This window comes from Lucilia sericata, unplaced genomic scaffold (assembly GCF_015586225.1).
Source record: "Lucilia sericata isolate MDLA Ls3-8-SP2 unplaced genomic scaffold, ASM1558622v1 Contig000405F_arrow, whole genome shotgun sequence".
In the NCBI taxonomy this organism is placed as follows: Eukaryota; Metazoa; Arthropoda; class Insecta; order Diptera; family Calliphoridae; genus Lucilia; species Lucilia sericata.
The window spans coordinates 155,265-227,353 of NW_023994423.1; the positions used below are offsets into that span (position 1 = coordinate 155,265).

Consider the following 72,089-nt stretch of genomic DNA (forward strand, 5'->3'; position numbering starts at 1 on the left):
TTAAATTTTGCAATAAGTCTAAAACTAAGAAGGTATGGAGGAGACAATGAATGGATTCCCCATGGATTAATGGATGCTACAACCTGGTATATCGTGTACCATAGATGAAATTATAACGATAGTTATTACAACTAGCGTGGTTAAGGAGGCAATCAAGAGTTTTGTACCCTATAAATCTGCAGGATATACTATTATTATCCCGGCACTTTTGCAAATGAAGGCGGGACTGCTTTCGGTTCGTCTGTCAAAGATTTTCACTGCTTGCTTGAAATTCGCATATTAAATGTGATAATGTAAGGGTAATATTAATACCCAAACCCGAAAACCAAGTCGTACGACAGCAAACTCCTATCGACCGATAAGCTTAGAACGGATTGTCGTTAGCATGGTTAAAAGCAGAATTCCACACAAAAATCTTAAATATAAGCAGCATGCTTATGTAAAAAGGCTATTGGTGGAAACCGCGTTAAATGAAGTTGTTCATTTCACCTTTGATAGCAAACTCTATTTGCTTTAACAACGTGCAGTGGCCTCCGGTAGGTTAGTGTCCGATTCCCACCCGAGGCACTGGTTAAGGAGCGCACAACAGGCCAAATAGAGGCCTTGGTATATTTCTTCGGATTTGATGTACATCCTCCGTTCAAACTAACTAACTCAACAAGGTGTACTCGGATACTCGTATTCAATCTTTAGACCAATTTTATGTTGGCCGGGTGCTTCATAACTGGATCAACTATATGATAAAAAACAGAGAAAAAACTTAGACTTGTCTTAGACTTGATGTAGTAATAAGACCTCTTGGAATAAGTATGTGTTTGAGCAACACTGGTATAAATACAAAAACTCGTGTATATCTCAAAAGGCAATTTTTGTTTACATTTGATTTTTGCTACTACGTCACAATAGTAGCAAAAATCACATTTCATATAAAATTATAACGGACCTGCGCAATGCACTATCTTTATTATTTGTTTCATGCGTTGCCTGGCTTGTAAGGAGTTGCCCATATACATAGGAAGCTCTATGTTGTTGTTTTCTTGCTTCTGCATGCAGAAAAATTGCTCCTATCTCCGTTATTTATGGACCGATTAAGCAAATTTCTTCTCAAAAAAAAATTCTTACAGAATTAATGAAGATTTGGACACTGAAGATAAATATCTGTCTTCAAATTCGACATAAAGAAGTTTTTTAAATCTCAGCAGATCCTTAAAAGTGCCTAATGGTATTCGATATAAAAAAGTGTTTTATGAATCAAAATCTCTCTCAAAGTTTTTTTGAGGATCGGTCCATAATTGACCATACCATATAAGATCCCCTTCAAAAAGGTGTTTAATGTACAGTACTGCTGAAATTCGACATAAACAAGTTTTATATGAATCAAAATCTCTCTCAAGCAAGGCATACACACAATACAATACACACGATACAATCTATATATGTATATAAAAGAGTAGCGTTACTGACTGACTGATTCATCATCGCACAGCCCAAACGGCTGAACCTAGAATCATGTAATTTTGACAGTAGATGTGTTTTTGGTTATGTAGGTCCACTAAGGAGGGATTTTTTGAAATTTGTACATTTAGGGGTAAAAAAGGGAAAAAACTGGTAAAACAGGTTTTCTTAATTATCTTACCTAATATTAGTGACCAATTTCTAGTAAATTGTTTGGTACCTTTTTGAAAGCACAATTTTTCTGGAACAAATGAATGCAGATTTGAATCGTTTGAGTTTTATCTGTGATATATAGATTTTAATACGGAACATTTTGTAAATTTAATTTAAAAAAGTATATTTCTAAGCGAAAAGGGGAAAAATTGTACTATTTTTATTAGTACATTCCACTAAGGTAGAATTTATTCCGCTTTCGTTACTTTTTCTTTCTTCAAATGATACTCTGTTTTATAATATGATTTCAAAACACATGATTATTAAACATACACGGTCTTCATTGAATAAGATTCTTTAAGAGAGAACTTTTTAGTACTTTTTATCTCATAAATGGTACTTTTTGAACTTTCTAAAATATTCAACCTAGGAACATAAATTTTAACATACATAGTCTTGACTGAATAATATTCTGTAAGTGGGTACTCTTTGGTAATTTTCCATTCTTCAAATGGTACCTTTTGGTTTCTCTATAATGGTTAACCGGAACACAAGACACACGGTCCTTATTAAATGAGAATTCATTGAGAGATATTTTTGTACTTTTTATACCCATCATCAAAAAAGATGGGGGGTATATTGATTTTGTCATTCCGTTTGTAACACATCGAAATATTGGTCATAGACCCACAAAAGTATATATATTCTGGGTCCTCATTAAATTCCAAGACGATCTAGCCATGTCTGTTCGTCCGTCTGTCTGTCTGTTGAAAGCACGATAGAGTCCGAATGGAGAGAGCTAGAGGGTTGAAATTTCACATAAATATTTTTTATAGGTAAGGTTTGTTTGGTATTGAAAATGGGCAATATCGGTCCACGTTTTCGGATAGCCCCCATACAAGTGGCCCCTCGAAAAGCAGCTTTAACAGCCATAACTTGTTTAAAAATACGAATATAGCGATGCAATTCGACATAAGTAAGTTTCTTATGATTCAAAATCAATATGCGAAATTTTATGAGGATCGGTCCATAATTGACCCTACCCCCCATATAAGGTCCCCTTCAGAAAATGACTTTAACGCTCATTACTGGCTTAAAAATACTAGTATATAGATGAAATTCGACATAAGTAAGTTTCATACGAGTCAAATTCTATCTACCAAATTTTATGAGGATCGACCCATAATTGACCCTACCCCTCTATATATGGTCCCCTTCAGAAAATTACTTTAACGCTTATAACTGGCCTAAATATACGAGTATATAGATGAAGTTCGACATAAGTAAGTTTCATTCGAGTCAAACGAGGTTTGATGGTGGGTATATAAGATTCGGCATAGCCGAATATAACACTCTTACTTGTTCGTTTTTCCGATGCTACTTTTTGATATTTTTACGATATTGAAGAAATATAAAATTTAAAATATAGGGACCTTAGTGAATGAGAATCTACTGAAAGGGACTTTTGGTACTTTTTCATTCATCAAATTATATTTTTGAATTGTCTATAATATTGAACACAGAAACATAAAATTTTTGATTAAATAAGAGTATTTTATAGTACTTTTTTTCAAATAGTAATTTCGAAATTTTCTATAATGTGGAAGCTAAACGAATGAAACTAAAAATACAAGATTCTTCCTGAATGCGAATTTATTCACGTGATATTGAACGTAAATAACTGAAACATTAAAAAATGTTTAAATCAATTTTAATTTTCTATAAAAGTAAACAAAATTTTGTATGTATTGAATTTTGGTTAGGGTAGCGAAGCACCCAGGGTATGCTAGTATAATATAAGACGTTTACGAAATTGCAAAGTTTGTAGGGTTGCTGCATGAAAGATAAAAAGGTTTTCATATTTTGGCAAGTTCTACAAATTTGTCGTAACGTAAATATGCATGTCGAACAACATTATTTATTCTACTTTACTCTTCATTTCGTGTTGACTGCAGAGCAAGTAAACCCATGTGTTCGTAAAAAACCATTTTAATTTCGAACCACTGTGCGGGTGTCAGAAAATTTTTGGAACATACGCACATGTGTACTCAAATATACTTAACTAGGCATTTTTTAAGAGAACCACTTAATAACACGTATTTATAAAAACTACTATATACCAATGTACTCTGCACATTAAATCAACGTACATACATATATATGTATGTATTTAAGAACAAACAAAATTATACTTAAGAACAAACAAAAACAATGGATATTTTATTTTCCTTATGTAATCGATTGTGTCTCCTGTCTGTACGTACAGTATCTGACATAATTGTTAGAAATATCTCATCTGTTTTTTATTTATTTATACATATTGGCAGAAATGAGAGATTTGGTAAATTTTTGATTTTACGAAAAAAAAATTTATTTCTGTCAGTTTTTATCTGATTTCATCGTTTTATATCTTATTTTATTCATAGAATAAAAAATATTTAAAAAATATGTTTTCAAATAAAGTGTGAAAATAATGTATAAAATTTTGTATTCAGATCTAAATATTTTACACATTTCCGTAAAAAATATAAAAGTGTGTATACTTTTTAAAAAGGACAAAACAGTTGAAAAATATTAAATCGGTTAAGAAATTTTTAAGATATAATTTTTTTGGTCTGTCTAGTCAACAAAAAGCGTTTTTTTCCAATATCCTCCGATTTTTAGGGTATATTGAAGATTCTAAAAATGGTAAAATGATCTACTCACCTAGGTCTATAAAAAGCATTACATCGCGTAACGAGTGTTTTTTAGTATCACACAGTGTAATTGATTTTATAGAAAATAATTAAGAATGAGCCTAATTTCACACTTTTATGATGCTCCAAAAGTGCATTTAGTATTGTTCAAAGATGCAATTTTTTCCAAAAATATTAAAAAAAATTTTCTTTGTGCATAATCAAAGTATGCTTTTTGCTAAGAAAAGTGGTTCAAAAATTCTATCATTAACCCTTTAGATGTGACGATACTTTAAATTTTCAGATTTTAAACTTTAGAATGCTAAATAGCCCCGTTAACTCCAACCTGTAGATATACGATTAAATATAACCAGACATTGAGATATTGGGGGTAAAAAAACAAATAAAAAATTTTAACTATATTTTTTTAAGGGCGTAGATTATTATATTTACAATTGATAAAATCAAGTTTTGATTTTTTTTAAATTGCATTTTTTCTTTTGCTCATTTTTAGTGCATCCAAATACTATCAAATTAAGTTCATATACTTTAAATTGTCATGTAGAATTGTATACTAAAGTCAGATTTGAAATAAAAAGAAAGTGTAAACAAACTTTTATTTAAAATTTCACGTGAACTAACTAGGGTCTATATTACAATTTTTTTTTTTTTGTATGAAGTTTTTAAAAATTTCACGTGAAAATTTGAACAAAATACCTAGCTTAAAGCATTAACTTCTAAATCGGTCATAAATCTATTAACTTTGTCGTTTAAAAAACTAGTAACGATAATTATTGATTTCTGTTACAATACCGATTAAAATGCCAATTGGAAGAAATGTGTCAAACTTTGTCGTTTGAAATTTGTTATTTTTTTGATCAAATGTGGCTTCATGTTCGTGCAAAACATACCGTAAGTAATATTAACCAAACATTTTAGTTGACCCTTAACGAAAAAAAGAGTTAAATCTACAGGCCTTTTGTTCAAATCTAATTAATTTTTGTTAAAAAATGTAGGCCTATTATTACAACATGGCAGCTAGAATCTTATAATGCAGTTAACTCGTTTCTTGTTATTGTAATTGTACTTTAGTTTAAGGATAATGATAAAGCATAAGGAGATCTTTCCGCCATGGCAACGCGTTGTGAGAAACAAAAACTCGTTTAAAGCCTTACATTTGTATCTTAATTTTTTACGAAAAATTGCACTTGTTCACAAAAAATATAATTTTTAACATACTTTCAGCATAGTTTCACTTAAAAATTCCGCCTACTTTGCGTAAACTGATTTTTTTTAAATTAATTATTGACATTTATTTTTGCTGCGATAGAATTTTAACGCGTAAGCATAGTTTATTTTTCTTTTGTAAAGCAAATGAAACAAATAAAAATATAACAATTTTAATAAAACTGTCTGTCAGGTGAAAATGAAATATGCACCAATATAAATACTAATTTTTGTTACTAACACATATTTATAATTTCTTTTTTTACTTTTTGATCACATTCTAGCCAGAAATAAAACGTCTGATGGGTGAAAATTTTATTCTTCCCGCGACTTTTGTAAAAAATGCCTTTTATGGAAAATAGCTAGTAGCTACTAAAGATTTTTTTTATCATTTTTATTTTTTAACCTTAGTTCGAATCATTGAACTTATTAATTAGTTTTTAGTCATCAAAAGTAGTGGAAAAAGACAAACTTAGTCACCTAAATGATCCAAGAGTTGACTTTTTCACTAACACATGCTTGGAGTTAAGTTGTCTACAATATTGAAAAACACACAAATTGATTTAAACTTACAAATTCAAAAGAATGATAAACTAAAGATCATGATTTACTGTTATATTTAGAAGTTCTTCCCTTTTAAATGTTTCTAAGTATTATAATGTTGCAAAAATCTTATTCATTTTATAATAGTTGGTAGCCTTTTATTATACCCTTCGCCATCGTGAGAATGGTATATATAATTTGTCATGTTTGGCATCCGGGGAAATGAAATATCAGATGAATACGCAACTAAAGGGTCTTCCCTAGACTTAACTCTTTCGCAGAGGGATATTTACACTCCCCCGGTGACCTTGTTACATGATTGGGCTTTGAGTGAGACGGAACTCAGGTGGTCAAATATCACCACTGGTGAAATATCGAGAATGCTCTGGCCCTCGCTGAAAAAGGATAGGACTTATTGCCCTTTATTAAGAACTTGATTCGCACGGGTATAATACTACCCACTGTATAGTAAATGTAGAAGTTGTTGTGATGAGGAACAGCCTTTTTAAGAATTTCATGTAGAAATACCACTCAATCAATGCGTATTAATGTACTGAACACGAGAAAAATAAAAAAATATATAAAAATTGGTAGAATTTTTTTTGTTTGGTAGGATAGTAGTTTAAATCGATTTTTCGTAGGTTTGTCAAAACACATACTTTTAAAGAATTTTAACAAATTAATTATAAATTAGCAGGCTTGGGGGGTAATGACTACATTTTCAATTACAATTACATTTGAAGTAATTGTAATTGAAGCATTACCAATTGCAATTACATGTAATTTCATTATCATGCAAGCTGTAAGCCCAATGGGCCAAATAGCTGCAGTTAAACAGTAAATATGACAGTATTAATTCAACTTAGCTTAAAAATATATACTCAATAGTACTTTTCATTGTTTCTAAACTTATAATAATTTTTATTTATAATTTTGTTATTTTTTTTTTAATCCTTTAATCGCACCAAGTGCTTTCCCCCCAAAAAATTTCTCTATGCATATACATTGAGGTTTACAAAAATAAATGTATATATCAACAACAAAAACATGACTTTTAATTTATCATATGATCCTTAAAAATTTCCTCAAAGTTTTTAACAGCTCTTGCAAATGATCTTTCACTATTTGGAATAACTGTATACCACAGTCGTGCCACTTTTACAACGAAAGATCTACTCATTATTACTGTATATGAATATAATTGATATACTAATTGTGATGATCTGCTTGACCTTCCAAATTCAAACATATCCACTAAGAAAAGTGGACAGTTATATTTAAGAATTTTGTAAAATAAAACAATCTGACGCATACTAATATAATCATCAAAATCATAGCCAAGTAATTGAATTCTATGTCCGGATACATGAAAATTGAAAATGTACCTTACAATTCTATTAAAACATAATTTAAGCCTATATAAATTTCCACGGGATGTGCAGCTAAATATCTCTAAACCGTACAGAAATAATGGCATACATAATGCAAACACTACTCTCCTCCTTATCTCTCTTTTATCGAGTGGTTTTAAATTTTATAGTAAAATTTTTTAAAGAAACGGTGAATATTTTCATGATGTCGACGATAAGGAATAAGGACCACAAAATCTTCCGAAAATTTAGGGAAATACGTTATAATCAGAAATCCATCGTCATTGGGTTGTGGTTGTAGTAATCCTACAATATACATATATATATATATATGTGCGAAATATGCAATGTTCAAAAGTTTAAAACTAAAACATAATAATAAAATCATTTTTTCGCCACTTTTATTTCGTCTATTTCTTGTTATTCCATGATTTATTGAAATAATAACAACATAAATTTAACTAAATATAATATTTTACAAAATTTAATAACTTTTGTATAGTTTGATTTAAGAAAATCAAATAAATCAATAAAACAGCAAATAATTTCAAATATATTACTTGCATACAAATTTAAGGAAATATATTAACAGAAACAGGTAAATTACACAGGCCAACAAAATGAAGGCTTGTAAAAGCTATTGAAATAAATTCGATTATTTGCAATGTATTTTTAGCTGCCGAAACCGAATCTGATATCTGTTTTTTTCTATCACACCATTTTCTCGCAAAATGGCATCGAATATTTTGTTCATATAGTACGAACATTTTATATAATTATAGAAATATATTTACGTTTGAGGGTTAAATTCAATTTTTTCGATTTCATCATAAATACAGGTCTTTATTACATATTTTTTTGTACGTTTCCTTTATATAAAGTGGATAGCAATAAAAAATAAAGCTTGTTTTTCAAAAAATTTAACAAAAAATTTTGTTTTCCGAAATCATTAAAATTCAAGTCGCAGGTACCGCTAATATGTGAGAGATATCGGACTGATTGTTTATTGTTCTATTCCCCTCTTTATTGTCCATAATTCACATGGAGATTTTGTTTAAATTTTGAAATTTGCTTAACAAAATTGCTAAAAGTTGAAAATTAGTTTTTTGAATGTGCCGTCTGAAGGGTTTCCCATTTATGACTATACCCCAAATAGGGTTTACGCTATCTAATGAGAATAAAAACTCATATCTAACTTAATACGAATACATTTAACGTAATGACATAGTTTACTAGAACATTTTCCAAAATTTGTGAATTTTTTTTCTCATTTAAGTGTTTTGTGACACTAAATGATCGGATGAATTTTTAATAACTTTTACAATTTTTGCCGAGGGTTTTATATCTTATTGGAACGATAATTGAATGTATATTTCCATTATTTGCTGTTAAAATCCAAAAGGATATATTTACTTCCCCTTCAGTGCCGTGGTGCCACCAGTTAACGTGATCCTATCGCTCTAAATTTTTCCAAAATGCATTTCTATAACTTTAAGTATAAGTCTGGAGGCAGAAACGGCCATTATTCGCAACTTCTGTAAAATTACATAATTTTGGAACTCAAGTATACAGTCAGAAGGACTGAAAGATGAAAATGTGGAAAATTGGTGGGTGATACAACTTTTTTATTTCCTTATTCGGAATCAGCACATCAAATAACACTGGGATTAGTGAAAATTATATAAAAAGTTTTTTCATCGTTGACATATGTTATTAATTGTATTTTTGCAATAATAATACAAAAAATTTCTTATTGAATCTATGAAAATGTTGTTAAAAATTATATGTATATTAAATTAAAAAAAAATACTTATTCTAAAAAACCAAAATTTGTAAAAATAAATTACTTATATACTTACAACCATAGTAGAAAAAGGTATAACCACTGAACACTAAGAAATGAAACGCTGTCATTTTTTTACAACAATAACGTTACGCTCTTCTCACAGACGAGTTCTGTGTAACTTCAACTCATATGTAAGAATCTTACTCTCTCTCCAAACTTCAAAACTTTGTCGCGAAAATTCGTGGCTTATAGCACTTGAATATATTTTTCATCACTTAACGTTGTATTTTATTATTTTTTTGCACACTTTAAATATATTTAATAGCCCGAAAAGATTTAATTTTTTACAAACGAAAAAATATTTTTTTATTTTTTTCACATTTAATTTTTGTTCTTGAAATTAAAACTGAAAAAAAAACAATGTTGTAAATTTTCGCATGGTACAAGACAAAAATATTTAAAATAATTAATTTATTATTTCAATATTGCAGATTAAAAAGCAAAGATACATTCATATATAATGTTTATAGATAAATTATGTTGTAAAATATTTAAAGAAATCTTTTAAAATATAAATTTAAATGTAATAATTTTTTTCAATACTTTTAAATCCCATTTTTTGCAACTATGTTGGCTTTAGAATTCTACTAATAAATTCTTAGAGTTAGGTACCGACTGACAGTACCCTGCCAGCAACTCAACTAACTTTAAATGCATTAAAGCCGACTTTTTCATCAACTAGTTATGGTTGATTCTTGGATTATTTTTAATGGAGCCAACTGACTATTTTAACATGGCGATGTCCTACGCAACTTAGCTTAAAGTTAGTTACTAAAAAATTAACTTAAAGGTAACTCTTTATTAACTAACTTAAAGTTAGTGACAGAAAAGTCATGTAATAGTTTTCTTTTGTATTCCCTACTGCATTAATAAATTACATTTTAATTAAATATATTTAAAATTTAACTTCTAGATATCTAAATTACATTTCGCTTTAATACAAGTTATGATATTAGTTCGTTAAAATTAATAGACATCAGTTTTCTGCAGGGAACTAATAATAACACCGGTATCCATAAAATTATGAATGATTTGTTCATTATTTCCATGATTCCCATTGATCCAAATCTAAAATAAATTTTAAAATGTTATGTGTAATGTTAACTGTTAATGTATTATATTTACAGTATTAATCAGCAGAATTTAGAATTTAGGGACCGAGTTTTGAAATATTTAACCTTTCATAATTAATTTTTCCAATTTAGTATAGTTAGCTTGTAGCTAGTCTTTAAAAGTCGGTTGTTTACGTTAATAAATACCAAATTTTGGAACATTTCTGCATTACATTGTTGTTCGTTTATAGTCAGTCTACTAAAGTTAATAAATAAAATCATAATAATAGAGAAACAAGAGAAAACATGTTGAAATACAATTAATTCTCTCCAGATAATTTTGAGGCACTTCTGCATTACATTATAGTTAGCTTGTAGTTAGTATTTAAAAGTCGGTTCTTTACGTTACCAAATACAAAATTTCGGGACAGCTCTGCATTACATTGTAGTTAGCTTATAGTCAGTCTGTAAAAGTAAACTAGAAGTGAATTTTTCTCGTAGTCGACTACAAAATTGCTGGCAGGGTAGACTTAGGTACTTTTTGACAGCGTTTCACTTCTTAGTGTTCAGTGGGTATAACCGTTCTCTCTTTTCGTAGCCATATTAAACTTCTGACGTTTAAGCGATTTATTTTTTTATATGCTACCATATTTACTTTGTAAGTCCAAATCATTTGTGTATTATTTATTTTTTTCTTTCAATATAAAAATATAAAATATTTTTCAAACTAAATTCAAATATTCTTCAACATAAAATTCAAATAGCAAAGAAAATAAAACAGATATGATTTTTCTGTAATTTCTTTTTTGTGTCCAATTACAGAAGTTTCTTATAAGTGTTGTGTTCCGCTGGCATTTCTTTTTTAGTGCCAATTCATTTGATTATGTGTCCGGTTAGATTCTTCACAGTTCGCACATTTCTCGGATGAACATATCTTGCGCTGTCAAACATGTCCAAGTCGAGCGGCAATAACGTTCTAAAGAAGGTGTCTCCCTGTGTCGTTTTTATACCCAACTCCAAGTTAGTTTTATGCCGACTTGTGGAAATCCGATGATGATCTGTTTCAGTTAAATGCTTCAACGTAGATAATATTGGGAGAATAGGGACAAAAATCAACGTAAACAACTTAACCAGGAAATCACAAAAATTGGTCAAAAATTTAACCCACAAATAACACTTCTGGCATAAAATCAGTTTAATGTCAATAAAGATGAAATTCAACAAGAACTTGGTTCTGTGAAATTAATCAAATTCTATTTCCAAATAGGGCCTTCGGATTAACTTTAAGACATATGCCAAGCAAAAAACTCTAGATTTCGACGGATCTTCAAAAGAATGCTACCATAGACCGACTCGCAAAAATGCAGCTTATGTTATATGTTTTTAACCAAAATATTTTGGGATTTGTGTTGGGTCTAATTTTGTCCGTTTGTGAGCTGGACCATTTTTATGAAAATATCGTTAGATCAGACAATTGTTATAATGTTTTATCATGGTTCCCAAAATATCCTGAGTCTATCGATGGCCGATGAGTGGTTACAAATAAGATACTTTTTAGTATTTTTTTTAATTGTAGTTTTTCTTAAGAAATATATACAACATGAGAATAATTTGATAGGTTTTTTGAATCCGCGTCTAACGGTGTACTAAAATTGGAACCATTGGATTCAGCTTTAAAAACCCTTTCAAATGATACCTCTGATTCGAATATTCTAACGAATGTGTTGTTTATCATCTTGATTCTTTCTGTGAATTGTTTTCATTATACCATGCTTACAACAATTCAATTCTCATTCTAGAAAATGTTATTTTGTAACTGTTAAAACTGAAATACTTATTCATTAAATGTTATAAACCAAATAAGAATTATATCAATTCATTTCAGTACATTCCAAAACTTGTTTTATTGTTGTATTCCATATGCAGACATAAAAATAAAACTTAAACAAAAACATTTTTGAATCAGTAAAAATATTTATTGAAATTTAAATTTATTTCAATAAAGCGTTTGTTAGAAAATATTTTATTTTGTGTAAAAATAAAACAAATTCGTTATAAACCCAAAAAAAAGAAAATTAATAAAAATCGAGATTAAATTTAAACAATCGATTTATATGTATGCGACAAAAATAAATACCTGGGAAGTGATACTATTTTTCTGAAAGGTGGATCCAAATAGAACAAGCAGTATCTTTAAGTACTTATAACTTAATTGAATATCAACAGGTTATGTAACATTATAATAGGTTACTTAAACATCATATATGTTTGCATGTAATTATTAATAACATATATGTATGATGTTTAAGTAACCTGGAGAAATATGTATGTGTACATTTCATAGGCAAACATGTTTCATACCAAAGAATAATAAGAAGTTGGACTATGACATTGTTTTACAACAATAACATTTCTTTCTCTTCACAATACTTCAAAACTTTTTCGCGAAAATACCGGGATAATAGGACTTGAACGACGTTTTTTCACAAACACATAACTATTTTTTAATTTTTTACACAATTTTATCGCATTTAACAATCCGAAATATTTTTATTTTTCACAAACTAAAAAAATATTTCTTTAATTTTTTTGACAATTAATTTTTGTGTGTTGAAATTAAAATTGACAAAACAAAGTTGTATATTTTGGTATTGAAAATGAAAAAATTATTTAAAATAAACTTATTTTTTTGCAAAAAAAGAGATTTTAAGTCCGAAAAATATATTTATTAAATGTTTACTGATTAGATGTGGGCAAAATAAATTAAAAAAATCTGCGAATGTAGAAATTTAAATGTTATTTATTTTTCCTAAAATTTTTATGTACGATTTTATGCAAGTATGTATGTTTGGAAAGTGTGGTGAAAGTGGTTGGAGCTCCAATACTAATACAAAAATTCTACCAATACATACTTAGAGTTAGGTACCGAATGACAACTCCTTTACGTACCAACTGACAAGCCCCAATTTCTTTATATTCTTTGTTTCATACCCTACTCCACTATAGTGGGGGGGGGGGGTATTATGCGTTTGTGCTGATGTTTGTAACACCCAAAAATATTTAGCTATGTCCATCCGTCTGTGTGTCCATTAGACTGACCGGATCTTATATGGGGAGAAAAAAATTTAAGAATCTTGTTCGTCTTAAACGATTCCTCTTTCCAGATATTGAGATAGAATTTTGAGCTCGATTAAAAGTCGTTAACACTTGCCGCTCGTCGCTCAAAACGTCTTTAAATCGAGCTCAAATTTCGGCTATCTTAATATCTGGGGAATTAGGGGAATCAGCAAATGGCTTTAATTCCATAATTCTCTTAATTATATTAATATGGAATAATGGAATTCTGCATAAATAACATTTATATAAACATGAATCCTTCCATCAAATTTTACGAGGATCGGCCCATATTAAGCAATAGTGGACCGATTTTTCTAGAAAGCAACATAATAGACAATATCTGACAGCACATATATATTCAAACGTGTTTATTGATGATAGGATATAATACATGTAAGGAAATGTAATTTTTATGACAACAATAGTTTTAACTTTATTTAGTTTTTTTCTCTCCTGTAAAATGATGAAAATTGTTGTTATGCCCTTTTGCTTTTCAGGTGACGATTTTTATTTTTTTTTTTTTTTAATTATTTTCCCACAATAAGCTCACAATTACCTAATTTTTGAGACCCATTTCGAAAAGATTGCTAATATTTTTGGAACTACTATATGTCTAGATTTTCAATCGCTGGTAGGGAACTGAGGACCTCTTCAAAAAAACTATTTTGTTTTTCTAGTATCTACAAAAATGTGGTCCACGTGACGCCCTAATGTATGTATGTACATTAGGTTTACCCCAAAATTAAAATTGTTGATGTTGTTGTGAAAATTCTGTTCATTTTAAGATACAAATTCTTCAATTGAAAAATTTTTGTCCAGCAAAAACTCGGTAATATGTTGTACTTCCAAAAACAATTTCTTTTATTTTGTCTCCGCAATCTACCTTGAAATACCAATATTATTAAACTCCTACTTTAAAAAGTAGAAGAACATGCTTAAACATTTTATTCATTGTTAATTTATTGAATGGTATAACAAATTCAGAACTCCTACTTCGAAAAATTGAATTTATAATTCCAAATCGTCCAACAAGAAATTATATTCCTCTTAAAATCCAATATTTCCGTACAAACTATGCTAACTTTTACCTGATGAGAAGAATGTGTGTTGAATTTAATAATATGTATGATCTTATAGACTTTTCAACTAATCCTAGTGTCATAAAAAGGAGTATCCCTCAGCGATTAAACCAATAGCGAAATTTTGGATTTGCAGATGTATTGTTTAATTTGTATTTATAGAATATGTATGTATATGTAAATTAATTGAGATGTATAAAACATGCTAGAATGTAAAAAATTGTATTAAACTAATGACTTAAAATGCTAATGAAGAAGTAGTGAAAAGAGGTTTTATTAGCATTTTAACTCATTACTTTTCAATGTAAGTTTTTTTCCTGGGTAACAATGAGATTAAATTTACATTAATGCAAATTAATCTTTAAAATGAAAATAGCCAAACATTTTTCTCAGCGTTGTATCTTCCAGGATAAAACAACATAAAATATTCTTTAAACTATTTTATTCTTTTATATCTTTATAATTTTAAATTTCAATAAAGTAATTTTTATAGGCCATATGTATGTCTGTTTTATTTGTTATAAAAAACTTCCAATAAGTGCATAAATTCAACACCTTTGCATCTATTTTTCAATTTTTTTGAATATCTAAAAACATACCTGTTAGCAAACAAACTTACAACTTGTATATAAGATTTATGAATATTTTTTTATATTAATGTTTATAAAGTGGTCATTGGGTAGGCGTGGTCAACATTTTGTAAAACAAATTTTAATAACGTAAGAAATATTTACATACGATTAAGGAATTTTTGTTCATGAATATGTTTATGGAGTGGGCATGGTCAATATTTTGTGAAATTAATTCTTATACCGATATACCGAAGAAGTTTCAAGACGATATCTTTTACTATTTTTGTCGCTCTTTTCTATGTAACTGACACCAATGTGCGTTGTCAACTTTAAAATTTCAAGGAGTAGGGAACTGAGGACTATCCGAAAAAAATATTTTTTTATATTTCTCACGTTCCTAAAATTCTTAAAAAGGCCGTTTCTCGGGACACTCTAATGCGTAATAGCTAACCAAGTGGCACTGCTATAGCCTCTTTATATTCCAATGACCGACCATGTGTAGTGACCCTGCACAAGGTATCTCAGGTTATTCATTGAAATGCATGGCGGATCTAGAGTAGACGCTCGTTAAAAAACCCGTAATCTCGATTGTTATCCGTGTCGTGACCATGAAATGAATGGCAATACGTTAGTGTGTCTCATTACGGTGGCCTTCGAACCAGCGTATATTTTTGCCCATCTGCAGCAAGGGGCTCTGTTGCATGATGTTCTCTCCCCATTAATATTCTCTATTTTCAGATGGATCTTAAACTTACCAAAAACAAACAAGTTGAATCAGGAAACATTCCCATGGTCCCGAACAAAAATCTACAGATCTAAATGCTCATATTGCATTGGACGATAACTTGATGTTGTGGGACTCATGTCCTAACTCTACCGAGGTAAATATCCTAATGGACGAAGAAGATGCATTACTGGATGCCGTCGAACCACATACACCACCCTCCACAGGGCAGATCAGATGGATCAACTCCAGAAAAGCCTAACTCTGAAACGGGTAGCGAGTTCCACTGCAACTAACGCGTATGTTGCAGTGGAACTCGCACGACTTGGAGTCATGATGAACATGAACGAAGATGAAGATTATAGGGCTGAGATCTATGTGGGTTACTTTCCGTAAAAGCCCGAAACGGAAACATCTAGGGTGCTATCCCTAGGGTGCTTAGGACAAAATGCTGACTTGCCAGTGGAGTATGGAAAGTAATGAACCCAGTCTACAAAGGTAATATCCTAGAAATTACCTTTGCGATTGACACTAAATCTGCCTCCAAACTAAAACAAAAAGGCTTCCATATAGGCTATGGAACAGTTCACATTAGGCCCACACATCAAATGAAAATCCAGGATCGATGAACGACATATCGAAAAAGGTGAACGTAGCCATCAAAGAGGGATGTGCCAAAAATACAACTCCTTCGGCGAAAAAGCCTTACCCTAACACCAATCGAAGGTCTAAAAGAGGTCACAATGACTTTGCCGGAGAAGCAGCTCTTAAGGGCTCCAATCTTGGCAGAAAAACGGGGAAACGGTTTGACAGACATTAAAATGCCTCAACTAGTCAGCAACATCATTTGTTGTCAGCCTGCCATTTGTTTTGTAGCAAATTCACTACTGACCTCCTGGATGTGTGTCTCATCCAGGTATATTGGCTAAACTCGGGGGCAATTAGAGTCCTCCAAAACCCAGAGTGAACCTTCTTGTCAGAAGCAATTACGGCATTTACCTATTTCAGAATTCCTAAAGAGAGGTAGCAATACTGATCAGGGTGCCATCACTGACTCGAGAGGTCTTAGATCTCACATTATCTAGTAACAATTTATACAATTATATTTATATAATTGCTATACATAACTGGTACGTCTCCAATGAAATATGTATATATGTCAGACCTTAAATATATTATTTAACATCGATAGCCACATAGGAGATGTACGACAATATCGTAAGCCAAGTCCACTGAGCTTAAAACAAACTAGAAAAACTGAAAAGAAAGGCAAGAATTTGTTTAACACAGCACTCACTCACTATAACAATGAAAATAGGAAATCAAAAAGGTCATCGTGGTAGCAATATTGCGGAAAAAATTACCAGTGCCTCGTTACTGTAATTTTCTCGAATCGGGAAAAAACTTCCAGTTTTTAACAGTGTCACTCTGATTATTTTTAAACTGTACTCATTAAAATTTAATAAGAAATTTTTAAATTTCTTGTATTCACCCTGTTTTACACAAGATGATCATGAATTTTTCGACAGATTTTCTCGATGCGAGAATTACAGAAACGGGGCACAGGTACCAGACGCTTTGAATGTGGTAAACAAAACTTTCTTGTAAGTAAAAAATCTTCAAATTATCTTATTTTTTAAACCTTTGACGGATACCAAATTTTTGGGAGGGTGTATCTTTGTTAAGATAGAAAAATGTCTACACATCAAAATGCTGAAAACTTAAAATATAGTGGGTTCTATAAATTGACTTTTATTTACGTAAAGATAAATTTTTATTCATAAAAAATAGTTTATGTGGAATTTAATCGCTCTACTTGGATCTTTAAGCCAGTTATAATTATAACACTACTGATTAACTTTCCACATACATAGGTATGACATCTATACATGTCATGCAATATTTTGATTTTTATGCGTATTTTTGGCGCAAGAATGTTCACATATACATACATATGTATTTGTGGAAAATACAGATATGTTATCCATTTAAATAAGGGAAAAACCCCCAGATATTTTTGCCATTTTTTGAAATGCAACTTCCCAGCAAAAATAAAACGAAGTACTTCCAAAAGAAGAACATTTATCACCACTTCTAAAGTAGCACTAAGTGATTTTTTTACCTCCTGTGGAAGTTATGTTTAGTGACTTCCGCAGAAGCGAAAATAATACATTTATTTCAATGATGAAGATATATTTTTGTTGTTCTTACATTTTTTGAGTTAAAAAATTTTATTTTTGGGCTTTTGTATTAAACGTGTCTATTTCCCTTATTAATGTTAATATTATTTAAGTCAAATTAGTTATATTCTATAATACAATTTCGCATCCAAATAGCTTCCTAAAAAAGAACATAAAAATTACTTCTTAATAATGACTTCAGAAGTAGTGAATTTGGAATCAAATAAAAATAGATCCCTCCTATGATAAGCCTGTGTTAAAATCATCACTTCTGCAGTTCTTTTTCAGTACATCAATGGAGTAAATTCAACTTCTTTTTCGCTTCTTTGGATATTCTTTTTATACCCACTATCAAAAAAAATGGGGGGTATATTGATTTTGTCATTCCGTTTGTAACACATCGAAATATTGGTCATAGACCCACAAAAGTATATATATTCTGGGTCCTCATAAAATTCTAAGACGATCTAGCCATGTCTGTCCGTCTGTCTGTCTGTCTATCTGTCTGTTGAAAGCACGATAGAGTCCGAATGGAAAGAGCTAGAGGGTTGAAATTTCACATAAATATTTTTTATAGGTAAGGTTTGTTTGGTATTGAAAATGGGCAATATCGGTCCACGTTTTCGAATAGCCCACAGCCATATCTTGCTTAAAAATACAAATATAGCGAAGAAATTCGACATAAGTAAGTTCCTTATGATCCAAAATCACTATGCAAAATTTTATGAGGATCGGTCCATAATTGACCCTACCCCCCATAAAAGGTCCCCTTCAGAAAATGACTTTAACGCTCATTACTGGCTTAAAAATACTAGTATATAGATGAAATTCAACATAAGTAAGTTTCATACGAGTCAAAATCTATCTAAAAAAATTTATGAGGATCGGTCCATGATTGACCCTACCCCCCATATAAGGTCTCCTTTAGAAAATGACTGCAACGCTCATTAATGGTTTAAAAATACGAGTGTAGCGATGAAATTCGACACAAGGAATTTAATACGAACCAAATTCTGTCTACCAAATTTTATGAGGATCGACCCATAATTGACCCTACCCCCTATATAAGATCCCCTTCAGAAAATTACTTTAACGCTTATAACTGGCCTAAATATACGAGTATATATACGAGTATAGATTCGGCATAGCCGAATATAACACTCTTACTTGTTTTTGCTGGGTATGTTTGTCCATCATTTCGATTATTGAAACCTATACGTTAGCCTTCACCAAAAAGAAGCAGTCAGTACGAATTTAATTACAAAAAATCAAAAAATACCAGTTGTAAAACGAAAAAGACCAGAAAGTCCCCTTTTTTAGATTTTCGTTCAATCAGGGTGCCAAAAAGGTCCAAATGGACCAAAAATCCTTTCCTATAAATTGCATTATCTTAGGGCTTTTGCTTACTGCCTTATGCAAAAACGATTATTAAATTAACAATAATTATTAAAATCGGTTTTTATATGGAAATGTTCTTTTTATCATTTTTGCATAAGGCAGTTACTGTTTAATTTTATGTTTTTTTTTCACACTTACACTCTATATGCTTAATTTCATGTTTCTAGGTTCAATATTATAGAAAATTCAAAAAGTACTTCTTGAACAACGAAAAAGTTCCAAAAATACCCATTTTATAGATTCTCATTTACTCCAGTCTCTACATTCTTAACTTTATGTTTCTAGGTTCAATATTATAGAAAATTCAACAAGTACATTTTGAAGAACGAAAAAGTACCAAAAAGTCCCCTTTTATGGGTTTTCACTTAATTCGGACTCTACATACATAATTTCAAGTTTCTAGCCAATAACAACACTCTGCTTTATTCGTAACGTGTTCTTCATTTTTGCTTTGTTTTTATAAAAAACCAAGTACAAAAACAAAATTTACCGTATGATTATCGTTGTTGCTGTTGTTTGTTTATAATTTCTGTCTCAGCATGCTGTAAAAATCTTAATTTTTGATAAAATTTTCAGACGTTGACTAGGATTTTTGCTCATATCTTCGTTATTTAAGGACCGGTTTTGCTTATTTTAAATAGTGTTCTTCCCGAACATAAGTCTGATTATTGAAGATTCGGATCTCGCAGATATCTGGGATCTTCTAAACATTGACTCTGCTATCTATAAGGATCAAGAAAATATACTTTATAGAATTGGAAAATTATAGAAAATGTAAAAAATGCAAAAAATATAAAATTTGAATATTATTGGATTTACAACAACGTTTCCTATGTGATACCAAAATTGGGATTCATTGTAAGAAATAGCAAAAAAAAGTCACAAAATTCTCCAAAGGGTGCCTTTCATCTATATCACCAAATATGTATTGGCCGAAGGACAAACATTTTAAGATGCGACATAAACTTTAATTTTAGTTGGGGACATCATTTTGTACATGTGTATGTACATATGTACATTTACTTATACATATGTATGAACATTGTACAATGGTAAAGCAGCATAAACAAATACATATGTTGCATTTTGTAATACTTTGTCACTTGGGTAAAATTTAAAATTTATGCTGACATAGAATTAGAACTTAGAAATGAAAGATGCACATTTAATGTCTTAAGAATAGTATTTTTAGTTATTGTCTTGTTAGAAATAAAATCAATTCTAGAACCTTTTTCATGGAATTTGTTTGCAAAATTCCATCCAAAATTCATAAACTATTCTGAGGCACTGTACATACATAAGTATGCATATGTTATATATTATGTAGGTATGTAGTAGCATTATACTACCTACCTACTTACATATGTATGTATGTAGATATTTATGCAGACCTATAAGTACAAGTGCGTGAACAGACTGACATATAGGCAAACGAACAAACATATGTGTTGATATATGAGTACTCACATAATTTAAACTCATTTATACACATATAAATACTGTTCTGTTTCATATTTGTAATAATCAGGGAAACCAAAAATATTCTCTAAAAAAGTGTTTTAAGCGCATTAAATATGCTGTAAAAAACTCAAAAAATATGCTCTTAAAATTTAAAAAAATAAATAAAAGCATTCATTATTTTTTAACTATGGAAAGCCAAAAAGACTGAAAATGTTTGACACATTTCTTCCAATTGTATTCATAGCTTTTGACATTTTAATCGGTGTTTTCGTAGAATCCAATAATTATAGTTGCTAGTTTTTTAAATGACAATTATACATTGGACTCATGAAATCCAAAATTATCGGTTTAATGTCTCATTTAAAATCGAATAAAAAACTATAACATTGGATTTCACTAATGTAGTTTTCAGCTAATTTAGCTTTCAAGCTTTACAATCGAAAATGTTAGTTGTAAAACAGGCAGTAAAATTAAATTTATTTTTTCAATTTTAAAGAATAAAATTATTTTTTTTTTTTGAAAAACAATGTTTCTAAAAATATAAAAAATTAAGCACAAAGCATCAAAAAATGCACTAAAAGAGTAAAACATGCTCTAAAACTCGAAAATATGCGTTAAATATGCTACAAAAGTCAAATCATGCAAAATTATGCTCTTATGGGTAAAATATGCAAAAATATGCTCTAACAAATCGTTTCGAAAATTCTTAAATTGGTCTGAAACGTGTCTATACGGCGCATCACAAAAATATGCATTTGAATATTTTGGTTTCCCTGGTAATAATTGTTTCTCTCTTTTTAGGAGTAATCCATTCATTTACAATTCACTCATTTCTTAGAGTACTTATAATTATTGTTAAAGTATGTGTAAATACATCGCATCCAAGAATCTACCCAGCCGTTTTCAAAGAGCCAATGTATCCCAATTAGACAGTATAATCCCAAATACCTAACTACATTGTTGATTCGCATCCCATAATCTACATACCAGTTTTACAATCTATTCCTTTTAGATAGTATAATTCCAAAATATTTCACCACTTGTTCAATTCGAATTGAAATACTATTTGATCATTTAATAAACATATACATATTTTCTTTTTGAATCGAACATTAGTACTATCTTTAGGTCATCTAGATGAATGATACTTTAAACTATTTAGTATCACAGGTATGTAGTAATCCATAAGAAGTTATTTGTCAGAAAGTAAATTGTAAATTTTCAATCAAAGTGAAGAATTGATACCATAGCTAATTGACTTCCACCTAATAGGTACCAACAATGTTACAATAATGATGGGTAAAATCACTAGTTCGGGACATACGTCTAGAACTACGGGGTATGGATGGATGTACTTCAATAATAAACAAAAACTTATTTCTCATTATTATAATACAAACATACCTACATATAAAAGCAATGTCAATGTTCATTTTCACTTCAGTTATAATTTGGTCAATAAACCGTGTTGAATATTTAAAGCGGAAGAATATCGGGTTTAAAATTAACGATTTAAATAAACACTTGAATTTGAGAATAATAATTATAAAGTCGAAGGATAAAAAATTATTTACAAGTGAATTTTTTATTATTTTTTATGCAATAAAAATACAACAAAAGTTACAGAAATATTCTTTAAATATGGGATTGATTTGGATCGTATTATCTTCAATAGTTTTTATTATTTGTTTGTATGGATACTTGAAAGTTGTATATGAATGTGTTAGAAAAGTGCGAATAAAAAATACTGAAAATTTATCAAATAAAAAGACGGCAAGTGTTAACAAATGTGTTGAAGAAAAGAATGCTGCAAAAATCAATGTTAATGAATATAAGCAGGCACCAGGTCCATTACCATGGCCTATTTTGGGAAATTTAGCCCTATTAGGTCGTTATGATGTACCGTTTCAGGGATTTACAGAGTTAGCAAAACAATTTGGAAATGTTTATTCATTAACATTGGGTACAACCCGTTGTCTAATTGTTAATAACTTGGATTTAATTCGAGAAGTACTTAATCAGAATGGTAAATATTTTGGTGGTCGGCCAGATTTTTTACGTTTCCATGTTCTTTTTGGCGGTAATAGAAATAACTGTAAGTATAGGTTTATTTTTGGCTTTTCAAATTAAATTATTTCAATACTATTATTCTAATGATTCTCTTGGGATATTATTAGAAAATGAAATAATAAAATGAAACTGGTATAGTTCCTTCTAAATATTGGTATTTAATTATTTTTTATATTTCTTTTAAAATGCTTTAAGAGGAATTTAAAATTTGACTTGTATTAGTTTCATAATTATTTTCGGACTATAAGAATAAAATATAATAACATTTTTGTCTAATATAATAGCTCAAAGAAATTTGTTGGAAATTAAGCAAAATTCGGTATTTTAGATAGCTAAATGAAAGTTGGAAAAGGACTTTGTCATGAGACTAAAACTCATCATTAACCCAACGTACGCTAAGCAAAAAATTGGAGGCAAAGCTTATAAAAAATCAGTTTTTTGAGTGCATTATATTTCTATTACAGTGATATATTCAAATCATAATATAGATTGTAATTCGTAAGCTGTTATATATTAAACCTATTCAATCTACATGGAAAGCATAATCGTGTTTTTGTTACCCCTCTCAAGATGTACATTGCTTAGTATTATAATGATTCCCAAAAATTTAAAGTCTAGTGATGACTACTCGTCAGCTGTACCAAATTCAAAAAAGGTAGATTTAAAATTATTTTTTTTTTTTAATTTAGTATCATTTTGAGACAGTATGATATATCATTTGAATGGGGTTTTAAAGCGGCATACAATGGTATATGAAACATAAATAACCGTGTCCTTATAATTGTAATATTCTATTTAGCACACAGTTACAAAAAATCTTACCAATGATACCAAATATTGTATATTTTCTTTAAGAAAAAACTAAATAAAAAACACCTTTTTTGTAACAGGTTGAGCTCACTTAACACAAATCTTGAAACAGCTCACGAGCGGACATCACAAAACCCTAAATATTTTGGGAAACATCTTATGACATAACAAGGTATATTTTAAGTTGGGTAACTCAAGCTCCATTTTTTGTGAGTCGGTCTAATATATGTGATTATACATAATATTTCCGCGGAATTTTATTAACATCTGACTTCAGCTTTAAATATTTTGGACCAATTTTTGAATTTTCATAAAAGTAATAACACATTAATATTGGAAACACTATTGGAGCTAATTAAAGTTGACTTTTTCAAATTATAGACGAACATTGCACTATGGGCCACAAAGTGATGCTGTGATAGGGGACGTAATATAAATACCAGAAACAGTAACTGTTATATGTTTTATAATAAAACTTAAAATTTAATAATTATTTTTCAAGCCAATTTTTTCCTCAAAACCAAAACTTAATGTTAAGTTTTTTTATTTTTGTTCAAGAAATAACACTGTGTGACACTCAAAAACACTAATTACGCGATATAATGCTTTTTGTAGACCTAGATAAGTTGATCATTTTACCATTTTTAGAATCTTCAATATACCCTAAAAATCGGAAGATATTGGAAAAAACGCTTTTTGTTGACTAGACAGAAAAAAAAATATATCCCAAAATTTTTTTAACCGATTTAATATTTTTCAACTATTTTGAAAAGAGTTTTCTTTGTCCTTTTTAAAAAGTATACGCACTTTTATTTTTTTACGGAAATGTGTAAACTATTTAGATCTAAAAACAATTTTTTATATATATTTTTTTTAATTTTTTTAGGATTCACGATAATTTTTGACCCACACTTTATTACAAAACATATTTTTTATTTTAGCCCATATTTTTATTAATAAAATAAGATATGAAACGTTGAAATCTGATAAAAACTGACAAAAATAGATTTTTTTCGTAAAATCAAAAATTTTCCAAATCTCTCATTTCTAAAGCAAATTATCAAATAATCAAGCAGTGTCGCCAGATGTGGGGATTTCAACTTTTATTTGAGGACAGATTTTCGTGGTTAGGGATTTGGGGATTTTCGTAAAATTTGGGTTTTTTTTAATTTTTCGCTATTTTTGGGGATTTTTATATTTTTTATACTTAAATATTAACAATTATTTTCATTCTAGTTTAGTTTTTTTATATATTGATCTTTTTAAAATATTTCAAACAGGGTTCGCACCTTACCCTCTCCGATTTGGAGAAATTTGGGACACATACTCTTCGATAAATAAATACAAAATTCAATGGTTTAAAGATTTTTCAAAATCGTTAATTTTTAGATTATAACGAAATTTTTTCTCAATTTCTAAATAAATTGTTCGATTTTATTAATCTCGGTCTCAAATTAATAATTATGTGTTCTAGCTTGACAATTTTTGTTTTTAAATTAGGATTTATTATCCTATTCAAAAACATATTCGAGTCAAGTATGTATGTATCAAAAAAGGTATCTTTGATTTTTCTTTTTTGTTCGAAATTTTTAATTTTTTTTTGTTCATCAAAGATAAAAATTTTAAACTGGAGATCCTCATGGTCCTATTTAGATTTTTGTGTATGTTGTCGTTGACATTATAACCTAATTTTAGTAAAGGAATTATAAAAATTAAAAAATACATTTTTAAGATATCTTTGGTCAAGAATTGTTTTTGAATTTGTTATCCTACAATACCGTGCAACAGCATTTATTGGACTTAAACGAGACCATATACACATGATACTAGTGGTCTTATAAAGTAAAACTGCATTTTTAGTTTTTCATTTTCTGATCTTATCTCCTTTTTAAAGTACTTTGAAATTTTAAGGATATAAAAATGTCTTAAAATATTTCTATCAAATAGTTTTGGTCAATATGGGTATCAAATGAAAGAGGACAATCTATGAAAAACAAAACTATATTTTGTTTTTACTTTTCAGGACGAAAAAGTGTAAATAATATCTTCTAAAAATTCATCCTTTATATCCTTGAGAATTTTCAATATATTTTTCTCCAAAAATATATATAAAAATCCACCACCATCAGTGGTGATAGAGGGTATATATAACTTTGTCATTCCGTGTGTAACACCAAGAAATATTCATCTGAGACCCAACAAAGTATATATATTCTGGGTCCTTATCAAATTCTGAGTCGATTTAGCTATGTCCGTCTGTCCGTCCGTCCGTCTGTCTGTCTGTCTGTGTAAAACACGCTCACGTTAAAACGAAACAATATAATTTAACCAAATTCACCCAAAACATTCATTATTATCCGGTACAGTTTGGTATTGAAAATGAGCAAAATCGGTTCACATTGGGAAAAGTTATGAATCAAAATTTAAAACAACCTCGAAAAAAATAAGCATTTTTTACACATTCTGATGTAATTTTCTCGAAAACTATGCAAGATAATTCCATGAAAATCACCATACATTCGTTTCTATACAAGATCTTGATCACTGCTGAAAATTGCCAGAATCGGTCCACAATTTCATATACCTCCCATACAAAAGTACATATTCCCGGAAAATGGGTTTTTTGTTAATAACTTCCGTCAGAATGTTGATATCTTCACAAAATTTTACAAATTGAAATCTTATGTCAATAGAATTCATTCAGAGAAAAAATTTTCTGGATCGGTCCATAACTGGACATAGCTCCCATACAAGGTCCCCTACCGAAAATCACTTAAACGCGCATAACTCATTACTAAATTAAGATATCCATATAAAATTTGGTACAAGTATTGCCCATATGCATAGAAATATTACTGTGAAATTTTTTTTCCGATCGGTCCATAATTGGTCATAGCTCCCATACAAGGTCCCTTCCCGAAAATTACTTAAACACGCATAAATCATTACTTAATTAAGATATCCATATAAAATTTGGCATGAGCATTGCCCATATGCATAGAAATATTACTGTGAAAGTTTTTTCAGATCGGTCCATAACTGGACATAGCTCCCATACAAGGTCCCCTCCCGAAAATCACTTAAACGCGCATAACTCATTACTAAATTAAGATATCCATATAAAATTTGGTACAAGTATTGCCCATATGCATAGAAATATTACTGTGAAATTTTTTTCCGATCGGTCCATAATTGGTCATAGCTCCCATACAAGGTCCCCTCCCGAAAATTACTTAAACACGCATAAATCATTACTTAATTAATATATCCATATGAAATTTGGTACAAGTATTGCATATATACACAGAAACATTACTGTGAAATTTTTTTCCGATCGGTCCATAATTGGTCATAGCTCCCATACAAGGTCCCCTCCCGAAAATCACTTAAACGCGCATAACTCATTATTAAATTAAGATATCCATATAAAATTTGGTACGAGCACTGCCCATATGCATAGAAATATTACTGTGAAATTTTTTTCCGATCGGTCCATAATTGGTCATAGCTCCCATACAAGGTCCCCTCCCGAAAATCACTTAAACGCGCTTAACTCATTATTAAATTAAGATATCCATATAAAATTTGGTACGAGCACTGCCCATATGCATAGAAATATTACTGTGAAAGTTTTTTCCGATCGGTCCATAATTGGTCATAGCTCCCATACAAGGTCCCCTCCCGAAAATCACTTAAACGCGCATAACTCATTACTAAATTAAGATATCCATATAAAATTTGGTATATGTATTGCCCATATGCATAGAAATATTACTAAGAAAGTTTTTTCCGATCGGTGTATAATTGGTCATAGCTCCCATACAAGGTCCCCTCCCGAAAATCACTTAAACGCGCATGACTCATTACTAAATTAAGATATCCATATAAAATTTGGTATAAAAATTGCCCAAATGCATAGAAATATTACTAAGAAAGTTTTTTCCGATCGGTCCATAATTGGTCATAGCTCCCATACAAGGTCCCCTCCTGAAAATCACTTAAACGCACAGATATCATTACTTAATTAAGATATCCATAAAAAAAATTTGGTACATGTATTGCACATATGCACAGAAATATTACTGTGACATTTTTTTCCGATCGGTACATAATTGGTCATAGCTCCCATACAAGGTCACCTCCCGAAAATCACTTAAACGCACATAACTCATTACTAAATTAAGATATCCATATAAAGTTTGGTACAAGTATTGCATATATGCACAGAAATATTACTGTGAAATTGTTTTCCCAGCGGTCTATAACTACTCATAGCTCCCATACAAGGTCCCCTCCCGAAAATCACTTTAAAGTACATAACTCATTACTAAATTAAGATATCCATATAAAGTTTGGAACAAGTATTGCTTATATGGACTGAAATATTACTGAGACATTTTTTTCGGATCGGTCCATAACTGGTCATAGCTCCCATACAAGGTTCCCTCCCAAAAATCACTTAAACGCACATAATTCATTACCAAATATTGATATCCATACATTTAGCAAAATTATTGCTCTTATACACATAAATTACACTATAAAATAGTTTTACGATCGGTCCATATTTGGTCATAGCTCTCATACTAGGTCCCCTCCAGAAAATCAATTAAATGCTCAATATTCATTACCAAATAATGATATAGATACAGAATTTTGAAATTTTGTCTTTATATACATAATTCGTCATAGCTCCCATACAAGGTCCTTTTACGAGAATCTCTTAAACGCACATTACTCATTACCAAATAAAGCTATTGATAAAAAATTTGCCACAGATATTAGTTTTGTATACAAAAATTCTATTTCAAGATTTTTCACGATCGGTTCATAGCATGGGTGCGGTCGGTCCCATACAAGGTTCCCTTCCGAAAATCACTTAAACACACATTACTCATTACTAAATTACGATATAGATACAAGATTTTACTGAAATATAGCTTTTATGTACAGAAATTTAGCTTAAAGAATCTAGGCCCTGCCCCTGAAAGCACTTTAACCGTATTTAACTAGTTGCATTATGAATTTGTGTTGATTATATATATATTTTGAAAATCCTTTAATTTTTCACACACATGCATACATGCAAATTACTAAATATCGCTAAGCGCTATAAAAATATAAAGAAAATTGCGTTTGTAATGTTCAATAAATCTTGGAATTGTATTAGATTTAAGCTGTTTAAATCTTGGGATTTGGCTATTTAAGACATGAGAAAATTATTTCTACAAATATTTGATCAATTAGAAAAGTATTAATAAAGTAGCTGGTGGAGGGTATTTAAGATTCGGCTCAGCCGAATATAGCACTCTAACTTGTTTTCTTTTTAAAGAACATCAAAATGTTGAGGACATAAACATTTAATTAAATGTTTTTATCCTTATATCAATATGGGCATCAAATTAAAGTGGATGATCTCTGAAAATTAAAAAATATACTGTTTTCATTTGAAGGTTCCTTCAAATTTCTAAGAATTTTCAAATAAATATTTTATATGGTTTTTGTTTCTGTTTGTTAGGACGACAAAAATAATTTTAATTTTTTCTGTTCTGATAAATAAAAACTACTATGGATTTTATAATTTCATCCTTTTTATGGAAGAATAACATTTTAAAATGATATTGCCATTTTCAGAGACGTCCTACTTAATGTGACGACCATGAACACAAGGATATAAATATTTGAAAAAAATTAAAAATATTATATCCTTGAAAGTTTAAAGTCCTCCAAAAAGGAAAAGGGATCAGAAAATTGATTATATAGATCATTACTTTCATTCGTATTTGGTTTTGTTACAGTCCAAAAAGTAATGTCCAATATTTTACTCGCATTTATTTCCTTATTTATCAAGAAATAAATTTTTTCATATTAGAGTAATAATATAATTTTTTACGACTTAAGTAATAAAGCTATAGAAACAAATTTTAACCTATATTTATTTAAAAAAATATAATGGAAATTCCCAAGGATATGAAGGATGAAATTTTCAAAGGATATCACTTAAAATTTTTCGTCTTGAAAAATAAAAACAAAAAATACATTTGACTTCCGGAGATTGTCCACTTTCATTTGATACCCACACTGACTTAAACTATTCTGTAAATATATTTTAATAAATTTGTATATCCTTAAAACTTTGAAGTATGTACTTAAAAAAGGAGAAAATATCAGAAAATTAAAAACTGAAAAACAGTATCAGTTTAAATGACCTCTTGTATCATATGTATATGGTCTCGTTCAATTCCAATAAAAAGTGTAAAATTGTATCACGGTGTAACAATACAATTTTTTTTAATAATTTCCAAACTAGAAACGTAACTACATATTAAAAAATCAAGAATAATAAAATCGGATATGTAGTTTAGAAAATATGCGATATTATACTTCATTCTTCAAAAATTTTAGAATTTTGGAGAACTTAATGCAAAAAACGTATATCCAAAATTGCATTTTTTGTTGGAAATTTTAAAAAATTACTTATATTAATATAAACACCAGGAAGATTTTCGGAATAGGTCTTTTAATTAATTTCCTAGAACAAATCATTTTTGTTAAATGCTATCTTTGCCATGTCCGTCTGTGCGTCTGTTGAAATTTTCTGATGACCACAGATATCTTCGGCATCCAAATAATTCAATAATTATGTCAGACATGCTTTCGAGAAGTTTCCTATATATCAACAAAATCCGTCTATAAATAACAGAGATATGAGCAAAAATCAGAAACAACCTCTGAAAATTTCATCATTCTTTACAGTATACTTTCTAGGTACCAACATTTCCAAAATTAACTTTTGCTGCTTAATTAATATATGCATGGCTGTTTTGACCGTATTCCGGGGGCCTATTTGGAATTAAATTTCGATATTGCGCTTTTTAAAAATCAAACAGTGCCTATCAGTGGAAAATATTTGTGTCAGACGGACATAAGAGTTTTTCATGAACAAATTTTGGGGAAAATTTTAGAGAATTAAATTAAAAAATGGGGATTTTTAGGGGACAACATGCTTAATATTGGGGACATGAGTCAAAATTTTTCTGGCAACACTGATTTGAATAATAAAGCTTATATTTGTGTTGCATATCTTACGTTGATATTTTACTTCAGCAAAGAGAGGTTTGGCAAATTTTTGTTTTTACGAAAAAATCTATTTCTGTCAGTACCGTAATGAATTTGGAAATATTTGAGAACTTTAAACTTTGTATTTATACAAAGAATGTGTGTACCAAGTTTCATCAAAATCGGAAAGGGTAAGGTACAAAACGTGTTCGAAAATTTTTGAAATACCCCTAAATATATACATAAATGAAATTTTTGTTAAAATGTGATTATAACAATAGAAAGAAGTAGTTGTGTTATATTCGGGCATGCCGAATCTTAGATAGTATGTGTATTACCATCATCTAAACGTACATACATATCTAGTAAATTTAAAGTTAATTTGAAAGGAGTACTTAAGAATATGATTGTGTATTGATCCTTTCGGAATTCATTATAACGATTAACACATTTATTGGATTAACACAGTACTATATATTGGACCTGAACGAGACCATACATACATTATAATAGATGTCTTATAAAGTGGAACTGCGTCTTCAGGGCCCAAATTATGTCATACGATATCGATCGAAATCATCATTTAGATTCTATTGAGATTTCGATCGATATCGTACGCCGTATATATATGGGTATAGCGCTTTTTTTCCATACAAATTGGCAATTATTGTAGTCGTAGAATGCGCTTGTGAAATATAATTTATTTTGAGAGAGTTTATTTTTATGCTCACATTTTTAGATACTCATTCTCAGTGTTGCCACAACAAAACTTTTTTTCTAACCAAAATTCGAATAAAAAATAACCAAATTAAGAAAAAAGTAAACAAAATTATTTTTATTTGTTTTATGTTTACATTTGGACATTAAAATAACAAATTCATTTTCTGAAGTGGAACTTGTAACTTTGTTAAATTTCGTCGCTAAACTGGTATTATGAAGACAGTTATGAGCGTTAAAGTAATTTTCTGTAGGGGATCTTATATGAGACGTATGGACCAATTCTCATAAAATCTGACAGAGATATTTTAGTTCCTTTAAAACTTGATTATGTTGAATTTTGTTCCTATATTGCAGTACGTTATGAGCTTTAAAGTCATTTTCTGAGGAGACTTTTTATGAGGGATAGAGTCAATTATATACCGATCCTCATAAACTTTGACAAATACATTTCCAAAAAAACTTTTTCATATTGAATTTCATCGCTATACATCCTTTTTTAAGCAATATAGTAATTTTCTGAATAGGGCATAATATGGGGGCTAGGTGAAATTGTTGACCGATATTTCGCAAGCAAACTGGGTCAACTAAAAATATTTTGGCAAAATATTTCAGTTTTACATTCATAACTTCAGCAATATTTGTAAACGTAATCTATCCAAATTATCCGACAAATTGACCAAAATTTAGAATTTAAGACGGTAAAATGAAAACAAGTATACAACATCATCTAGAAAATGTAAATGAAGAACTAAAAGTCATGGTGAGATATTTAGTAGAAGTCAAAGGTCATGAGTATCAAATCTTTGCATATATCGCGATTATTGTTCGTCGTACGAGATTAGATGTTATTACAACTTTTGTAGCCAATACTATTTAATTTTCCTTAGCTGTGTTACTTAAAATATCAGTTGATTAATACTTTAAAAATATTGTGATACTATTCTTGCATCAATTAGCAGAAAATACTTTATTAATTCTTATTAAATCATTTATCTTAGAGTTTCGGCAAATTAGCACAGTATCTGTTTATGCAAAATTTCAAATAGGTATAGAAGTTGCAATTATACTTTAAATTAAATTTGGAGGACATAATCTACTAAGTACGTAGACTATTCCCACCAAATTCCATAAAAATCGAAATGCGAAATACAGTCTACTTCGTTTTTTCATATAAGTACCGCGAGTTCTTTACATAAAAAGTTCCAATAGAAATATTAACGGAAGGACGGACGAGTTTGAATCGACCCAAAAAGCGATTTTAAGTTCATGGATGCACCAAAAGGAGAGAGAGGATCCATTATTCACGGTGTTAGATTGGCTAGTGTAAATAAAATAATATTACGGTGTTGTTATGATTTAAATCAACATATTTAATATGTGGAAAATGCATAGGTACTTTTGCTAAATCCTAAACCAATTAAGATATCGAAAAATACCTTTGTGCATATAAGTATAACCAGTAGATGTACAAATTGCAGTAATAAAAAAAATTCGAATAGTAAAAAAAATTCTACATATTACCAAAATTCAAAACAGGGACGATATGTATATTTACATAGTTGATTTAAAACTAGAGATAAAAGAAGGTTTTTTTAATTTTATTTTTAGAATAAAAGCAAACAGCATTTAGTTCAATTGTTTGCAAAAAATAACCAAAACGAAAAAATAATTCACATGTACACATGCAAAATAAAAATAACCAGTTTTGGTTAATAATAACCAAAGTGGCAACACTGCTCATTCTCTCAACAGCGTTACCATACTTTCAAAACATTTTCATACATTTTATAAACAAAACCATGTAAATGGCTACGAACGTTACAGTCGTGTTCTGTTTCATCATTTATGGATATAAAAAATTATTAAAATATTACTACTAAATATTTTTCTTCAATATGGGTATCAAATGAAAGAGAACAATATAAGGAAATCAAAACTATTTTGTGTTTTTTACTTTTAGGGACGAAAAAGGGCAAATGATGTCCTATATTTTTTTCTTAAAAAATATATGTTGAAACCTTATGTATTCTTTATCGCAGACTTAAATTTTATTCCTATTGCTTTTTCAGTTAAGCCACTAAAAAATTATATTATTACTCTAATATACATATGTCCTGAATGATAAAAACAAAAAATAGATTTGATTTCTGGAGGCTGTCCTTTTTACTTGATACAGTAAATTTATTTTAATAAATTTTTATATCCTTAAAACTTAAAGCCCTTTAAAAAAGAGAGAAAATATCAGAAAATAAAAAAATCTGAAAAAGCAGTTCCACACTAAATGTCCTCTTGTACCATGTGTATAATGTCCCGTTCAATAAAATAAGAAATGTAAAATTGTATCACGGTGTTATAAGAAGTCATTTCTCTAAATATATTATGTAAGACGATGTTTTCAAGAATAGATAATTTTTATTTTTTGACCAATAAAATAAAAATAGATTTTTATTTTTCAATGAAAATATAAAAATCAAAAATTGTGTAGGTATTTTTTTTGTTTTAATTTCTTATCTCAATGTCTGGTTATATTTTATCGTAAGGTTAAATTGACAGTTTTTATACAAAAATTATTTTTTTAACCGGCAGAATATCTACCTATTTTATTTTTATTATAAAAAATTTTAATACAAAAAATCTAAATCAAAAAATACCAGTAGGAAAACGAAAAAGCCCCAGGGTGTCCCCTTTTATAGGTTCTCACTTACTCCGGGCTTTACATGCTTAATTTCATGTTTCTAGTTAGAAAACTCTATTGAAGATTGAGGAGCATATATTGAGTTTGTGCTGATGATGTCTGTAACGTATTATAATACTGGTCCTACACCTTTAAGTATACCAATCGTCTTAGAATTATTTTCTGAGTCGATTAAGTTATGCCTGACCGTCCGTCCATGTATAATTTGTAATCAAAATACAGGTTGCAATTTTGAAGATAATTAAATGAAATTTGATATATGATCTTCTGTTGTACCAGGACAAAGGGACAATGGTTAACATCGGTTCATTATTTAACTTAGCCCCCATATTTTATGAGTTCTTGGGGGAAGCACCCATATAAAGCATCATTTATAAAAGTAGTTTTTTGACAATAAATTGCTTAAATATATCAGAGGCGAGGTACAAATGAAATGAAAATTAAATCACATTTTACTCTCACAACTAGTGTAGCGTATTATATGGTCGGCCTCGCCCGACTATAATTTCTTACTTGTTTGTTTATTATTTTTATCTCTGCATGCACCATAAATCTCAATTTTTAATGAAATTTTCAGAGGTTGTCTCAGATTTTTGCTCTTATCTCACTGTTGTCAGATTTTATGATTTGTCGTCATTTTAACGATTTTCGAAAATGTCAAAATTTGATTTTTCAAAATAGGATATTTTTTACTAATTTTCATACATATATTTTATAATTATTTTATCTATAATTTGAAATAAACTCGATACATACATATTTACAATATCCAATGAAAACTAAAAATTGTAATGTTTTAGAATATGTTCATTAATGCTCTGATATACGATTGTCAGATTTTACAACGTTGTCAGTAAAATGTGCAGAAAATGTCCAACAATCGTGTGAACTTCCAATTTTTCTTTTGCAACGTTGTCAGAAAAAGCATTACTGACAATATTGCAAGATAAAATTTGTAAATTGATACCGTTGTTAGACATTTTATGCACATTTTACCGTCAACGTTGTAAGATCTAACAACCGTGTATACATAGCTTTAGAGTGCATCTAGAATTATTCTTTGGGTTGTAAAACTATGTCTTACAAAAAATTAAGCTGATAGGATACCGTTAACAGGCTTTGAAGTTTCCAAGTGCATTTACAAGGGAAAAATATCGATTTTTTATTAATTAAATTTGCGCTTTTTGTAAAGGAATCGTAATGTGCACAGAATAAGCTTTTCACAAAAATATAAAACACAAAATTTGCTTGAAAAATTTAAAAGTTATTGCAATTCCCTAGGCCATTAAAAAAAATTAATTTTTTTGGGATATATGTATCTAAAAAACAGTTTGTTACTTAAAATGTACCTATTTTTTGTCCTTATAAGATAACTTGTTCTCAGTTATGGTCAAAAAAGTTAGATTTTTTCAACTTTGTTGAACAAATTTAAAATTTTTAGGAGATCTCAAGGGGATTTATGGACAATAGATAAGGCTTTAAATGGTAAAAAATTAGATCAATATTTCTTACAGTTTAGCTGTACCTGCGATTTGAACTCGGCGGATTTCGGAAAAATCGCATTTTTTTAATATTTTAGAGAATATGTATTAATTCTTTACTGTTGTACATTTTAAATAAAGTATTTTCAGAGTATTATAAGCTGTGGTGTTCAAAGGTAAAATTTCGCGATTTTTGGGAATTCTCAGTGTACCACATCGAAATTATATTTATTTGTTGGCCATAATTACCAAAACTGACTGGAATTCATCATATATAACCCTTTGAGGCACTTGGGAACAATTTAACACCAAATTTCAAAAATTCGTCAAAACACTATCTATTTGAATAATGCTCTATATAATTAGAGGAATAACTGAAATAAAACAAGTAAGAGTGCTATATTCGGCTGTGCCGAATCTTATACCCCATACACATGGTGCAATTATTTGTAATTCACGCTCTCATTCATCATTCAACCCTCAATTACGTACTGAATGACATGATTCGCCATACAAAATTTGAGCTGCGAATTACACAAGCTGTACGTAATTCAGTTTGAATTACGTATGAATGAACGAATGTGACATCTCTAATTTTTATCGGGTATTTATCATAATCAGCTTTTTGTTTTCATTGGTTGGAGACAAATAAAAAATATAATTACAAAAAATGCAAATAAATACAAAATATACAACTTAAACTGTTGAAATAATGTAATAAACGTATTTTTGTATCATACACACACAAATATTCCAAAAAATGACAAAAAAAAGAATGAAAAAAAAAAAAACAACATGGCGATTGGGTTAATTGTCTATTGTCATTCAGAGGCCGAATTAAGTAATTGAACTTCTCCGTGTGAACTTGGTGTTATATACCCACCATCAAATCATGTGTGTTAGGTTTTAGGTGAATTTCCGAAAGTGGACCTAACTATAACAATCGATGTTTTTTAAATAGTAATATAGTCAGAGTGATGGAAGCTCTTATTTCTCTTGTCTTATAAAACTCTTATAAAACTTGTTTATGATGAATTTCATTGCTTTCTATCATTTTGAAGTTCTTTATGTCGAATTTCGTTGCTATTCTTACATGCGGGAGGGGTTAGAATCAATTATGGGGCGATCCTCTTAATATTTGGCAGAGAGATTTTAGCAGTGTTTACTTTTACTAATATATTAGTCAGCATTTGCCGCAAAATACACATTTTTATCACTAGTCATACTAAAAATATTTAAACTTTTTCAGATTAAAAAAACATTGCTACTAAATATTGCCGTTCTGTTTTTATGTTTAACTAGAAAAATTGCGACGTTACACTGCAATCTCTAGCAGCACGAATGAACAGTATTAATCTCTTGTTTTTGTACAAGAAAAAAATATATTTTTGTGCTATAGCAGCGCACACTCACATCTGTTAAACTAATATGGCTAGTATTGATGATATTTTTATTTGCGCTGAGTTTTTCCTTGCAGCAATTAAATTTTGTTTTGCAACTGCTAGCTGCAAATTTATTTATTGTTTTTTTTATATTTTATTTTATGAATAAACAGTTATACCAGTGTTACAACAGTCTCTAATTAAGGATAATTATTTTTCGCAACATAAAAAATAGTTTGTAAAATATACATAGTGGCACCTCCCATATGAATTAAATACAGAAATCGCTTTTCTCAGAAACTATTAGAGTCAGAATCTTCTAATTTTGACGAAAAACTTTAACTTCATTATGAACATTGGGAAAAAATGTGCAGACTTTTATTAGGGGGCTTGGAACCTCCATATGAATTAAATAAATATGTATGTTATTGAAAATATGGCTACCCCATAAAACAAAACTCAAATTAAAAGCGTTCTTTAGATGTTTTTATTATTTTTATAACCAAATGATAGTTTTAAATATTTTTTGTTGTAGAAATTAATAAATTTATAATCACCTTATATAAAACAGGGTAAACACACATAATTAAAATATTTTTCGTTGAATTCTAATGAGCTTACTTTACAAATTTTCAAATCACACTGTTAAAATGTGGAAGATTATTATATAATTTTTTTTGAAGAAATGTAGTTAACATTATTATGTAATACATTAAGGAAAAAAAACAAACAAATATCAAGGTAGTATTTTCTGTGTTATATCATACAGAAACTATGAGAATATTTAAACTATATTTTAACAATTAATATGTCAATCAGTACAGGATATCATAGGTCGAATATCATCGATATATGGATGATAATAAATATACATATTAATATCGACATACATACATATGTACATACATACATACTACATACATACATACATACATACAGACAGACAGACAGACAGACAGACAGACAGACAGACAGACAGACAGACAGACAGACAGACAGACAGACAGACAGACAGGAGAAGACAGACAGACAGACAGACAGACAGACAGACAGACAGCAGACAGACAGACAGACAGACAGACATACAGAAGACAGACAGACAGACATACAGACATACATACAGACATACAGACAGACAGACATAAAACAGACAGACATACATAACATACATACATACATATACATACATACATACATACATACATACATACATACATACATACATACTACATACATACATACATACATACATACATACATACATACATACATACATACATATATATATACATACATACATACATACATACATACATACATACATACATAAATAACATCAATACTCGCCATATTAGTTTAACAAATTTGAGTGTGCGCTGCTAAAGCACAAAAATATATTTTTGTTGGCCTGCAATTATGTCTGCCTGCTACTAGAAATTGCAAACACGAGTTGCAATTTTTATATTAATACGAATATATATGACTGCAATTTTTAGTAGCAAAGTGATACAAAAATGATAAATTTTCACATTTATTTTATAGTCATATACAAGAGAAGTGGTGCTAGTGCTGCATATTTAAACGCTGGATTTTAGTTTCTATAAAATATGTTTATGCCAATTTCGTTGATATACTGGCATTTTGAAGCAAATTATGAAATTTGAAGTAATTTTCTGAGGTGAACCTTATATAGGGGGTAGTGTCAATTATGAGCCGATCTTCATACAATTTGGCAGAGAGATATTTGTTCTCCGAAAACTTGTTTACGTCGAATTTCGTTGCTTTACTATATTTTTGAAGAAGCTATAAGCGTTATAGTCATTTACTGAAAGAACCTTATATAGGGAGTAGGGTCAATTATGAACCGATCTCTATTAAATTTGGAAGACAGATTTTAGTTGAAGCAAGTTATGAGCGTTATAGTCGTTTTCTGAGAGGGACCTTATATGCGTGGTAAGGTCAATTATGGACCGATTCTCATAAAATTTGGTAGGGAAATTTTGGTTCATATAAAATGGAATTTCATTGGCATACTGCAGTTTTTAAAACAGCTATGACTGTATACACTGTTTTTAGGGGGGCCACTTGTATGGGCGCTTCTGATGGTGGGTATAAAAAATTATATATTAAGGGTTAATTATACTTAAACCCTTTTTGACTATGGAGTGAAATTGAGGTGAATATTTTAAAAAGAAAAATTTTGTTTTTAAAACTGATATTTTATGTAATCCTTTTTTAAGGTCGATTTTCAATCTAATATGTCTAAAAATACAAACTTTATATGGTCGAAAAGGGTTAATTCATACGTTTTCATACTTAAATACATAATATAATTTTTGGTTTTATTTCTTTTATTCCTCTAATTGTATAGAGCATAGATAGATGGTGTTTTTTTGAGTTTTTGAACTTTGAGGCACTTAGTTAAATTGTTCCCAAGTGCCTTAAAGGGTTAATTTGTTTTTTTTTTGACTCTATTTTAAATATCGGACTATATATGATAAATTGATTTAAAATGTATAACAGTAAATACGTATTCTCTTAAATATTGCCAAAAATGCGATTTTCCCGAAATACGCCGAGTTCAAATCGCAGGTATAGCGAAACTGTAAGAAAATTTTGAAATTTGTTTAACAAAGTTTAAAAAAAAATTAAATTAGAGACTTGAAACGGCCTTTGAAAAACTTTTTTGGCCATAGCTGAGAACAATATATATATGTGTTCGAGATGTTTACTCTGTGCACATTACGATTCCTTTACAATAAAGTACAAAATTGATTACTAAAATGGCCAAATTTGAGCAAAACCTGGAAATAATCGGTATTTTCCCCTTGGAAACTTTAGAGCCGTTGCGACACCTGTTAACGTTATCCCATCAGCCTAATTTTTTGTATGACATAGTTTTACAATCCAAAGAACAATTCTAGGGGGGGACGATCTGTCGGACAATATTTTTTCCTTCATACAAGCTTGAAACACTCTAATGTTCATTGATCAAATGATTGACGTAAAAACGAACTAAAAATTTTTTGAGAATTTATGTATTTTTTGAACCAGCACTTAGGGCATATTGGATCTAGAAAATAGGTTTTGGGAAGGAGGATAGAGGGAGTAGTGTTTTTCGACATTTGATTTAAATCTTTGATTAAACACTTCTGCAGAAAGTTTGTTTCGCATAAGGACGGTAGAAGAATGATTTTGTTGTGTAATGAGTTGTGCGGTTCACTGGCCAATAGAAAATAAATATGTGTGTTCTGGATGAACAACATGTGTTGCGTTAAAATATATGGGTAATGGGTATTTTTCAAATTCAACAACAATTCAAAGAATATATAAAAAGTTACAATTATTATTTTTTATATTAAACATATTTGAACAAAAGAAATCATAATTTCGATTTTTAGTGGGTCTTGTTTTTTTTGGCAGAATATTAAACATATTTTATAACAAGTAAGAAGTCTATATTCGCCTTTGCCGAATCTTATATACCCTTCACCATAATGTGTTTAAAAAATATTAATTTTATAAAATGTCAATTTATTTCATCTTCCCGACCCTGTCATAACTTAAGCAAAACAAGAGAAACAACAACAATGCTAAGCGAAATAAAAAACAGAAAAAACAAAATACACAACGTAATGAAACCACAGCCATCCAAACATTAGAAACAATATACACAAAAAAAACAAAATACACAAGGCGATGAAGCCACAGCCATCCAAACATATGAAACGAAATACATACACAAAAAAACAAAACACACATCGCAATGAAACCAACCTTTTATACAATAAGCAGTGTTGTTGTTGCTTTTTTGATGAAATTTTCAGAGGTTGTCTCGGATTTTTACTCATATCTCCGTTATCGAAAGTATGTCCAACAGAACTATTGAAGATTTGGATCCCGAAGATATCTAGGGTCTTCAGAAAACTGATTTCAACAAACACACAGACAGACGGACATAGCTTAATCGACTCCGCTATCTATAAGGACTCGGAATATATATACTTTATAGGTCGGAAAATTATATTGTAGAAATTACAAACGGAATGACAAACTTATATATACCCTTCTCACGAAGGTGAAGGGTATAAAAAGTAAAAAGAGATGTAATAATAGAAACATCTAATATAAATATACATTTACTAGAGATCATACCAAATTAGTTTGCAAGAACCCAATGTAAAGTATTTACCATATTAAACAGATAATAACAACTCAAATCTGTCGAATTTGATAAAAATGTCTCTATATTTAAACTAACCCAGCTAAATTTTCTTGAATTTCGGTAATGAGTAATAGTTATTTCGTAGGTTACAAAGTAATGGGTGGTACATATTTATCTCATTATTTCAAATAAAATAATAATTAGTTGTTTGTAATGATTTAAATATGTACTTATATATACAAGAGTCAAATAAGTACTTGCATGTAATACGTGTAATAATCACTTATTTTAGTGAAAAACTATGTATCTAGTTTTCTTTAAATAAATTTAAGTCTTACATTTATAGTTACCTAGATATGTTGCTGATTCCAGATATTATTTTATTTGCAGTTCCCTAGATTGGTTTGTTTTTATAATGTACGGACTATAAATATTTCTTTTCGTTATTGATATGTATATTAGGTATATGTATAACTATTGACATTTTTTTGCAAATATGAGAATTGGCATAGCATCGTCAAATAGAGCATTAAAAAATATGAAAAACCGCGGTATTATTTTTTCGCGGTTGTTAAAAAACTTCACGCAAAAAAACGCTATAAAGTTTTTCGTTACTATTTATTTTGGAAAAATACGTCTTTTTCCTTAACTAAGTTGTTTTTGTAATTAATAATAACTGCGGACATACTTTAAAAAATAATTTGAAATAAGGGAAGTATTCCTCACACTTGCAAAAAAGTTGCAATTATATATGTAATGACTGATTCACCATCATTCAGCCCAAACCGTTAAAGCAATAATCATGAATTTTCACTAGGTTTCATGGACATTGTATAGAACCATTATGAAGTGATTTTTGGAAACTCGAACGTTTAGGTAATGAAATGGGCAAAAAGGGGGTAAAAGTTGTTTTATTTAAAAAACTGGTCTTGGTTCGAGTTATTTTTGATTCAAAATTACCCCAAAAAATTATATTCATTATTTGTACAACATTGGCCATCATGTGGTGGCATGCCAAAAATTTCGCTAAAAACAGTTATATCCCTAATGAATATGTGTGTTTGTACATTAGAGGTGTCCAAAAATAAATTTGCTTGAGTTGTTTTAATTTTGCTCATTAGTATCTAAAATTAATTACAGTAAATATTTAGCCCAATCGAATAATGAGAACCCTTGTCGGAAATTGATTGATTGAAATGCATAAAGTTTCGTTAACACAAACCCATGGCTTAATAGGTAGCGGAATCGATTAAGCCATGTCCGTCTATCTGTCTGTTGTCATTCCGTTTGTAATTTCAACAATATAATTTTACGGCCCTATAAAGTATGTATATATACATATATTCAGGATCCTTATAGCTAGAAGAATCGATTAAGCCATGTCCGTCTGTCTGTCTGTTGAAATTTTCTGAAGACCCCAGATATCTTTGGGATCCAAATCTTCAATAATTCTGTCAGATATGCTTTCGAGAAGTTTCCTATTGAAAATTAGCAAAATCGGTCCATAAATAACTGAAATATGTGCAAAAATCTGAGACTACCTCTGAAATTTTTATATTTGTTTGTGTGTATGTTATGTGTGACATGTGTGCAAAGATACAATTCGATGCAAATCAGACTTGTTAATATGTAGATTTATAAATAGTTTTTCGTTTACAATTTGTTACAAACTAAATAACCCATTATTCGCACAGTTTCCGTAAGTCAAATGGTAACTATATATTTAGTTATTTTAGGTAACTACTTATTTGTTGGTCCAAGTAGTAAGTAGTTTCCACTGGCTTCCAATATTACTTTCTGGCTTACCAGGTATGTTAAGATTTTGCTAGAAAATCGCAAAATTAGTTTGCAAGAACCCAATGTAAACGCAAATCTATCGAAATTGATAAAAAAATTCTCTGTAGTTATATTATATCAAAAAAAAATCGATTTAGATGAAATTTGCTCCAAGGTTAGTACTATTGGATAGTAGACCAGACACTATCACCTCTATTCTCTATTACAGCTCTATCGGTCAAGAACTGCCGGACTTAGAGAGGGTCAAAATTTGACATTTTGGTCATACAAGGTTTTATTCAAATGAGTGTAACTTTTCACCTATTGGTGCTAGCAAAAATTATCCAAATGAGTTCGGGTAGCTATTTCTTCACTGGTTCTATAAAAAATATTATTTTTTATTTTATTTTTTTTTTTTTCAAAATGGGCTTTTTTTTTGTAAGAACAGACATAACAGACATTATTGAAATTTTGAAAATACCACTATTACTAACTTTAATGCAAATAGAGGCAATATATCGGTATTGAAACTGGTGTAATACCGGTATTGATACCCTTATGATAACGGTATTGTACGGTATGATACCGGTATAAGTGTTAACTTATTTCGGTATCAATATTTGAGAACCAAGTAGACTGTCACGGGGACTAAAATATCAAAATGTGGAAAATAGTTGGATGATGCAAATTTTTATTGTATTTGGTATCAGCACACCAAATAATACTAGGATTCGTGGAAATTATAATATGAACAAAGTAAGAAAGACCCATTCAAGGAAAATCTAAATTTTAGAGCACTTCTATCATTTTATTTTGATTTTGCTACCCACAGAATTACTTCTAGCGAAGCTTTAGAGAACATATAAATCTTCTTTAGAACAAAATACTTTTTCCAGCGATTTATGTTTCAAATTGTTGAGATCGAATTTTGTACATATGGAAATATTCTAAGAATTGATTTCATGAAAACTCTTTAGAGGTCTTTGTAAATTCAAAATTTTTCGACAGAACAGGTTCCAGAAATAATGCAACATCACTAGTTCCAAGGTAGCTGTTACAGAAACTGAACTGGTTCCTTTTGGATCTGTTCAAAAACTCGTTATTTTATAACAAATTCGAAAAATTTTATTGAAAGCTCATTTTAAATTCCGATTTAAAATCGCTCTATAATAATGGATTTGGGACGTTTGCGTAAACGTACTAAAAATATTATTTATGCAGTTTTAGTTTTAAAATTTAATTTGAAATATTTTGCAATAATCAATCATTATTTTTATAAATTTTGTTAGAACTTTTTCCTTTGTAGCATTTTTTTATTTTTAGCACTTTATAGCATTTTATTCCAAAATATCTAGCACTTTTTTCCAATTGGGTTTGGTTAATGACTACTATATACCATTGCAGCAAAAACTATCATTGATAATTATGGAGTTAATTTGCTAAAAATTACTTACACAATAGCATTCATTATTTTAATACGGTGATGACATTGGAGGCAAGTACTTACCACGCTCGCTTACAAATAGGGAGTAAGTACTTACTACGATTGCTGTCAAGTAAGTAGTTTGTTTTTAAGTAGATAAATCCACAAAAATGTGTGATAGAGGGTATATATAAGTTTGTCATTCCGTGTGTAACACCAAGAAATATTAATCGGAGACCCGGTCCTTATCAAATTCTGTGTTGATTTAGCTGTGTCCGTCCGTCTGTCTGTGTAAAACATGCTCACTTTAAAACTAAGCAAAGGAATTCAACCAAATTCTTCGAAAATAGTCATTAAGCAGTTTGGTATTGAAAATTGAAAAAAGTTATGAGCAAAAATTTCAGACTACCTCGAAAAAATTAAGTTTTTTGCACATATGTATATAATATGAACAGAAATCATATTATGAACGTAAATCTGTGTCGGTCCATAAATGGTCGTAGCTCCCATACAAAGTTCACTTCCGAAAGTCACTTAAATGCACATAACTAATTAAGAAATAAAGATAGTGGAATAATATTCTGCATAAATATGTTTTGTGAATACATATATCAATTTGAAATTTTTTTTCGGATCAGTCAATAATTAAGGAATGAAGATATCGGTATAAAATTCAATATGAATGTGTTTAAAGTAAATATAAAACACTCTGCTAAATTTTTTCCGTATCGTTCCTATTTGGTCACAGCTCCCATATGAGGTTCACTTTCGAAAACAACTTAAAAACACATAACTAATCATAACTAATGTTATGTGTATACATATATCACTCTGAAAAATATTTTTCGAATCGGTGAATAATTGGGCATAGCTCCCATATAAGACCCACTTCCGATAACCACGTAAACGCACATATTTCATTAAGGAATGAAGATATCGGTATAAAATTCTTCACAAATGTTTTTTAAATACATATAAACCACCCTGCGAAATTTGTCCCGGATAGATAAATAGTTGTCATAGCTCCCATACAGGTCCACGTCCTAAAATCACTTAAATGTACATATGTAACTAATAAAGAAATTAAGATTTTTAAATAATATTCGACTTAAATATGTTTTGCATATATATATAACTCTACCAATATTTTTCAGATCGGTCCATAATTGGTCATATCTGTCATATCCATTTTCGAAAATCGCATATTTCATTAATAAGTAAATATATCGGAATAAACTTATAGATATAAATATTTCCATGAGCATATTTTGTGTATATACTAGGGTTGTCATTCGAATAAAAATTATTCGATTAATCGAAGGAAAAAATTTGTATTTCTTCAAACGAATAAAAAATTGATAAATTTAAAATAGGTTGAGATTCAACTAAGTTACTGACTTAATAATAATAAGTGCATTAATGTACGAAAATCCATTTTTTACCCGTATTTTGAAGGTGTTTGGCAAGTTTTATTTATATTTTATTAAATTATTCGAATAAAACTATTTATTCGTTATTCTTTCGAACAATTTTTAAAATTTAATCGACTACTCGAATGAAAAAAATGTTGAAAATTTTTATTCGAATAATTTTAAACACGAATAATTGACAACCCTAGTACAAACCATTCTGAAAAAAAATTTCGGATCAGTCCATAATGGTCATAATTCTTATATAAGGTTCACTTCCTTAAGTTTATACCATATATTTCATTAATATATGTATATCGTCATAGTGGATTATTTTTCCATTGCACTAATATTATAAGTATAAATTATACCAATAACAAATTTGTCGTAATTTTTACGTTATTCATCAGCAGTTAATAAAGCTTATACACTGTTATAAGTACGTATTATCTCAAAATCGGTTTACGACCCATAGTGCAATGTCTGTCTATCCATAATTTCAGATAGTATCACAGATCATATTTATAATTAGAAAAAATTGGTGGCTACAGTCCACGTATTGTAATATTCCCACTAAATTTTATTAAAATCAGACATTATCTTTAAATATTTTGTAAAAATGTTTTAATTTCCAAAGAAGTAGAAACAAATTAAAGTCGGTTGTCTATATTAGAGCTTGTTGAAGTCGTAGTCTGATGTCAATGAAATTTAGTGGAAACATTTGTAGATTATGTTCACTAATTTTTATTAATTATTTTAATTAATTTTAATTATAAATCTTTAGCTAATATTAGAAAGGCAAATTGTGACATAATCTGTATCGGAATTAAAAATATTTAGATTTAAAAATATCATTGTAATAAAAAAATAATGCACTAAGCTCAAAAACGACTAATGATATGCAAAAATAGATTTTACCATATAGGAAACTAGCTATACCCAGTGTGCTTCGCTACCCTCATCGTAATGGGATAAAATAAATATTATTATTGTAAATCTATAATAGCCCATTCAGACCGAACAAAATTAAGAATTTCGTGATTTCGATCGAAATCTACGCAATTTAAGTAATTTCCCATATATTTTGTTATTTTGAAATTAAGTTATTTTGCTTAATTTCATTGAAATTTACTTGAAATTACAAAGAACATGTCTGTCTAAGTCAAAAAAACTAACAATTTTTACAACCATACCAAAACAGTCAACGAAATCATTTTAAGTTTTAAAATCATCAGTCTGAACAGGTTAGATTTCGTTCATAATTTCAAGCCGAAATGAAGTAATTTCGACTCGGTCTGAATGGGCTATTCTCAATATTACAGACAATTAAAGAAAGAGTTGAAGAACGAAAAAGTGCCAGACAGAATGAGATAAAACGGTTCACATCGGGAAAAGTTATGAATCAAAATTTAAAAATACTCCGAAAAAATAAGTATTTCAGCACATTCTGATGTAATTTTCACGAAAACTATGCAATATAATCCATGAAAATCATGTTACATTCGTTGCTAGACGAGAGCTTGATTTGTCAGAAAGATTACTTTCATACACAGAAAAGATACCGTTATTTTTTTCGATCGGTCCATAATTTTGAGCTACGACCAAGTTGCCCTTCCTGTGTGAAACGAACGGCACATAATTGGTTATAGCTCCCATACGAGGTCCTCTTCCGAAAATCTCTTGAACGCACATTACTTATTACCAAATAACGACATCCTTACAAAACTTGTCACAATTATTAGCTTTGTATAAAAAAAGCTATTTCAAGATTTTCTTCACGATCGGTTAATAATATGGGTGCGATCGGTTCCATACAAGGTCCCCTTCCGAAAATCACTTAAACACGCGTTATTTATATTACCAAATAACAATATAGATAAAAAATTTTACTGAAATGTTTTATATTTAGAAATGTTACTTTAAGAATTGTTTACGATCGGTCTATAATTGGTCATGCTGCCATACTAGATCCTTTCCCGAAATACACAATAAGCTTATTTAACAAGTTGCATTATCTTAAAAAAACTGTATTACCAACATTTGTGACTGAATTTTTTAATATTTATGTATTTCTTACGTGTTTTTCTATGCGTTTTTATGTAAAACTGGAAAAATAACGAAATACTGAACAAATACAGAACACTAAATAAAATACAGAACATGTTCACGTTTTTTAGCGAAGAATAATTTATACAGAACAGGGCTCTAAAATACAGTACTGTTCTGTATAATACAGAACGTCTGGTCACCGTAATTATAATAGAAAACTCAAAAAGTACCAGTTGAAGAACGCAAAAGTGCCAAAAAGTCCCTTTTATAGGTTCTCACTTAATCCGGGCTCTATATGCTTAATGCTTGAATGTTCACTGGTTAAAATGATACATGGGTGCAAAAAAGTTCCAAAATACAAATTTTTACCTATATATTCCCTAAAGGGTCCGAATTTGAAAAAATTATCAGACACCTGTCCGCTTCTTTTTTTTAATGAACGACGATAAGCTTTAAACTGTTTTAGTATCTTTTTACCCGTTTTTGCTATTTTTTACCCCCTAAACATTCGAATTTCCATCTTAGTGGATTTATTTGGTGGGACACCAACCTCCTTCCAAATTTCACCTCTTTAGCTTCAACCGTTTAGGCTGTGCAATGATGAATCTGTCAGTAATTCAGTCAGTCAGTTACGTTAGAATTTTATATGCATATGGGCAATTTCGTGTCAAGTGACCCAATTTTAAAATCGATGTCTTCCGATTTAGATGAAATTTGCAACAAGGTTAGTACTATTGGATAGTATACCAGACTGCCGGACTTAGAGGGGGTCAAAGTTGGACATTTTGGTCATACAGGGTTTTATTCAAATGAGTATAACTTTTCACTTATTGGTCCTAACAAAAATTGTCCAAAGGAGATCAGATAGCTATTTCTTCATTGTTACTAAAAAAAATTTCATTATTTTTTAAAATTTTTTTTCAAAATGGCCCTTATTTTTTGCTCAAAAGAAAGCTTATACGATTTCTTTTAAGGGCTTTATAGTCCCATAATGGGATTAAATACATACAACATTTAATTTCATTGTTTATAAAATTAAAATTATTAAAAAAATTTATATTTTTTCTACTATTTAATTTTATATGACAAATTAGAGTCTGTTTGGGATGAAGATGACTAATTTTTGCCAATAATTATGTACAATTTTTTTTAATCCCATTTCACTCATCCGAGCTGTTTTTGTTAAGAGAATCCAACGACTTCTTCATTTTTTCGTGAAGTGAGGACATTCGGGACATTATCCTGATCCAATATTACCGACTAATGTTAAAACCATTTTCTTAAGATTGTTTGTTAAATTAACTTTTAAAGCGTTGTCATTAGTGTCCGAGTTTGGTTTGTATCGACTGTACATAAATAGTTCAACATACATATTTAGCGTTTTAGCACCATCAACAGCAAAATCATATCATTCATAAAAAAATTAAATCATTAGAAGAACAAAACATATAAACTTAATGATTTATTCATAATATCAACCAAGCATATCTTAATTATTCTGCTCAAGATTTTTAAAAGTACAAATCATTAATTTCCTCACAATGTACATAAACATGTACATACAATCATATGTATATACATACATACATACGTATGTATGTATATTATAACAAGTACTTGTATTTGTGTACTATACTTAGTACGAATGCACATAAATTTATAATAAAATTCACATTTCTAAACACGCTACAAAAGGCATTAGCATTTCTTGGTAAGCAGCATTAGATTGCTAGATAAGTCACCGGTTTTCGATAAATATTAATATGTATGTATGTTTCTCGCTTAAGCTGTCCATTATATAATACCTGCCTACATACATATATACATATAATATTAATGTATGTACATAATTATGTGCTCCTTAAGAATTTTATAGAAAAACCATGAAAACGATGCCTCTCTTCAATGAAACAAGTTTAATAGCAAAAAAACAGACAATATACATTAAAAACGAATATTTTTTTAACGGTTTATAACGAAAGGGGCAAATAAATAAAAAAATACAACCGCAAATCAGTTGGTAAATTTATGCACATATTTATTTAATACTAACGCATTGAAGGGTTTCAGATAATTTGCTTGTTATCACAACAAACACACATTTGCTCAATTCACAATCGACGTTGTATCATATTAAGCGTTATAAGTCAACAGATTCTACATTAGTCATAACCAGGGAAACTAAAATATGCAAATACATATTTTTTATGGTTCGTCGTATGGACTCATGGATAAGATATTTATACATTTCAGACCACTTTAACAATTTTGGCATCGAACGTGTTTTGAGTTTTGTAGAAATTTAAGGCATATTTTCGAGTTGTACTTTTTATTTTTTGTATATTTTTAAAACATTTCTTTTTTAATTTTATTCTTAAAAATTAAAAACAAAAAATATATATATATATTTGTTTTAAATTTTACTGTCTGTTTTTTGGGATTTTTTATTCAAATGCTTTAACAACACAACATCCCAGCAAAAATTTTCATTACCTAGTAATCTAGAAAGTAATATTGGAATCACGTGGAAACTAATTACTTTTGGGGTGAATAACTAATTATTTTTGTTCGACGAGGTTCAAATAATATGTACCTACCTTAAACAAATTAATAAATGGTTACTAATTTGATTACAAAAACTTTGCGAAATAACTAGTTACAAATAAACCTACAAATATGTTATGTGATAGCTAGTTATTTTGGGCCGACTTTGTATGTAGAAAACAAAAAATAAAAAAAATTCCTCGGCCGGGATTTGAACTCAGGCATTCAGTTGTTCTCTATGTTTCCCACTCCAGCCGCTTACTTGATGCTCCATTAACATGTTGCTTTTTGTAATTTTGAGAACGGCTTTTTAAAAAAATATGTAAATGAATGTCATTTTGAAAAAAAAAAAAAAATAAACAGTATCCAGCAGGGCTTGAACCACGAACCTTTTTGTTAAATGAACGTCCTAGACAATTGAGCTGTAACAAATCCAAATTGTTTAGTTCTTTACCAGTAATAACCTATTCAGCTAAATGAAATAATGTGGATGATAATGAACACTCATTACCAAGTAATGTATGAAATAACTACTGGCTATTACCAACAATTTTAGATTTTTTGCTGGGATGTTTTCACGTTTTCCGAAAGTTGTATATATCCCAGCAATGCCACAGATCAGTACCTAACCCAATCTTTATCTAATTTTTTTGGAAGTGAACTTCAGAAAAAGAAGCTAAATAGTATTTTAAAAAAGGTCCAAACTCTTCATAATTTAATATATTTTCATATTTTAATCTGAGAAATTAATTCCGAAAGACCTTGAATGGCTCTAGATCCAAAACTACAATTTCTCACAGAATTTGTTAAACTGATTATACTCATTTGTATTTAATTCTATTACAAAAACATGGTGTGTATCAAACTATTTTGTTGTCTTCAAATTATAAATGCCCCTATAAGTATTGATTTTTTGGATGGGTAATTAGTGAATACAACTGAAAATGTAAAATTTAATAATTATTGTTAATATTTCATTATATTCCTTGCTTTGTTTTTTTAAATGCCTTTTATATAAAAACGTACATTTTGTTTCTTTTATTTATTTCCTTTGAATAAATGTGGATTTTCTGAAAATCCGAAAACCGATTTTTGAAAAAGTCAAATAATTGATAATATTGATGAGACAATGAGGGTCTACAAATTAGAGCATAAACATTTCACAACCCTGCAAAAAATGAGACTACAACACACTCATGTAAAGAGTACTCCTCAAAGGACTAGGGCTGGTCCAAAAAAATCCAAATATATGGAAAAAAACATATGTAGTCTATTTAACATTGTGATGCCCCAGATAAAAATGTATGTATAACATCGGAGTAATTCCAAAACAACTTCCACGATAAATTATGGGTCTACATGATCCGCAGCAAGGTTCTATGTAATTTGGGCTTAAAAAAATAAATAAAATAAACATGACACATGCCTGCATTACATAGGACTTGCTAAACGAATCATGTTCTCGAATAATGTTTACAGGTTTTGGGACAACCTAAATAGATTTTATACTCCAATTATTTTTGTAGGGCATTTACAGGTTATTTACAAATTTAACTGCTGTTGACAAACCAAATTAAAAAGGGAGGGCGACGAAATAAAATAAAACGACTGCCGACAAACCACATTTTTTACATTTATAAGAAAAAATCAATGCCAAATTGTATTTTTATTTAAAAATATAATTATTTTTTAAGAAATAAATAGGAATGATTTAAAAATAACTCAATAACTAAATAATAAAATATTAATTTCCTACCTATTATACATTTAATCAGTTTTTAGATCACATCATTTTATTTTTAGTCTTCAGATTACAAAAATTTAAATTAAAAAAGTAAAATTTTTCTTGAAAAGCATAAGCTTTCCATTTTAAATTATATTTATTTCATATTACCGGTAATTAAATTGCATGATTTTATTTTCCTTTTTTTCTAGCATTGGCCCTTTGTGATTGGTCCCAACTTCAGCAAAAACGCAGAAATTTAGCTCGTAAACACTGTTCTCCACGCGACGCAACTTCATTTTATCAAAAAATGTCGGATGTTGGTTGCTATGAAATGCAAGAATTTTTAGATCGTTTAAGTGCTACCGTGAAAAAGGATGGAGAGGAAATTGCATTAAAGCCTCTAGTTCAGCAAACTTGTGCTAATATGTTCAGTCAGTATATGTGCTCCATTCGTTTTGATTATGATGATAAAGAATTTCAATATATAGTACGTTGTTTTGATGAAATATTTTGGGAGATTAACCAAGGATATGCTGTAGATTTTTTACCATGGCTAAGTCCATTCTATGCAAATCATATGAAGAAGATTGTTCATTGGTCGAATACAATTCGAAAATTTATTTTAGAACGTATAATAAATGATAGAGAAAGAAATGTTGACGCTGAAGCGCCAGAAAGAGATTTTACTGATGCGTTATTAAAAAGTCTTGGCGAGAATGATGACGTATCTCGTGATACTATAATATATATGTTGGAAGATTTTATTGGTGGCCACTCTGCTATAGGAAACCTCGTAATGTTGGCGTTAGCTTATATAGTTAAAAACCCCGAAACTGGTAAAAAAATTCAGGCGGAAGTGGATAATATCCTTAGTAAAAATCAAAGATTTATTTCTCTTATGGACACTGATAACATGCCATATACTGTTGGAACAATTTATGAAGTATTAAGATACTGTTCGTCGCCTATTGTACCACACGTTGCAACTGAAGATGTTGCAATTGGAGGTTATGGCGTGACCAAGGGCACAATTGTATTCATCAACAATTATGAGTTAAACACCAGCCCTAAATACTGGAATGAACCAGAAAAATTCAATCCTGAACGATTTATTTTACCACTTAATCCACCCAAAATTGATCCAGTTACAAAAAATGTGCAACACGTTCAACTTAAGAAAAATATACCACATTTTCTACCATTTAGCATTGGAAAACGAACATGCATTGGTCAGAACTTGGTAAAGGGATTCGGATTTATAATGCTTGCTAATATAATGCACAAATTCGATATTTCAAGCAAAGATTTATCACAAATAAAAACATATCCGGCTTGTGTAGCTGTGCCGCCTGATACATTTCTTCTCACACTAAAACCTCGATCACCATAAGCACTACCAATTATTCTAAGTTCGACTAAGTTTTAAATATAGAAAACAAATTTCAAAGAAGTAAATTTTAAAGGTTTATCTTCAATTTTATTAATTTCTTTAAAAGATATTTCAATTATTTCATATTGAAAAATAATATTATTACTGTAATATATATAATACTTTAAGTTATAAATATGTATTTAATATATTAATTATTTAATGTAGTTACCCACATACGTTATACAACACATGACTGAAAAATACAACTAAAATAAAATGATTATTTTCTTAACTCTTAAGAATTTGTGTGTGTATTGATTTATCTGGTACATATTAACAAATTTGAGTCACTATTCCCAACTAAGTAAAATATTTTTTACGTTTCATTTAAATTATAGATTCAAACTATATTTTTAGGCCTTAAAATAAATAATTAAATCTTATAACTAAAACAAAACGATTTTGGGTTTGAAGCGGTTTCGGATGAAATCGAGTTTTGCGTGTCTCTTTTGAAGTTTGTCAATGTATTTCTGTCGAACTTTCGTAAATTCTTCCTTATCTCCATTTCATATATTAGAAAACACCGTTCATACACATCGATGTTTTGACGTTAAAACTAAACAAGTGAGAGTGTTATATTCGGCTGTGCCGAATCTCATATACCCACCATCAAACCATATGCCGTAAAAGGAATGCTCCCCTATAAACATCAGGGATAATATGGCTTAAGCAGTGTTGCCTAGGGTGATCGACTCGATTTTTCAACCGGTTTTAAAACCGGTTTTTTCTGCTTTACCAGTGTCGGTTTTTTCTAAATGTTGATTTTTCGAATATCGAATAACACGGTTTTTTCACTTTTTAAAAACCGGTTTCGAATACTTTTATTTGCTTTGTATTCAAAGATTATTTAAATTAAATTTTGAAGTAAATAATAATACAGCCCGTTTAAATTTTAAAAATATTCGAGTCCAGGAACTAGGATATATTTTTCTAAAGCACCATTGGTTAAACTTTTTTGATTTTCCTAATTAATTAAAAATTTTATTTGTAAAATTGATAACTGTTTAATAAAATTTTATTAATCTTAAGATTATATTCCAATTACAATAATTAATTTACCGCTGAAGTGGAAGTGTTGGAATGCCTATGAAAATTTCCTAAAAGGGCTTTAGAATAAGCTAGGATTACATAGTACCTTATGTTTAACAGAAGTGTCCACTTTTTTTCCTAATTTTTTTTTATATTAAAGAAATAATGTAAATCAGACGACTAGATCTAAAGTTATAATCTGTTAAACTGTTAAAAATCATTTCGGGCCATGTTTTATTAATCAAATTTAAACATAAACATTAATTTCTTCAAATTAACATATATTTTTTTATTTATTATGAAAAACCGGTTAACCGGTTTTTTCTGAATTTGAAAAATATCACCGGTTTTTTTGAAATGTCAACTATTCGAACTATTCGAAAACCGGTTTTTGGAAAATGTCGAATAATCGATCACCCTAGTGTTGCCACAACAAAATTTTTTTTCTAACCAAAATTCGAATAAAAAATAACCAAATTAAGAAAAAAGTAAACAAAACTATTTTTATTTGTTTCATGTTTACATTTGGACATTAAAATAACAAATTCATTTTCTGAAGTGGAACTTGTAACTATGTTTAATTTCGTCGCTAAACTGGTATTATGAAGACAGTTATGAGCGTTAATGTAATTTTCTGTACGGGATCTTATATGAGACGTATGGTCAATTATGGACCAATTCTGATAAAATCTGACAGAGATATTTTAGTTCCTTTAAAACTTGATTATGTTGAATTTTGTTGCTATATTGCAGTACATTATGAGCTTTAAAGTCATTTTCTGAGGAGACTTTTTATGAGGGATAGAGTCAATTATATACCGATCCTCATAAACTTTGACAAATACATTTCCAATAAAACTTTTTTATATTGAATTTCATCGCTATAGATGCTTTTTTAAGCAATATAGTAATTTTCTGAATAGGGCAATATGGGGGCTAGGTGAAATCGTTGACCGATATTTCGCATTTTCAATACCAATCAAACTGGGTCAATTAAAAATATTTTGCCATAATATTTCAGTTTTCTATCTTGTTTCTTTTCGACTCTATCGTGTTTTCAACAATAAATATATGTCTCTTCGCGGATTCGTTAACAAATGTAATTAATATTTATTTTAAAAAATAACAGAGTTTTTAACGCGTTTTAGCGCAATTCAGAAATACTCTACATACGACTTTTTGGAAAACAATTTTAAATTATAAAATTCTTCCCATTTTATGTACAGATTTGGAGATTTCGTTCGAAATTTGGATTTAAGGGGTATATTTGACCAAATTATAATACCATGTAGCGGATGTTAGCATTACATTCATAACTTCAGCAATATTTGTAAACGTAATCTATCCAAATTATCCGACAAATTGACCAAAATTCAGAATTTAAGACGGTAAAATAAAAACTAGTATACAACTTCATCAAGAAAATGTAAATAAAGAACTAAAAGTCATGGTGAGATAGTAGAAGTCAAAGGTCATGAGTATCAAATCTTTGCATATATCGCGATTATTGTTCTTCGTACGAGTTTAGATGTTGTTACAACTTTTGTATACAATACAATTTCATTTTCCTTAGCTGTGTTACTTAAAAATATCAGTTGATTAATACTTTGAAGATATTGTGATACTATTCTTGCATCAATTAGCAGAAAATACTTTATTAATTCTTATTAAATCATTTATCTTAGAATTTCGGAAATTAGCACAGTATCTGTTTATGCAAAATTTCAAATAGGTATAGAAGTTGGAATTACACTTTAAATTTTAAATTTAATTTGGAGGACATAATCTACTAAGTACGTAGACTATTCCCACCAAATTCCATAAAAATCGAAATGCGAAATACAGCCTACTTCGTTTTTTCATACAAGTATCGCGAGTTCTTTACATAAAAAGTTCCAAAAGAAATATTAAAGGAAGGACGGACGAGTTTGAATCGACCCAAGAAGTGATTTTAAGTTCATGGATGCACCAAAAAAAAAAAAAAAATCCACATATTACCAAAATTCAAAACAGGACGATATGTATATTTACATAGTTGATTTAAAACTAGAGATAAAAGAAGTTTTTTTTAATTTTTTTTTAGAATAAAAGCAAACAGCATTTAGTTCAATTGTTTGCAAAAAATAACCAAAACGAAAAAATAATTTACATGTACACATGCAAAATAAAAATAACCAATTTTGGTTAATAATAACCAAAGTGGCAACACTGGGCTTAAGTCAATTATGGACCGAGCTCTATTGATCTAACAAAATATTAATTTTTGTTCAATTTTTAAACCGTGAGCGTATGAGTAATTTTCTGAAGAGGACCTTTATATGCGTCAATTATGAACCGATACTCTTAAAATTTTGTATATAGATTTTGTTTTGTATAGAACTTGTTTATGTCAAATTTCATCGCAATACTCGTATTTTAAATAAGGAAAACTCGTATATTAATAACCAAAACTCGTTCCTGAAGGAAACTTTTGATAGGGGCTAGGGTCAGTTATAGATGAGTCCTCATTAAATTTGGAATGAAGAATTATGTTCCGAAGTATATACTTTTTTATGTCGATTTTCATCGTTGTACTAGTAATTTTCTGAATCCTCCCCATCAAATTTTTAAAGAGGACTTTATATGAGGGGTATGGTCAATTACACTGTAAGTAAAATTTCAACTTTCAAAAAGACACAGAAAAACGCCGAAACACGTGAACTTAATTAATATTTGAACGTAATAATTGAACTTAAGCGGTCGTAGAATCTAGTGACATACTCCGTTTTGTTGGGTTAAAATCGGGAGATATTGCATTTTAAAGTTTAAACTGTTTCTGAGGTGATTTTTGATTATTTAAATTTAAAAAACAAAACTCACACGCATATAAAAGTAAATAAATACATGAAACAAGAGTCCATTCGAATTATTATGCATACATATATATTTAGTTTTTCATAATTAGTTCGTATGTCTATGCGTGAAAACTTTTTTCAAAATTTAAAAAAATAAAATTTCATACTTTAAAACGCAATATCTCCCGATTTTGACCCTACTTTTCAAAACGGAGTATGCCACTAGATTCTACGACCCAAAATTAAGTTTAGGTGTCTCGGAGTTTTTCTGTATCTTTTTGACATACTTACAGTGTTATTGATCTATCCTCATAACTTCATCTATCATCGATGTACTCGCATTTTTATGCCAGTAATTAGCGTTAATGTAATTTTCTAAAGGGGACGGGGTAGGATGAATTACCGCCATATTCCGCATGAAATTCGGTAGCAAGATTAACGTCCGTATTAAAGTTTCTTATGTCGAATATCATAACCGTATTTCATATCTCGTATTTTTAAGCCCGCAAAGATCGTTTAAGTAATTTTCTGAAGGGGACCTTGTATGGTCAATTATGGACCGATCCTCACTAAATTTGGTAGAGAGATTTTGGCTCGCATAAAACTTATATGTGTCGAATTTCGTCGCTATATTCATATTTTTAAACCTTGAGCGTTGAAGTTATTTTCAGAAGGGGACCTTATATGGGTGGTAGGGTCATTTATGGGCCAATCCTATTTATGTCGAATTTCATCACTATACTCGTACTTCTAAATCAGTTACGCCCGTTAAAGCTGTTTTTTGAAAGTCCACTTGTATGGGGGCTATCCGAAAACGTGGACCGATACTGCACATTTTCGATACCAAACAAACCTTAGCAATAGAGAATATTTATGAAAATTTCAACTGTCTAGCTCCTCCCTTGTGGGCCCTATCGTGATTTCAACAGACAGACGGACATGGCTAGAACATCTTAGAATTAATAAGGACCCAGAATATATATACTTTTATGGGTCTATGACCAATATTTCGATGTGTTACAAACGAAAGGACAAAATAAATATACCCCCCATCTTTTATAATAGAATTTAAATTTTCAATTGTGTCATTCGAATATGTTTTAAAATGAACATTTTAGAATTCAACAAAAAATATTTCCGAAATTTTTTGATAATTCGTACCTTTTTTCTGTGTTTTTTTTTCGAATCAGGAAAAAATTAAAAGGCTTAAATATATTATAGGTATAACTCTCCGATTATGAAAAAATTTATACCACATATAAAGCTTTCAATTCTATGACTTGTGATATATGTCTTTTGGTCAACAAATGTATAGTTTTATAGACCATCAAAGTTAAATTTATATATATTCGATATCTTCTCTAATTATGAACCGATCCTGACAATATATATATCTTTAGAAAGAGCTTTGAAATACCTTTTCAAAGATATATAATATGACCGCAAAAAGTATTTTTTATATAGAGTTTTTTGATGAAAGTGCCGTTATTTCATAAATCCATCGATTTCATAAATACCGATAAATATCGAGAAAATTGTAGAAAAGATTTCAAGCTTTCTTTTGATGTATAGATATGTGTAATATCTTAATAAATGGGGATGATATTTAAGTTTAAAAATAGTAAAGAGAGACTGTGACAAAAAAATTTTTAAATTATTTAAAAAAGTGAAAAATTATTTGAAAAAAATCGCGTGATTTTACACATAAATCGGTACCTTCTTATGAATGAATTTTTGATATAACAGAACTTTTATTAACAAAGGTTAATATAAAAAGCACAGTTTGTATTAATCCTTCTCAATAGGCTAATAAATTAGCTTCTATTATATATCGTTGGAAAGGTATTTTGATGTAATTTTCAATACTTTACGTATATTTAGTTTAGTGCTTTATATAGTTATAATACTTTATTCCTGTCAAAACAACAACAATTAACTAATATCAAATAAAAACATTAATTTTAGGTACTTTACCTTATTCCAACTACAATATCGTCTATATTTATTAAGATATTAGTATATATCCATTCATCAAATGAAATCTTGAAATCTCTTCTGCAATTTTTCCAATATATATCAGTAACGTTATATCGATGGATTTGCGAAATAACGGCATTTTTGTCAACAAACTCTATATAAAAAATACTTTTTGTGGAATTGGTCCTCAAATGGTTAATAAAAAGGATCATATTATATATCGTTGAAAAGGTATTTCAGGCATTTTTGTCAAAAAACTCTATATAAAAAATACTTTTTGTGGAATTGGTCCTCAAAGGGTTAATAAAAAGGATCATATTATATATCGTTGAAAAGGTATTTCAGAGCTCTTTCTAATGATATATATATATTGTCCCGATGGGTTCTTAAATAGAGAAGATATTGATAATATATATATTTAACTTCGAAGGTCTATAACTCCATAACTATACATTTGTTGACCAAAAGACATATATCATAAATCATAGAATTAAAAGGCCTATAAGTGGAAAATTTTTTTTCAAAATTGGAGAGTTATACCCAATGTATATTAGTTCCAATTAAAATATAGTCTTCCAATTTTTATACCCTCCACCGCCATGAGTGGCGATAGAGGCTATATATAACTTTGTCATTCCGTGTGTAACACCAAAAATATTCATCTGAGACCCAACAAAGTATATATATTCTTGGTCCTTATGAAATTCTGAGTCCGTCCGTATGTCTGTGTAAAACACGCTCACGTAAAAACGAAGTAAAATAAATTACTGAAATTTGGCCAGAATATTCCCTAGGCAGTTTGGTATTGAAAATGAGCAAAATCGGTTCACATCGGGAAAAGTTATGAATCAAAATTTAAAACAACTCCGAAAAAAATAAGCATTTTTTACACATTCTGATGTAATTTTCACAAAAACTATGCAATATAATTCCAAGAAAATCATCATACATTTGTTTTTACACGAGAACTTGTAAGGAACCTCCGGTTATTCCAGGTTTGAAGCTGGGGTAGTGCTCAGTCTAGTCCAGGATTCCTTTACATAAAATTTTAATACACGCTTTCAAATGTTCTTTTTTTTCTATCTCTCGAGCTTTATTGAACACTTTTATGCTTATATATATTTGTATTTTTCTTTACAAGTATTTTTAATACTTATATCACTTAACACGAACTTGTCTCGCTGGCCGGGTTGTGAACGTGTGACGCGTGTCGGTGTCCCTCCAATCCTGCCCTCTAACTCCTACCTTTGGGAATATCTAGAATGTAAATTCTAGAGATTTTCTCTTGTTCCTAACTCTTCCGAGTGTAAATTTCTTCTAGAATGTAATTCTAGAGTTCTTTCTTGACCCTAATTTTCCCGAGTGTAAACTTCCAGGGAAAATGTCTATCACCTCTGCCCTAATCTTCCTCTAGCAGATGTAAATCCGTTAAAGGTTTTTGTTTGTCCACTGATTGTAGACCAGAGACCTAATCTTAGCCTTACTGTGTTTCTTGCTAACCTAGCACTGCCCACTGTAGTTTTCTTACCGACACACACGTCTTAGCTGTTCACTTGTTACACCGCAAAAGAGACTGATTATTCGTTTACATCCTCTTTTATAGTCCTCTGTAACTACAACTTCAGTAGTTTTGTAGTAATGCTCCTCTCATAGGTTTGAACCGTTAACGGTTTTACTGCTTATTCTCCCCATCCGACTGTCCTCCCTCTCACTGGCTGGATATCTTCTTGTTCTCTCTTGCTGAATACATTTCTTCTCTCTTGCTGAATTCCTCTCTTGCAGAATATCTTCCCTCTCTCTGGCTGAATATCCTTCTCGTTCTCTCTGGCTGAATTCTCTTTGGCTCAATCCCTCTCTCTATGTCACTGTTCTGTTACTCTGGGCTGAATTGATCGTTTTTTTATCTGAAAAGAAACAAACACACATTGGCGGATGTAATCCGCTCCCCTTTGATGGATGTAATCTATTGCCCTCCAAATAAAACACCGATGCCGTGAATATCTTATTTATTTATTAAAAAAAAACAAAGTATGGCAAAAAAAACAATGTGTGGCTCAAAATGGCAACATTTTGGGTCCTTACACTCCCTCCTTTCTTCCCGGTAGGCAACGGACTGTTACCTTACCTGTCATTGAGACATATTTTGCACAATAAGTATTCGGGGTACATCCAATGGCAATAACATGGGACATCGTTTGGGTCTTTTGGGCTCTGCTTTTTCTTATAAATCATTTTTCCCACTTCATACCCGTAAATTTTTCCTTCATATATTGATTTTAAATTATAATCGTTCTTTTCTTCACTTCATGATACACCTAATTTTTGTTCTACGACACACAGTGGGGCAGAATGGAAATTTTTTGGAAATAAATCTGGCATTTCGAAACGGCTGATCTGATCGTGATAAAATTTGGCGTGAGCGTAGCCAAGGAGTATTCGAGTTTAAGTTTTGAAGATGAACCCCGCAGATGCCCCAGGGACGGTGCTGTGCGGCTCAAAGTAGGGTACCTACGACATGTAAAATTTTTAAACTCGTGCCATTTTTTGTTTTTCATCCAAATACAAAGATTATATTTTTATATTTATATTTTCTGAAAGCGCTCGACGAGATCTTGAAAAAACATGCTTGGACATACTACTTATCTCTTATAATGTACGAGTTATATGCATTGAAAAATTTAGTGATACAAAATTTACCATACCTTGATCAGCCTTTTTTTGAATACCGGGCGTAATTTTGGACCAAATGGACTCACTCTTGTTAGTTAGACAACAAAATTTACAATAATATACAAATCAATATCATTTACAGATCCAAAAATATACGTTTTTTAATTTAAAAATTCAAAAAATTTTAGATTTTTGCCGTTTTTTTGCCAAAAATGTGTCATAACTCTTTTATTAATAAAATAAAATTTTCTTTAAGAACATATAACAATTTTATAGTTTTCTAAAAGGTATCTTTACGCAGAACGCTTTGGCGTAAAAAACTTGTCCTATTTTTTGAAAATGTTGCCACTGCGTCCTTCCGAATATGACCTATTTTTTTATCAAAACTTCAACTTTGGGCGACATGTTCTAAAATCCCAAAGCTGGGATCAGAAAACTGAAAGCAGTTTTGGAAACCCCAATATATTTTCTATTTAGGTTAGGTTAGGTTGATAGGAGGATGTATACTACATCAAATCCGAAGAAATACACCTAGGCCACTATCGGGCCTGTTGTGCGCTCCAATTCAAGAAGAAGAAGAAAAAAAAATTGTTCACTGAATGTATTATTTTTCCATGTTCAGAAACTCAGTTTCCTGGACGTAATTCCTAAGAATCTTCCAATCGGTGTTGGTTAAGAATGTTATTTCCGGAATAACATCACTTCCAAGATACTTGGATCTAACTTCGACGAATGCCTGACAATGGCAAAGAAAGTGCTCCAGAGTTTCACTGTCCTCTCCACATGCTCTACATTCGTCTGAATTCGCACGTCCAATTTTGTATAGATGTGCTCGTAATCCTGTGTGTCCACTGAGAATACGTACCATCATACTAACCTCAGACTTGCTCATTTTGAGAAGATTTCTCGTCTTGCTCTCATCAGGGTCACCCCATAGAATCTTTGTGGTTCTACCCACTGTTTCATTATTCCAAGAGGCCTTATGGGATTCTCTCATCCATATTTTTAATTCAGCTTTTGTTGCGTCGAATGGTTTTGAGTTTGTCAGGTTAACTACATCGAGCTCCCTTCCCTTTAAAGCTATTACATTCGCCCTTTCGTTGCCGACTACTCCCGAGTGGCCTGGTACCCATATGATGTGAACCTTACCTCTGGGAGAGTATTCAGTTAAAGCTTTCTTACAATCCAATACGGTCTTAGATTTAATTCTATCACCTGATATCGCACAAATTGCCTTCTGGCTGTCGGTAAATATATTAAGCCCTGTGGGCGCCATATTTATTCTAATCCAATTTACACATTCCGTTATTGCTCGTACTTCTGCCTGGAAACTTGTGTTATGATTAGGTAAACGGTGGTATATTTCTGTTTCTGGGTCTTCAATATAGAACCCTAGGCCCACTTTGTCCCCTAATTTAGAGCCATCCGTGTAGCAACGGATTCCTACTGGTATTTGCTCTAATGTTCCGCTTGACCAAGACATTCTATCTGGGATTAGCGTTTCAAAGTTTCCGACATATTCAGTGTCTGGTATGCGATCAGGCACGTCCGATGAATGTGTATAACCTTCCAATGTATCCAGTATACATTGATGACGTGTCCTATAACCGTTTTTGGCCAGTTCGCCTAAAGTAAAGAGCCGTTCGGCTGTAAGCGCCGCCTCATATCTTATATATGTTTCAATGGGTGGAATATCTAGCAACGTTTCCAGAGCCTTGGTTGAAGTAGTACACATGGCACCACTTATACCCATGCAGCATGTACGCTGAACTCCCTGTAGTAGTTTGATATTACACTTTTTGTCCAAAGCAGTCCACCAGATTATTGAAGCATAAGCTAGAATTGGTCTAATTACACTTTTATAAAGCCAATTTGTCATAGTAGGACTAAGGCCCCATTTCATGCCTATGGTTCTCCTACATATCGCCCAGCACCGATATGCCTTGTTGATCCTATCCTCTATGTGGTGTCTCCATTTTAATTTCCGGTCAAGTATTACACCTAAGTACTTAACTTTGTCTGTCACCGGTATCTTCTTGCCCAAGAAGCAAGGTTCAGTATATGTAGAAATTTTTGTCTTTCTTGTGAAAAGACAGATTTCCGTCTTCGCCGGGTTAACATTGAGGCCTCTCGGTTGAGCCCAGCTCAAGGCCGTATTCAGAGCCTCCTCAGCTCTTCTACACAAGTAATTTGGATCCTTTCCCTTTAAAAGTATTACGACATCGTCTGCATAGCAGACAGGTCTAAGTCCTTTCTCGGTTAGGGTCCTTAGGAGGCTATTAATCGTGGTAACCCAGAGTAAAGGTGACAAAATACCACCCTGTGGTATACCGCGAAATACCTTTTTCCTGATAGTTATATCGTACATCTCGCAGCTTATCCATCTGTTCCTTAGCATGTAGTTGATCCAGTTACGGAGCACCCGGTCAACATAAAACTGGTCTAGGGATTGGATAAGGGTATCAGTGTGCACGTTATTGAAAGCGCCTTCGATGTCAATGCATACTGCCAGTGTATACAGTTTGCTATCGAAAGATTCACCTATGTAGTGGACAACTTCATTTAAAGCGGTTTCCACCGATCGTCCCTTTACATAAGCATGCTGCTTATATTTAAGGTCTTTGTATGGTATGCTGCTTTTAACCATGTTATCGACTATCCGTTCCAAGGTTTTAAGTAGGAAGGACGTAAGACTTATCGCTCGATAGGACTTAGGTGTCGCATAGCTAGGTTTCCCTGGTTTGGGTATAAATATTACCCTTGCATCCTGCCATTTAACTGGGGTATATGCCAATTTTAAGCATGCAGTGAATATCTGTGACAGATGTACGGAAACCAGTCCCGCCTCCATCTGCAAAAGTGCCGGGAAAATTCCATCCGGCCCTGCAGCTTTATAGGGAGCAAAGCTCTTGATTGCCCCTTTAACCATGTCAGTTGTAATAACTATTTCCGTGTTACCCTCCCCTTCCTCCAATATCGGTTCATCTATGTTATTCGATATACCGGGTGGGAAATGAGAATCCATTAGGAGTTTCATTGTCTCCTCCATATCGTCAAGCCTCCTGCCCGTGTCATCGATCATAGATTCCGGTTGGACATGAGTTTTGGATAGGAATTTTTTTATCTTCGATACGTCATTTACGCTATCTACCTGTTCACAGAAAAGTTTCCAGGAGTCTCGTTTGGCTTTTCGAACGATTTTCTTTTTACTCCAAAAGTATTTTCCCAGCCCTGAAAGAAATGTGGACCCTATGGGCAAAAAAGTAAAAAATCCCATTTTTGGGATTTTCATTCCTCTTTTTGGGAATTGCGGGATACCCTTTGACCTTTTCAATTTTTTTTTTGCATTTTCTTATTTGAAATGACAAATTTAATAAGCGTTGAAAATTTCATCGAGTTTTGTTCATAAATAAAAATTTTGTCTTATATTACATATTTGTTTAATTTCTACAACTATGATTTATATCAAAATTTTAATAGGGTCGCAGATAGCTACAACAATTTAGTCCATATTTATCCTTTAATATAATTTTTTAGTTAGATATTGAAATTCTCGACACTTTACAAAAAATTTCAAGCCAATATCTCAATTACTTTCAAAAATATGTTCATTTAAACCTGTATCCTTTAATTTCATATTTTTCATATTTTAGTATTAAATATGACAGAACATGTTTAAATCTTATATTTACCTATTTTCTATTTGTTTGCTTATCCTTATAATTGAAAGGTCCTATTATGCTTAAATTTTCAGAAATTTATAACTATTTTTTACCTAAATTTTTTCGACAGATCATTTCGTTCTGTTTCGTTTATGATCATGTAGGTAAAAATATACAGGTAATGATAATTTCGATTCATTCTCTAATAAGAAATATCAATGACTGAATTACAGGTTATAGTAATATAGTCCTAAATGTTAATAGGTAGACAATTCGTAATTTTTTACTTTGGAATACCTGTATCAGAAATGACAAGAATTGGTATATAAGTAAACTTCTCAGATTTTAAGTACCATATTTAATAAATCTACAATGAAGATTACATTAAAGTACGAAGAGTTGTGTTCCGTTTTATGGAGTGTATCTTCAAAAGGGCCAGAAAGAATTGAACACATTTCAAATTATACAAATTTAAAATTAAAATTTTATAGTTGGATGGAAACTACTACGGAAATCTCAACTTACAACACATCAACAGGAGCGCCTTGCAAGTCATACGAAGACTTATGTTCAAGGTCAAAAAAAAAGAGGGTCACACAAAAACTTTTTTCAATCTCAAATGAGGAAATTGCTGATACATTTAACGAAATGCTGAAAAAGGAAAACCAACCTATGGATTCCGTACATATTGCAACTATTCTTCCTAATGCATCACCAAAACGACTTAAGCGAATTGTGGAAAGTATACCAACTCCAACATCACAATCAAATTTTACTGAAGAGGAAGCAATAGCGCTTATGTTGGAACTGGGTCTCAGGAAAGCTCTGCATGAAAAAGGACACAATATATTACCATCATACAAGGCGATCCAGGAAAAAAACAAACTATCCTACCATCACCTATTGCTGTTAATGATGTGGAAGCTTGTATTGATATATCATGCTCGAAAACACAGCATCAAGAATTGTGTCAGACTTTTCAGAAGACCAACTAAGGAAAATTCATAACTGTGATGTTGTCTTAATGTGTAAGTGGGGATGTGACGGTTTATCAGCACTTCCAGAATACAAACAAGCTTGTGGAAGTCGGACATTAGCAGACTACAAAAGTGTATTTATGTCATCATTAGTGCCATTACGAATTCGTTCATATTCCCTTAATCCATCATCGTCAAGCATCGGAAATTCATTTGAAGATATATGGATCAATACAACTCCGGGTTCAAAAAATTTTTGTAGACCCATTGGATTTGAATATATAAAGGAGTCAAAGAAAACAACAAAAGATTTAGTGGAATATTTAAAAGATGAAATAAATGCACTGGAGCCCATTTGCATAAAAATAAAGGAATTTTCTATTAACGTATCATATCAGCTAAGCTTAACAATGATTGATGGAAAGGTCAGCAATGCCATAACAGAAACTTCTTCCTTCTGGAGATGCACAGTGGTATAGGAAAAAAAAAAAGAGGGAAATAATTCGGTAACTTCTAAACGGTTAATCCGATTTTAATGAAATTTGGTATGCACAAAGTAGAGGTGTTGTCGAGTTTAGGTTTTGAATTTGGACCTTATAGGCCAACCAGGGGCCCGGCGGGGGGTCCTCAAATTAGGACACCTCGGCTATGTTAAATTTTTAAAACGATCCTATTTCTTCATTTGAGTTCCGATTTAAAAAAAAATTTCGTATATAGAATCTCCTCATCGAGCACTATAAAAAATGTATATACAGTTTTGAAAAATAGACAAAATTACCTTTCCATTGATATATAACATGCCTACCTAATGTTTTTTAAGTGACAAATTAATTATTGAAAACTCAACATCTTTTAGAAAATTTACCTATCACTATTATTTCCATCCATAAGGTTAACTCTTAAATTTGTTACATATATGGATGAAAATAATAGTGCTAGGTAAATTTTCTAAAAGATGTTGAGTTTTCCCTAATTAATTTGTCACTTAAAAAACATTAGGTAGGCATGTTATATATCAATGGAAAGGTAATTTTGTCTATTTTTCAAAACTGTATATAATTTTTGAAAATTAAAAATTCGCGGAATACTTTTTTTAAAAAAAATTAAAAAATGTTTTTTATTCAGTTTTTGCGAAGATGCAAATTTTTCAAATTGCAATAAAAATTTTATTTATGAATATTTTTTGATGAAATTTTACAGTTATGTAGAATTTTTTACTCAAAATCCAAAATTAAATAAAAATTTCGAATTTTCTTATTAGAAATCCCGGAATTCCCAAAAAAGTTTTAAAAAATCCCAAAAATGGGATTTTTTGGTTTTTTGTCTATTATATCCATACCAGGGGCGGGGTTATCGAAACCCGTTACAAAATGATTAAGAACATATTGGGTCATATAAAACAGGTCACTATAATTTGATATCGACTATGCGATTTGAGCATTTTTGCTCAAAATTGAATTTTCCATAAAAAATAGGGTTTTTTTGGATGGACCTGGTCCCCTCGGTATCAAAAATGTTTAGGTTTTGTTTCATTTATCGTATTTTATGTAAAGTCAGCTTTCCAAAAAGTATAAATTCTATATACATCTTCTTAGAAACTTTTTAGATAACTTAAAAAGAAAAAGATACTTTTTTCCCAAAAAAATGACAAAAAATCGCTTTTTTTTAATTTTTTAAATTAAAATGCCTATAACTTTGGACTCAGTCAGCAAAAGATACTTTTTTCCCAAAAAAATGACAAAAAATCGCTTGTTTTTAATTTTTTAAATTAAAATGCCTATAACTTTGGACTCAGTCATGATTTTTACATAATTCTTTCACTGCTTGATATATAAACTTGTTGTTAAGCGAATAAAAAAAATGGCGAAAATCGGGAATATTTGGACCCGCTATTATCAAAAAAACTAAAGTAAGGACGGTAAAAATTTTAAAATTCGATGAGGAGATTCTATATACGAAATTTTTTTTAAATCGGAACTCAAATGAAGAAATAGGATCGTTTTAAAAATTTAACTTAGCCGAGATGTCCTAATTTGAGGACCCCCCGCCGGGCCCCTGGTTGGCCTATAAGGTCCAAATTCAAAACCTAAACAACCTCGACAACACCTCTACTTTGTGCATACCAAATTTCATTAAAATCGGATTAACCGTTTAGAAGTTACCGAATTATTTCCCTCTTTTTTTTTCCTATACCACTGTGAGATGCTCAATATGTAATGAGAAAAAGTCGCAATTCTCAAATATAAACAAAAGCAGAAGTATTAATGAAGAATTTCACCACTTCATGCCAGAATACGATTTTTGGATTACTTTTTACACATAGCATACGACCTCAAATATAGAAGTGTGCCAGAGAATCTTACTAAATCAACAAAAAATAATGAAGAATTGAAAGAACTGAGAGCTGCGGAAAAAAGCAGAATCCAAGAAGAATTTAAAGTTCAGATGGGATTAAACATCGACAAACCACTTCCAAGTTGCGGTAGTACAAATGACGGTATTACGGCGAGAAGGTTTTTTCGTGATTTTGAAATTACTTCAAAAATAACTGGAATCGACAAGGAGTTGCTTCGAAGAGTTAACACTATTTTAATGGCACTGAATAGTAAACATAAAATTAATGGAAATCGATTTGGGGAATATACATCTGAAATTTCTAAATTACTTGTATCTCTGTATCCATGGAGGTAACTAACACCAACAGTACACAAAGTATTGTGTCATGGTCAAATAATAATTGAATCGAATATTCTTCCACTTGGAGAGTTAACAGAAGAAGCCCAGGAAGCGAGGAATCGAGATTTTAAGCATGTTCAACTATTCAGCTCAAGAAAATGCTCCAGGCAATCACAGAATGAAGATATTTTTAATAGTTTACTTCTATCTTCTGATCCTGTTCTTTCAACTATGCGAAAAAGATGGATTTGTTATGAAACTCTATCATCTCAAAACAAGGAAGATTTAAAGGACTTATATTACCTTCCACTTGGAGAGTTAACAGAAGAAGCCCAGGAAGCGAGGAATCGAGATTTTAAGCATGTTCAACTATTCAGCTCAAGAAAATGCTTCAGGCAATCACAGAATGAAGATATTTTTAATAGTTTACTTCTATCTTCTGATCCTGTTCTTTCAACTATGCGAAAAAGATGGATTTGTTATGAAACTCTATCATCTCAAAACAAGGAAGATTTAAAGGACTTATATTACCTTCTGGATATGTATACCGATATGACAGATTATTTTATAGAAAAAAAGTAGTGTTAGGAATTAACTATATAAGTAGGTTGTAAGAATTAATTGTATTATGTTTAAGATAAACAGTTCAAATAAAAAAAAGCTATTATACTATCTGATGATATTGTATTAAATTGTGTTTTATATTTCGGTGGGTGGGAAAGGTGGTTTGTGTGGGGTGATTTAGGTGTTGTTGTGCGTGGATCATAATAAAATTATAATTTTTTTATTGTATATACAATGTTATTGTCTTTAATAAAATAATTAACTAAATAATTTTTAAAAATTGTCCAAATATTTTATTCAACACCAAATGTATGTTCTGTCATACTTAATACTAAAATATGAAAAATATGAAATTAAAGGATACAGGTTTAAATGAACATATTTTTGAATGTAATTGAGATATTGGCTTGAAAATTTTTGTAAAGAATCGAGAATTTCCATATCTAACTAAAAAAAGATATTAAAGGATAAATATGGACTAAATTGTTGTAGCTATCTGCGACCCTATTAAAATTTTGATATAAATCATAGTTTTAGAAATTAAACAAATATGTAATATATGACAAAATCTTTATTTATGAACAAAACTCAATGAAATTTTCAACGCTTGTTAAATTTGTCATTTCAAATAGGAAAATGCAAAAAAAAAAAAATGAAAAGCTCAAAGGGCATCCCGCAATTCCCAAAAATATGAATGAAAATCCCAAAAATGGGATTTTTTACTTTTTTGCCCATAGGGTCCACATTTCTTTCTGGGCTGGGAAAATACTTTTGGAGTAAATAGAAAACATATTGGGGTTTCCAAAACTGCTTTCAGTTTTCTGATCCCAGCTTTGGGATTTTAGAACATGTCGCCCAAAGTTGAAGTTGTTATATGTTCTTAAAGAAAATTTTATTTTATTAATAAAAGAGTTATGACACATTTTTGGCAAAAAAAACGGCAAAAATCTAAAATTTTTTGAATTTTTAAATTAAAAAACGTATGGTAAATTTTGTATCACTAAATTTTTTAATGCCTATAACTCGGACATTATAAGAGATAAGTAGTATGTCCAAGCATGTTTTTTTCAAGATCTCGTCGAGCGCTTTCAGAAAATATAAAAATCTTTGTATTTGGATGAAGAACAAAAAAATGGCACGAGTTTAAAAATTTTACATGTCGTAGGTACCCTACTTTGAGCTGCCACAGCACCGTCCCTGGGGCATCTGCGGGGTTCATCTTCAAAACTTAAACTCGAATACTCCTTGGCTACGCTCACGCCAAATTTTATACCGATCGGATCAGCCGTTTAGAAATGCCAGATTTATTTCCAAAAAATTTCCATTCTGCCCCACTGTGCGACACTGCATTTCTACACACATTTATTTATATTGTTCACTTATTTTCTTGTAACTTCCTTGTGATGTTTTTTTTTTAATTTTACTGTTGTTTGATTTTTTTCCCTCTATTTTGTTATTGGTTTTGTATTTAAGTTGTTGTCCGTCCGCACTTCATGCTTACGCATGCACTGCTTAGTGTAAACTGCGGTGAGTGTGCGTATTGAATGTGTGTAAATGGTATGCGTTGCATTGTTTACTCTCTGCCCATGCATTGATGTTCGATCGAACCATCGAACAATGTTGCCCATCTCGCTGGTATGAGGGGACACACAGCTTCCAGGGGGCACATTCTTCGTCTTTATCGCACGTCGGGAGGTGCCGATAAAGTTGCGCTTCGAGAATAAGGAAGTCTGGGAACTTCTCTGGCTCTTTGCTTATTTCATCACATTTTCTTTTCCACTAGCTGCACTCCACTGGCCTGTCTTGAATAGCTTGGCACACATTTGCCGGGTCACGGGATAGGGCGTCTGCCACCACATTAAGTTTTCCGCGGCGGTATTGAATATCGAAACTATATTGTTGGAGCTCTAAGGCCCATCTAGCTATTCTGCCTGAGGGACTCTCAATCCCCTTGAGCCACTTAAGTGCAAGGTGGTCAGTCACTACCGTGATGGCCGTAATTTCTAGATATGGCCGTAATTTCCTGATGGCCCACACTATCGCTAAACACTCCTTCTCGGTCGCTGAATAATTCATTTCGGCAGGGTTTAATCTGCGGCTAGCGTAC

The 72,089-nt window shown here is 30.3% G+C and overlaps 1 protein-coding gene across 1 annotated transcript; it reads left to right on the forward strand.

Moving 5' to 3' along the window:
* Positions 1-22,300: 22,300 nt before the first annotated feature.
* LOC119604575 (cytochrome P450 307a1-like) lies at positions 22,301-53,832 on the forward strand. The gene is made up of 2 exons (XM_037957270.1): positions 22,301-22,947; positions 52,371-53,832. Exons 1-2 carry the CDS (start codon positions 22,494-22,496, stop codon positions 53,549-53,551), a joined length of 1,635 nt encoding a protein of 544 aa, XP_037813198.1. The 5' UTR covers positions 22,301-22,493; the 3' UTR covers positions 53,552-53,832.
* Positions 53,833-72,089: the final 18,257 nt, after the last annotated feature.

Bases quoted from the DNA above. Each gene is read 5' to 3' on its own strand.
- LOC119604575 (XM_037957270.1), top strand. From the start codon at position 22,494: ATGGGATTGATTTGGATCGTATTATCTTCAATAGTTTTTATTATTTGT. The intron at 22,948-52,370 runs GTAAGTATAGGT...CTTTTTTTCTAG, and splicing joins TGGCGGTAATAGAAATAACT to CATTGGCCCTTTGTGATTGG.